This window comes from Melitaea cinxia, chromosome 23, assembly GCF_905220565.1.
Source record: "Melitaea cinxia chromosome 23, ilMelCinx1.1, whole genome shotgun sequence".
NCBI lineage: Eukaryota > Metazoa > Arthropoda > Insecta > Lepidoptera > Nymphalidae > Melitaea > Melitaea cinxia.
Window position 1 is genome coordinate 10,070,068 of NC_059416.1, and position 72,089 is coordinate 10,142,156.

The 72,089-nt window shown below is 32.8% G+C and overlaps 1 protein-coding gene across 1 annotated transcript; it reads left to right on the forward strand.

The window, feature by feature from the left end:
- The first annotated feature begins 3,602 nt into the window (after window positions 1-3,602).
- Window positions 3,603-46,532, forward strand: LOC123665109 (neuropeptide SIFamide receptor-like). Its single transcript, XM_045599454.1, has 6 exons — window positions 3,603-3,912; window positions 20,901-21,081; window positions 34,464-35,508; window positions 37,928-37,929; window positions 45,119-45,948; window positions 46,036-46,532. The coding sequence occupies exons 1-6, from the start codon at window positions 3,642-3,644 to the stop codon at window positions 46,230-46,232; spliced, it is 2,526 nt and encodes an 841-aa protein (XP_045455410.1). The 5' UTR covers window positions 3,603-3,641; the 3' UTR covers window positions 46,233-46,532.
- Window positions 46,533-72,089: the final 25,557 nt, after the last annotated feature.

The window sequence follows — 72,089 nt, forward strand, 5'->3', positions numbered from 1 at the left end:
ATTTTTGTGAACTGTACCAGGAGACCATAGGTTATAAGGATAACAAAACACGTATCGATGGATGCGATAGCTATGTGTAAACTTCTTCAACACGTTTAGGACGAGAATAAATAATCCCTTTTAAGCATATTATGAATAAAGTTAAAAAGAATATGTCAATACTCTCATTTTGTTATGGTCGGAATTAACTGTTACATCAAGATAAAATAACAGTTTCTTATTAAACTCAGTGAATGTAGGACTCTTATTGTTTTCTTTAGTTATTTAGGAATCTCACAGACTTTTGAACAACTAACTATTTTGCCAGTAATCACAAGGTTAATAGATAATGTTCCTATAGGCTACACTGTATTTGCCGTGGTCTGGGTGCTTCCAATTGTTATGTGTGTAATTCTAAAACACCGCATAGGATGGATTACCTTTGAGTGTAAAGCGATGTATTATTATTAAACTCGAAAAAGATGGAGGAAATAAAAATCATACACCTGAATAAAATGTACAAAATCGTGTCTGTTAGTTTCTTGTAAATAAGCAGCAGGTGGAAAGAAATATGTGGTAAATGCTCTTGTATTGGGTATAGCACCGTTTGCTTTCAAATTATCTCCAAATGTATATAGATTTAATATGCTTACCTTCATCATTAAATGTAAAAGTGTTTGTATTCAAACAGATATTTTTATATAGTATAGCTGTTTGTTTATTTGTGCTCGCGGGCCCCCGCACCGCGTCTCGAATAACTCATGCGAATAGTAAAGCGTCACTTTAGTTAGTTACTTCAGGCTATCGCAGTCCACAGCTGGACATAAGCCTCCACAAGTTTGCGCCAAAAATGGCGCGAAATTATGTGTTTTGCACATAGTCAACACGCTGGACAGGCCAGTTGGTGACCGCAGGGCTGACTTTGTCGCACCGAAGACGCTGCTGCCCGTCTTCGGCCTGGAAAACACATTACCTTTCTAAAATTCGAACAATAAGAGAATAAATTAATATATTTCCATCAATGACCATATTTGACTTTTATACTTAATTTTTTTTGCTGTAACAATATTTATAAAAATTATGAATAGATAAAAATAAATATAATATAAACCAATTTATAGTAGTACAAATAAATTTGTAGTAGGCACACACTCGTAAAATATCGTCAACAAACCTTTACTCAGTAAATATAGAAGACTTAAATCAAGATTTATACGGTTGCAGGAAGTAGGTACACATGTCAAAGGAACCCACGAAAAGTTGTGTCAATTCATTCAATATTCGTACAAATCAGGCTTCAATGTTTACCATCGTGATTTATGGTGCAAGCTCGATAGAACATCAAAACATCAACCTTCAGATAACTTAGCAAAAGTTTATTGAATAGCGCTTTTTATTATCTGGATATTTTTTGTTTTCGATAGATTTTTGATGTGTAAGTAGATACTTTATCTGCGTTTTTGTTCTACACTTTACGGATTGTTAATTACCTCGCTTTCGTTGTATCTTTTAAATTAATAGTAAAATTAAGTAGAGACTCATATGCATCATCATCAAAATGCGTTATACTTTAGTAAACTAGTAGCACGCTTCAGCCTGTAAATATCCCACTACTGGGCATAGGCCTCTTTCCCCATGTAGGAGAAGGATCAGAGCTTAATCCACCACGCTGCTCCAATGCAGGTTGGCGGATATATTCCCTACTATGAGTAACGATCGCTATCAGGTGTACATGATAATCGGTGCGTACGTCTTCGGTGCGAGAAAGCCAGCCCTGCGGTCACCAACCCGCCTGTCCAGCTTGGTGACTATGGGCAAAACACATGAGTTCGCGCATTTTCGGCGCAAACTTGTGGAGGCCTATGTCCAGCAGTGGACTGCAATAGGCTGGAATGATGAATGTGTATTCGACTTTTTTTTCGTAAGATTATAGTTTCAATCGCACACCTAAAATCGCGAAACTTGAATTTTATTCAAAATACATCGTAAACGCAATAAAAAACTTAGCATTCTCTTGTCCCTGATTTTGTAATTACTTTAAAAATAAAAACATTAATGCAAATGTTGGCTTCATAAAAACACTCTGTGCTGAGGCTTATTTAAAATTACTTTTACGCTATATTTAAATACGTTAACAATGTTTTGTCATAGTAATAAATCTAAACAAATTAAAATGGTCTTTATTTACCGGCTAATGTTTAATTTTGAAATTTTATTAATAAAATGTTTGAGACTGAGTAAATGAAAGCTATAATATATTACTTATTTAAAAAAAAACATATTATTTTGTTTCTTAGTTTTTATTTTATATTCTATTTGGTTAAATAGAATATAAATAAAAATGATTTTGTAAACTAGGTGACAATTGAAAAATCATTTGTATGTTTATTTTGATCATTTGGATTAATTATAACAATAAAAAGATATATTCTTAATTGATAAATCAATGTCTTTTTTAATTAGAACATTCAACAAATGATATATGACATTTGATAAATGAAATTAAAGACTCTTTAGCCATTTCTATTCTTCGTGACATTGGCAAAATCATTCGTGCTATTTTGGCACTGTTGACAGCCATTATTCTAAATGAATTATTGGATGAAATCTCATAAGAAAGCGCCGCTCTTGTGTAGTGGTGTATGTGCCTAAACGCCAGCGGTTTTCGAATTCGATTACCGCTCGGGATATTTGTATTGGTATAAACGTTTGTTTCGGATTTGGGTGTCTGTCCTTGTCGGTCTCCCCATCGTGCCGTTATTATAGATACCTGTAAGTTAACGTTACTAATAGCAGCGAATATATTCGGTAACTCGGAGTAGTATGGCGTGGTAGATAGTAGTATATAGTAGTAGAGCTTCAATTCTTCTCCTACTTTGATAGGGAGGTCTATACCCAGCAGTGGGACGTGACAGGCTGAATCAATCGTATGAAACGAGAAGAAAGTGGCATGCATTAAAAGTTTATCAATAGTAAAATAGTTTTTGACGTTCATGAAAATAAAGTATAAAAAATAGTTCTTATGAATTTCCTGACTGTTGTCTGTTGTCAACTTTTCTTTACATCACTTTTTTAATCCGAAATTCACACGGAATCAGGACTAATGCGGATAAAATTGCAGGATACAGTTACTGTTTTAAGTAGCATCAAAATATTGTTCTCACATATCTTTGTCTTTAATTTAGTCAACAGTTTTTCATTTAAAATTCCATTGAAATTGTCTGAAAAAAGAAAAAAAAGTAAAACAATTTACCGTCTCATTACTAAAAACAACAGTAAAATAATACTTTCAGGGAGAGGTTTAACAGTTCAATTCGTCATTGTCGAAACATATTTTTAATCTCGTCCGTAATGAAGTAATCAATCTGTGTATTGTTTCAGATCGCGAAAGGAATTCATTTGACGTCAGAGCCCAAACCGAACTAAATTGCCAAAGAACGAAACGAAAAATGTGAAGCTCACATGTCCACCCACACATTCGCACGCACATGATTTCAATAGCCAACTTCACGCACACGAATACCCACACACCGATACAGTATAACACAAACACATACAAAAATGCAACACAGAACCGCGATAATATCGAAAATTTCTTTGAAAGATTCGAATTTCAAAATGTTACGTTTTCGAATAGTTCGATATCGAACACGACATTCGAAATGTCGAATAATTTCACCGAGTACGCCGAAATTCCGTATTACATAAAAGCGACGTCGATGACTTTTTGCATAGTGATTATGTGCTTGGGCGTGATAGGCAACGTGATGGTGCCTATAGTGATATTAAAGACTAAGGATATGAGGAATTCCACGAACATTTTCCTGGTTAACTTAAGTATAGCCGACCTGATGGTGCTCCTGGTGTGCACGCCAACTGTTCTCGTCGAAGTCAACTCGAAACCTGAAACATGGGTGCTTGGGAAGGAACTTTGTAAGTATATTACGTACCTATTATATATTTTAAACACATACATGATACATTTACACCCATGCAAAAACTGTCACATACATGTTCATACATAGAAGTACGAACTCACAAATACACATACACACACTCACACATACACACACTCACACACACACATATGGCCACCACAGACAGGTACAAGTACACACATGCATGCCATATCTTGCGCAGAAGATGCTGTATTGGCCTAGTAGTCATAGCAACTAGTTGACAAGTTAGAAAACGCCATATAGTTGTTTGCCACGCTCTGAGCGCTTATGTTTGTATTTTCGGACCCCGACAGAGAATTCTCATTCTACTGAGGGCTATTAAGTGTGACAACTTTATCGTTAAAACGATAAACGACTTATCTATTACTAGAAAATAGCATTTAAAGATTTACGATATTTCAAGGTCATTGATTAATTACTTCAGATTTTACAGACATTAGACCTAATAATTATTATAAGATCCAAAATACCTTAAAACTAGAAAAGTACAGAACTCTTTGAACATACAACCTTATGTTCAAAGGTTTCTGTACTGTCTGTTCATCTTAAGCTATAGTATTACTTTATTTTTCGCCTTAATGAATGGGAAGGCAAACGCGAAAAAAGCAGCGGGTTGTGCTAGTGTATGTAGAAGTAAGGACTGACAGGTCATTGACATTAATATATTCGAGGTACTACTGAGTTTTGACTGAGTTTCGACGGATATCTTGGATACTTAAGTTATTGACGATTTACATTCATATTTGCGTTTTTTATGTTCTTTCGATACTGTGGAGGTTCGCGTTAGTAATAATTCACGAGTTTGATGCCTGTGTGATGCATACTGATTAAAAATTAAACGCGATCGAACGATTTGATATCACGATGAATATTTGATAAAAATATTTTGGTGTTGACGACCTTAGATAGTTTTTTTATTTTATTTTTTTGTTTTGTTGTGTATGTTTTTTTGTTTCTTTAGTTATTTCTTGTTAGGCACTATTTTGTAAAGTTCTAAATGCTATAGTAGAATTTTCTGTCATGTACCTATTATACCTACTAAGCTGTGTGGCTACGGCAGTAAAGAATATAGCCATCCCCTCTCTTCCCGTGGGTGTCGTAAGAGGCGACTAAGGGATAACACAGTTCCACTACCATCTTGGAACTTCAAAAGCCGACCGATGGCGGGATAACCATCCAACTACTGGCTTTGAAATAGGCCGAAGATGGGCACCAGCGTCTTAGGTGCGACAAAGCCAGCCCTGCGGTCACCAACCCGCCTGTCCAGCGTGGTGACTATGGCATATGTCTAGCAGTAGACTGCGATAGTCTGAAGTGATGATGATGTAATGACCTATTATACCTATAAGTAGATATGTCACTTCGACAACTGCTCTGATGTAATAGAGTGCTTTATCAACGTCTATCCCCATATTTATTAAAATATTTACACGCAGCTTTAGATAGATATTTTAAGTATAATTCAATTAAAAATTGAGTGTTCTTCTGTGGTTCTCCTCACTATTATTTATAAAATACGTAAAACTGTCGTTTCCGGTTGTTATCAAAGACACCTGACAGAGTGCGCTACTTGTAGGAATTATCCGTTTATTTTAAATTAAGCACCGTAGCAAATTGAGCTCTAACACTTTTCCACATGAGAAGTAGGTCTTCGTTGTTTACAGGCCGTTTTACAAGAGCTTAGTTCCAACTAATCTTCTCGAGAAATTCCTAAATAAACAGATTTTCTTTTAACGAATTATTTTTAGAATCGGGTCGGCAGTTAACCTTGAAATTGGCGCATTCAAACACTCAACAACTCTATAATTTTAGCATAAATTTTAAACGAAAACATCACTGTAATAGCGAATAGCACTCAAATATATGTAACTTATGAATGACTTTGAATGAATGATTTATACGTGTATAATTCGTGTATAGATTTATTTTAAAAAATGTATCTACATCAGTCGAGCTTACCTCTAACGCAAGAATTAAGTTGCCTACCTAAGGAACAGACGACCGTTTGTGGATGTTAAATATACATATGTATTTATATTATTATTGCTGTGCCCGCGACTTCGTGGAATTCAACAGTTATTTCTTAGTTCGCAGTGTTATAAAATAAATAAATTTCTAAAATAAAAGTAACCTAAGTTACTCCTTACTGCATCAGCTATCTGTCACCGAAAGTCCTGTCAAAATCGATCCAGCCTTTTCAGAGATTAGCCAGAACAAACAGACAGACAGACAGACAATTTTTTTTAAAAGTCATTTTGTAACCGTGTATACATCCATATGCATTTAGTAAAAAGCGGTTATTTTAATATTACAAACAGACCCTCCAATTTTGTTTATTTGTATAGATTTACGCATCCTTGTACGATATTTCGAAATCGGCATAATCAAAAGCGACGAGAATTTAAAAGGAACTCGTAAAACGTATACATCGCATCATTACATAAAAGCCGAGACGATATACTTGTGTTTATTCTCAATTAAGAACTGTTTCTTTTTATTGTATCACCTTAATATGATTACACCGTCCAACTATCACTTTGATCTACATATGATTAAACGCTATTTTAGTTCTTATTATAATAAACATAAGGTATAGTTTATTTCGTTGAGTTTAGATCGTTGCCTTTCGTAAATAATATCAATATTTTGGATAATCAACGAATTCTTTTGAGTTTTGAATGGAATTCGAAAGGCCATAGAACGAGCGATTTTATGACTTTTTAATAAATAATTTGCAATTAAAAAACTTTTACTGACCATTTATAACAATTAATTATTCTTGTACTTTTTAATGAAATTTCAGAATCGTCTTATAAAGTTGTAATTGTTATATTATTGTATTATAAATTATTTTTTAACGATTAAAATAAAAGCTTTGCTTCATTAAATTATAGTAATAAAGTTTTGTCGTTAAAATGTAATATAATTTGAAGTTTTTATATGTAATTAGATGCTTAATATTCATAATTTATTGGATTATACAGTGATTGGAGTAAGAAACGCGTTGATCGCTAGGTGTTGTGTTCATTCAGAGAACCATAAAAATGGAATGTTTTACTTTTTTAATATTAAATATCACAAATATTATACCATGATAATAAAAAATCCGTTTTAAAAAGATTTTAAAGAATGATATCAAATTTATATTTAGTTTCTTTATAATTATTAAGAAATTTATCCATATCCAAGCATCTTAATTAAAATACTCAGTAAATGAGGCTAAATTCACAAAAACACTGATATGGAGCTAAAATTGTCCAATATCGCGTTTTATTAAAAAAAATTATAAGCCTGAAAAACTTCTCAGGTTCAAAATTCTTAGGTTTTTAGGATCATATATTTTTTAATGTGTTACACATTTTTAAACTAAAATATTCATATAGGTTATCAATGAATTAGAAAAATGTTCGTCCAATGGATTACACTTTCATTGAACTCCTGAATTATAAATCTTTAGACCGATCACGCACTAGAATGATATATTCACGCCATACTAGTGTCTTATTAGTCTTTAAATGTTTTATGAAAAAAATTTAAACTGTGTTTCGCTTCAGCCTGTAATATCCCACTACTGGGCATAGGCCTCTTTCGCCATTTAGGAGAGGGATCAGAGCTTAATCCACCACGCTGCTCCAATGCGGGTTGGCGGATATATTCCCTACTATGAGTAACGATCGCTATCAGGTGTACATGATAACAACCGGGACCGATGGCTTAACGTCCTCTCCGAGGCAGGGTGGGGAGACCCACAAGGACTGCACAAACACCCAGACCACGGCAAACACCTGTATGGCCAACACAAATGTTTGTCATGTGCGGGGATCGAATCCGCAACCGCCAGCGCAACAGGTACAATCGAGTGACGCCGCGTTGGCGCAGCGGTCACAGCCACGAATTAAACTGTTTTCCGTCAAAAAAATTTTTGCAGTACTTAAATTTCCGTTACTTTTTTATTCGCTTCCTACTTCACTTAGGAATAAGTATAAGTAGATGTGCTTTAGATTGTATGTATTCAGCCATCTGTGATAATCAAGCTACTGATCATAAAACATTTAAACAATTCTTATGAATTAATAAGAAAAAAAATAAAGAATATTTTAACTATTGTATAACTTCTTTATGCAAGCTTGACTTGGAGAGTAAGCTGGTGAATGCGTGACGAGAGCGTTACGAAAAGTGTGATCGGGTGAGGCGAACGGCAGTTGAGTGGAAGATACAAGTTAGTGAAGATAGAAAGTGAGAGTTACACTTCGTAAGTTTTACTTCAGTCGTGTAGTCTAAAGCGCACTCGTTTTTTTGTTGGGAAAGTAGCTTAAATTTAGGTATTATAATCTTCAAATAAAAAGTTATAATCTTTGAAAAATGGGTAGACACAATTGGTCCTATGACTGATATTAAAAAAAATTGGAATAATATTCCAAAAAAGAAAATAGTATCAAAATCGCTTTATTTATGACCACACTTGCAAACTCCTTAAAGACGATAACATAACGTTCAAGGACGCTGCCAATTGAGAGTAAAAGAAATTATATAAAATCAACCCTGAATAAAGCATATAAGAGTTCAAAGTCCTTTAGCATTTTTCTTGCTAACTTTACAACTCGACCCAATTAAAAACATAAAACTTTTGGCGAATTCTCTACAATACGTGAAGTATTTTAATTTTAAAATAATGTTCAAAGAATTATCTTTATTTCGGTTTTTATTGAGCGTTTGTGATTTTGTTTCGGAGCGGACTGGTCTATTTCAAAACCCTGTAAACGTTGTTGTGGCATCAAAAAGAAATAATAGTTACAAAAAGTTTTGTAAATTGTATAATTTTTTTTTAGTAAAAAGCACTCTATGAGAAATCGATTTGCATTTTTTCAATCACCACATTTTCCATTTGAATGTGCATTTTGTGTAAAAATTGAAGCAAAAGTTAAAATAAATATAATAATAATGAATTAATCCAATACGAACATTTTATGACCCAATTTTCATTGACTTAAATGGGATATATATAAAATGTCACGCTAAAACACAATAGCAGTAACGATAAATGATTTGGAGCTGTGTGTAATCGTTAGAAACGTTGAGTCTAAGAGACATACTAACTCATTGCAAACTACCAAACGAAAGTGTCATTCTAGCACTTTCAAAGCAGTCATAATTGACTTAAATACCAATTGAACAGATGCGTTATTTCGACACTAAGCTATTCGACTAATGAGTGAAAATTTCGATCTAATTTCGCTTGCCGACAGATATTAAATTTCGCGTACTACAAAATTGTTTTGGCAAAGATCGGACTGTCAAAGAATAATTTCATTTCCCATTTCAGAAATATTTAGATGACAGATATGACATGGTCGAAATTAATTACGAGGTATCTTCTATATATTACTACGTGAAGCAAAAACTTTGTACCCCTTTTTACGAAAATTGCGCAGACGGCGGTGTATGAAATTTCGCACACTTGTAGTTATAGAGAAGTGTAGAATGCTAATATATTTTTGAAATTATATATAAAAAAGACATTAAATCAATAAAAAAAAAAAAACATTAGACATACTACCACGTATTTGACACACACACGCATATATATAGTCTTTTGTTTATTGTTATAGAAGTATAATCTTTGACAACAGAACCTTAATAATGTTCAAATTTACAATTTAAATTAATTATTACGAAAAGTATTTATTATATTTATTATTATTATTATTTATTACATATTTAAATTTATTATTTAATTAAATTAATTAATAAATAATAATAATAAACAATTTAATTAAAATTATATATTTAAAATCTTATATTAAATTAATTATGGTCGAATCTGCTTTTTAAATAATTGTAATGTCTGTAAAGGAGTAAAAATAGGAGAAGGCAAGTAATTTTATTTTTAAATGGAATGTATTCTATAGCACACATACATAACCTCAATTTAAAGGACAGTATATACAAGCTGGACACCTCACGGTATACAAGAGCCTTTTTATAGACCCACCTGATGGTAAGCGGGAACCACTAGTATCGCAAACGCGTTGCCGTTTGATATGGGTAGAAATGGAATTTTTATTATGATCTCTTCTTGATACTTATTATATTCTTATTATTTTGTATGATATCAATGAGGATTTATTTGTACTCTATACTAGAAATATGCTCAGAAAATATTTTATTTTCGTTATAAATTTTGATCCTATTATGAACGTTGGATCACCAGTTTCTTTGTCACGGAATCCATATTATTAAAAGTTAGTATTTGTAGTTTTCAGTTAAATCGTCTGTAGGTCGAGCCTTTATAAGATTCTTGATAAATTTCAATCTCTTACCTTGGACACATCTGAGGGTTTCACGGATTTTGTGTGTCTTTCTTCATTGCTTTTCTTTCATATAGACTTATATACATATACTGCACGAGTTCAACTTAATGCTTATGTTTGGTAATAGTTGAATGATGTAAAACTTTTTTTATGATAAAAGTACGTAAAAATCTATACTAATATTATAAAGAGGTAAAGTCTATAGCTTTGTTTGTTTATTTGTACGGGGTAATCTTCGTAAATACTGATCTGATCATGAAAATTCTTTCACTAACAGAAAACTACACTATTCAGGAGTGATATAGGTTATATTTTATTTTTATTGAACAAAAAATTCAGTGAAAAATAATTGTATATGTAAATCAAGTCGGATAAATGCGAGTGAGATGAAAACTTTACTATATATTTGTTTTACAAAAATAATTAACGCCCAGCGAAGTGGGTACAGATCGGCTAGTATAATATAACTAAATATATTTTGACCTTGACTCATGGTGGAAACTGAACTGACAACTTTGGAGAAACTTAGAGAGGAGTACCGCTAACAACGCCAATAGTACTGACGAAAATATTTTGTCTAAGCTGTATTTATCTATTTATATATGTGCCACATCTCTGTAATAATCTATGTAAATGCATCAAAAGTTAACATATTGCAGAGTAAGCCATGCTGCGTTACTAAGGTTTCAGATGTATGGGATAGTTGGAGCTCGTTCAAAAACTATCATTATTTATATTTTATACTAGCTGTGTCCGCGACTTCGTTCGCGTGGTATTTAAAAAAAATAGTTATTGTTCAATTTGCAGAGTTATAAAAAAAACTTCACTTCAAAGATTAGGCTGAAAAAACAGACAGACAGACAAAAATTGTAAAAAAATGTTATTTTGGTATATGTACCGTGTATACATCCATATGCATTTAGTAAAAAGCATTTTAATATTACAAACAGACATTCCAATTTATTTATTTTATAGAAGATATGTATAGATCCATACTTCTGTGTATATATAAATAGTGTTGGACTAAGATTTGACGGGTGGCATATTTTCAGACTAAAGGAAAAAAAATATCAAATGATAACGTATTAATTAACTGTTTTGTGGTATTAATAATATATACTGTTATACTCTTTAAGATATATAAAGGACTGGTAATTTTGAATTATTTGATAAAATTTTCAAATGGATATTATAAGTTTTTTTTTAAATATTATAGGTATACTAACTGGTATCCACTGGTGCGCGTAGTCTGTATTTCATTACTAGTTAGTAGTCCCTCTTTAAGTCTTTGTTGTGATATTAGGTAGCCTATATTCTTTCCAAAGCTTTGTTTTATCTTTGTACCCTATTTCATCATAATCCATCCGTATGTTTGTGGTAAAAGCGTAACAGACTAATAGAGTTACTTTAAGATTTATAATATTAGGATGGGTTATAATATAATAAAAATTTTATCTGATATAAAATATATACACTTTAATATATTCAAAGTTTGTCTAATGGCCTGTGAAACGCAACGTCGTAACTCGCGTTCCATCACAAAGCCTGAATACTTCATTAGCGTACATGCGTTGCTAACACATTAAAAAATTCACGCTGCTAGTTGACACGTCAATTATTTTGATGTTAACTTTAATTAAACTCTAAACATGAATTGTCATTGAATTATATTTTATTATAAATTGAATTAATTCAAATCACACTTTTTAACCGACTTCCAAAAAAGGAGGAGGTTTTCAATTCGATTGTACTTTTTTTAGAGTTCTCTTTTTCAAAAGGAAAAAACGGAACCCTTATTATTAACCTTATTATTATTAACTTTGTTGTTCGTCTGTCTGTCAAGACCCTTTTTCTCAGGAACGGGTGGAGGGTATCAAGCTGAAATTCATATCAAGTTTTCATGTATGTACTGTCCCTTGGAGCTGTGAAAAAATCAAACTTCTAAGCCAAATTTAAAATAAAAAAAAAAATTGAAATTGCGAAAAGCAAAATTTTTTAGTTATATTATATAATAAAAATATTTTTAATAATTTTGTTTGTACGGAATCCTCGGTGTGCGAGTCCGGCTTGCACTTGGCCAGTTTTTTTTAACTATGCTACTTTTTTAATTTAAAATTAACATCCACCGCCCCATAATACCACAGGCGATTTTTCACTACAACTACAAATCGACAGTCCTGTGACTGCCTAGTATGCTACCTTAGAACTTTTGACTTGATTTAAACTTTAATTGAGATCTGACAAATACATTTCGAGTTATATCTAATAATGCGTATTTACTTGACTATTTTTTCGTCTGTTTACGTTGTATTACTTGTTGATGTAATTAAAGTCGGTTTTTTTTCGTTTGCGAGCTAACAAAATTATCATATTAGGTACATAATTATGTTTGTATATCTTATTTTTCAGTCGTTAATAAAATGTTTTCTATTTTATTCAAGTTAAAATACATTTATATTTTTTTAATTTGTAGTAGACGATGTTATCACGCTTTTTTGCTATTAAATAATAATTATTTATTTTATTATTCATTTTACAGCACCTTAAAAATTAACGTTTTAATTATAGTAATTTTTTTTTCGGTACATGTTATACGATTTCTGTAAATACCTTTTAGAAATAAAAAGATAAAGATCTTTAACCTTAAGAAGATTATAGAGAACAATTTTACTGTAGACTACATTTGTTCTTCTATTCTGTAATTAAGTTATAAATTGTTTTAAGTTTAAATGTAGCGTGTTAGTGAGACTAAGCCGATATAAACGTTTTAACTGAGCTTTAGAGCTCTACCGGCTAATTCATTGAAGATAGCAGTACTTCCTTTTCACTTGTATTTGTTGTCAAGGGAATGATAAATTCTGTAGTTACATAATATAGATGTTATTATTGTTAAATTAGTGATATAATGACAATAACAAATGCTCTGATATAGTTAGTGGTCGCAGTAGTCACTTTAAAGCGAGTCGCGGCTCTGATTTCCGCTCAGTTATAACTAGCTTTCTTTTGTCATTTATTGATAAGTTAAAGAATATTTTATTTAAAAACAATATAAAAATATAATCATTAAAAAATAAAAGTTAAAAAGACGTAAATTATTAAATTAATTGCTGAAAATGAAAAATGTAAAATTGAAGCGCTTCAGCCGATGTAGTTTTGAAACTGACTCGCAGACCAACATCTGTTTTATCAAACTATTAAATAATAATTATCATTTTGTCTGGATTAATAATATAGTATTATTTTTACGGATTAGGGAAATTTAAATGAAAAGTACACATATTGAAAGGGACAATTCGAATTACACGCAAAATTAAAACAATTTCGAATCTACTCCATATTGGTTGTATAGTTGCACCGATGAAATACTTTCACTCCTAACTTCACACTTTTATCAATTCAAACATAGCTGTGCTGAGCTTGCAATAGTTTTTGCACTTCTAAGTTATTTTTTTATTACTACATTAAAGTGTGCTTTAAAATGTTGTAAGTTGCTGTTTTTTGATTGCGTTTATTGTGATCGACAACATTCATACACATACCGAAATAAAAGGTCAGCTGTATTTAGATAAATTTTTAGATTTTATAGACGGGTTTTGGATTTAGGAACGATATTTATAAAAGGGACAAAAAGTGGTTATAAAGGGGACATACTAAATAACTGACACTTAAAAACTTATTTTAGAAACCAATTATAACATTTTAACTAGATTTATATAATATACTCACACTAGACATAGATACTACTGTGTGATAGTACTGTGTGGCTACGGTACTAAAGAATATAGCCACCCCCTCTCTTCCCTTGTGTGTCGTAAGAGGCGACTAAGGGATAACATAGTTCCGCTACCACTTTAGAACTTAAGAAGCCGACCGGTGGCGGGATAACAATCTAACTGCTGGCTTTGAAATATATAGGCTAAAGACGGGCAGCAGCGTCTTCGGTGCGACACTGCCTGCTCAGCGTAGTGACTATGGGCAACACACATGAGTTCACGCCATTTTTGGCGTAAACTTGTGGAGGCCTATGTCCAGCAGTGGACTGTATAGGCTGTAATGATGAGACATAGATAAGAAAATTAATAAAATGTTCAGAAATTATGAATGAATGAATAAGGACTGATCAGTCACAGTCGCAGTCACAGGATTATCGATCTGTAGTTTGTATGACAAATCGCCTGTGGTATTCATATAGTAATAAAGGTATTAATATAATAATAATGCATGTTTAACAAAATGCATGGGCATTTTAAGCCCGTGGATGTAAATTAAAAAAAATATACTCACATATAAAATAAATTACCTTAAAATTCCTGTCGATGCGCACAAAAATAAGAAAGCATAAAAATTTACAAAAAAAACAAACAACAGCAAGGCTGAAAATAATTAAATTTGAGGCTGAAAATGTCCCTTTTATATGACTGTTTTCACATGACTGACCTACTGTTATAAGAAGTGATCAAATAAGAATTATATATATATTTTTTTTAAATAAATATTTCAACGGTATATACAAATATACACAAAAAACTAACCTCTTTTGAGCAGTCGGTTACAGCAATAAAGCTTTTGCAGGTCATTCAGGAATGGGTTGACCTCAAAAGTAGTTTAGATTACCCGAGTTCAGGATCCTTCTTAACCCCTAAAGGGATCAAGGATATCCCTTAATGACTTTAAAGGAGTGGATTCCGTGTTCATTGCGTCGTTTGTATGCATTTTTAAAAATAAATTTTTAGTATTCAATTTTTAAATTTTTTATTCATAACTTGTACGCTACAAAAAAGTTTGACAGCGTTAAATTTAAAATTAAATGAGAGGACATTTTCTTTTACAGTATTTTATATTCCTTTTATAAAGGTAGTATTATTTTTATTTTATTCATCATCATCACTTCAGCCTATCATAATCCACTGCTGGACACAGGCCTCCCCAAGTTCGCGCCAAAAATGGCACAAACTCATATTTTTTTTCTTAAAGGGGGAAACACTTCAACTTTGAGAAGGTCACTGACAAGTAATATCGTTCTCAAATAGTGTTAATAGTGTAGTAAGTAAGTTAGCTAGAACTCTTGGGGATAAGCTGCGTTTACAGCAGGGGTAGGACCCTGATGTTGCAGGCAACCATAGGCTTTAGTAGGCTCACTATCAGGTGGACTGTAAAAGTGTCGCAAGACCCTAGTAATACAAGACCGACTTTAAATAATAATCGATTATTTAAAAAAAAAAAACACAATATACAATACTTCAATAATTAACGACTTACATTTCCTTGAAACATTAAATATTTTAGAATGTTGACTTGGTTTGGCTCAGTCTAAAGATATAACTAACGTTGGCAAAGTAGACATAAGTTTGCGAGAGGTTATAAAGTAAATTGGTGATAATACAGAGAACAAAATTAAATAATTTATTTAATTATTCGAAGGTAAAATGTTTACCGTATTAAACGTGACAGCTATCGTGACATTGTTCAACGAACTTTTTAAATTAAAACTGTGTTATTATGAAGGAATACTTTGTTAGGTATAAATTACGTAAAAGCTTAGTTGATTCTGAAACAAATAATAGTAGTCTGTTCGTCAGCCTAGGCCTCGGAGTTACAATAAAAACTAAAAAATTTGTAAACATTTTTGAATATCATATCAAAAATTGACCGCTCCAGCGGGATTCGAACCCGCGTCTTCGACATACCGTGTCGACGCTCTAGCCAATTAAGCTATGGAACGATATACCACTAGAGCGAAACTTTTGATATGATGATTTTTACTTTCGGTTTAAGCGAACCGTGGCGCCGTCTATAGTGAGTTCTTTACAGAGACTCGTAACTCGAATCCCGCTGGAGCGGTCAATTTTTGATATGATATTCAAAAATGTTTAGAATTCCTAATTGTGGGTAACACAAAAATAAAAAAAAAAAATCGTACATATTAAAAAATTTGTACTAAAAAGCTAAAGATACTGAAAACATTTTATGACAGCTGAATTGAAAAATGCTGCTGTCCTCTTTTTCCGTGGGTGTTGTAAGAGCAGGTGTCGACTAAAGGATAACAAAGTTCCACTACCACCTTAGAACTTAAAAAACCGGATATGGTGGGATAACCATCCAATTGCGGGCTTTGAAATACTCAGGCCGAAGACGGGCCCGCCTGCCCAGCTTGCTATCTATGGGCAAAACACATGAGTTCACGGCGTTTTTGGCGCAAGCTAGTGCAGGCAGGAATCGAAAAATTGATTGTTCATCATCACCATTATCATTTCAGCCTATTACAGTCCACTGCTTGACATAGGCCTCCACAAGTTAATAGAAAATTGATTGTTACCGTTCTTTATAGGTTCAGGTTATTGAAGAGAAATTTTTAGTGCATTATTTTTTTTACATCGAATGATTTAGATTTAGAAATGAGCTTTCGACTTTTTCTTTCAAACAGGTACGCTATATGCCAGAAATGTGTCGTATATTTAGACTTCAGTCCATATTCTGACACTACTTTGCAAATATTTGTTTAATCTATTTAGAGGTACTAAATTACAAAGAAAGAAAAGTTGGAACAGAACTGAGTTATATTACAGTGTCGAATCTTTTCCTGTTCGAAAATAATTGACAACAGATGAAAAATGACCAGCGTGTTCATATTTATTATTGTACGAAACAGCGAAAAAATTTCTGAATATTACACGCAATTGGTCTGGCTGTCGAGAATTATTGTACTTTTTGCGCCAGGTCACATATTCTTTGTGGGTCGAGCTGAACAAATTCGGTTCTTTTTATATGTATTAACTTTTTATATAAATGTACATATATTGGTGGAAAAAATGGCACAAATGATCGTGTGTATATACTAAATATATTTATTGATTTGTATTTATGTGTTTTAGCTACACATTCACGTGGTAAAAGATAATCTAACAGTAATATACAAAGAAGGATGAAACATTTAAGATTGTTGGTATGTTTGTAGGTTCTACTCAATGAGACTGTGAAATAATTAATTTTTTTATATAATTTTTAAAAGTTTGAAATAATATTATATATTAATTATTAGAATTTATTCTTGTGTCAAGAGGGGGGGGGGGGGGTTAATGTTAATAATATATATGGCAAAACAACGTTTGCTGGGTCAGCTAGTTATTACCTATTTAAAATAAGTGGTCGATGATGAGCTAAATAAAATAAGGGATTTGGGGATGAAGGGGGACCCTTTTTACATTTACAGAAAAGTAACGTTTTCCTCAGATATTAACCAACATTGTCAAAAATCCGCACAATATCTCGGATTTATTAAGCGCATTATAAAAGTTTTCTTCAACGTGACTAAAATTACCCCTTTCAAATGTCTTTTTGAGGAGCCGCATAGACTTTTCAAGCATAACCTGGAATCCTCAGGAACTTTCAATCACAACGCATTGAAAGCATTCGAAGAGCTCTTACTAGACACCTCTTATTCAATGCTGCTGGTATTCATACACGCAACCATATTGTGAACGACTGACTATAAATAAAATAAATGTTCCTACACAATGGGGGGTCATACTTGATCTATGTTTTTGTACAAAATTAGAAGTTACTAGCTGTACTTTGCGGTTTCGCCCGCATTTCCGATTCCATGGAAATGTCGGGATAAAAAATGGCTCATATTATATTTTAGATCTCCAACTATCTATATACAAATTTATATTTCAATCAGCTTTGTATTTTTTGCGTAAAAGAATCAAAATATCCCATGTATAGTAAGTAGTACATAGTAAAAAGCACATAAGTTCACGTGACTCAAATTTTAAAACTGTGTTTATGTAATTACCGTCTCTAGTTCAGACACGGTGATTAAACTCGAAATCATTTTCAACGTAGGTTACGTTGGACGCCTGCAACACAAGAAGCATCACAATCGTGTCACAATATGGTCTTAGGAGCTCTGGTTATCTTACCTCTGGAACACATTACCAACAATAATTCAGAGCAGCATTAATTAGCTATGATCATTTGTGTGGTTGAGGTACATTCAAAGTTTAGATGTTCCAGGTTTAAAGCAGCAAAAGAGGAAGAGAGAGAAATTTCGTGCTGTGCTTCTCTTGAATGGACAGTAAATAAATCTTGATTTTATAAATATTATTTGTCATTGAACATTGAATAATAATTATTGCATTATTATATTGTAATTATTTTTATTAGACTGCTTCAAATTTCTATTTACTATTCTAGAACATCTAGTCGAAAGCAAAAACACGTTCCGATGTAAGTAATCTTATCGAAGAACATTAGTTTAAAATGCGGGTGTAATGTATAACGTAATAAGTGGGGCTAAACTTGTAAAAAAAATCTAATTATGCTGGTGGTTTGTGACGAAATTTACTGGTAATTAACCGTGGATATTTTGATATCGAGATGTTAATGCTTCTTACAATAAACTACATACTAACATACAAACATACAAATTCAGTTCGAGATCTGGAAATATGCAATCCATAATCACATTTATGTTTACACGTTTGCTAATATTTAATCGATATATTGATTGAGCTTGTAACACATTTTCACTTCTGGGCGTAGGCCTTTTTCTCTATATATGAGAAGGGTCAGCTTAATCCACCACACTGCCCCACTGCGGGTTGGCTTATATATTCACTACTGTGAGTAACAATCGCTATCAAGAACTTATGATAAACTTAGACCGACAGCTTTTAGTGTTTTTATATGTAATCGTTCAAATGCAGCAGAACAATAGTAGAATGTAGTGTATTAATAGAATATTTTCGACCCTATATTCTTGATTGTCTTATAAAAGCTGTAGGTATACTTTTAAACCTTTTAGCAGTTGCATAGAATAGGCAGTACTTGCTAACTTTTAAATTTATAGCTCGCCAGTCCGCGGTAAATGCAACGTGATTGATTTAGCTCCAATTTTTTCATGTCACAGAACCTGTAAGATATACCTCCTTTATTTTTTCTTCTTTTTAATAGACATAAAAAGGAGGAGATTCTAAATTCGAATGTATTTTAATGTTACATACACACACATGTATTTATTAACGAATGTACCGATGTTTATTATTGATATTTGAAAAATAGTAATTAATATAGTGTAGTATATTATATGTATGAAGTAATGTGTATGTAGTGTATATATATATACATATATTTGTATATATATATGTATACCTATGTAGTATATTTACTTTTTTATATCATACTAGTGGTCGCCTAGTGGCCGTAATTAAAAATTTAAATTAAAATGAAACCCAAAATAATGAAATATAATGAAAAAAAAGAACCTTTTTTAAAAAAATTCGATTTCGATAGACTTTGACAATCAACAAAATAGTATGTATAATATGCGTGTGTGTGTCAAATACATAGTAGTGTGTGTATTGTTTGTTTTATTGATTTAATATATTTTTATACATATTTTTAAAAAATATATTAGCATTCTACACTTCTTCTCTATAACTATAAGTGTACGAAATCTAATACTCCTCCGTCCGCGCAATTTTTGTAAAAAGGGGTACAAAGTTTTTGCTTCACGTAACACATAGATAGCTTGTAAAATCCATGCCAATTCTTTATCAACTTTCCCTACCGCTTCTCATTTCCTACTACTACCTGTCCTATACCTTAAGGTTGTCTGGAAGAAATCGCTCTTAGCGATAGACCGCCTTTTTTCTTTCTTTGTATGCCTCACTTTTTTATATTTTGTTTTACGTTTCTATACGGTGTAGAATGAAGAGTATTTATTATTATTATTATAATTATTAATCAAGTGATCCCAATTAAATTTGATCGAGATGTTTTTTTGAGTTATTCCTAATAATGCGTATTGAGTTGACTTTGACAACGTTGACGGTGTTCTTATTTTTTCAAAACAAACAAAATTATTACAACTCACAGAGTTTAGGCATTTTGTTTTATTTTTACGAACATTTCCTAGTTTAAGGCATTTCAGAGATAAGTTAGGAGTTTTTCATAGCCCTCTTATTCTCAAAGACTCCTTATTTCTCTTATCGGCGCGGTGCAGATCATTTGTCTTGAGCCGTCATTTTTATGTTTCCTTGTCATAAACATTTTAACCTTTAATTTTAGTCAAACTTTGAAATACACGACTAGAATACTATATGTTATTTATGAGTACGATATACAGTACTTGTTGAGTATCTTTTGTAAGTAATACACAAAGTAAAAGTAATACAAAGTAAAAGTAAAAGTATGTAATACACAAAGTAAACTTATCCTGTTTCATTATATGTTCATAATAATAATCGTAATACACTCAATGAATTCACAGCAGAATGGAATGCTCTACTGAGGATCTAGGTAAATAAAACAGACTGATAAGTCTCTGATTACGATAGTTAGCGCTTGCAACAGCCAGTTGCTATGACTCCTATACTAACATGCCATATTTTTGTATATTTGTGATATTACTGTAAAATATTTTTGTGATGAATGGCAAGGCTTCGGAACAAATAATTATCATAAATCAAAAGCAAAACAAATAACAATTAGTCAATTTGGAGATTTAACATTTGGTAATTTAAGTTCGGTTTATAAAAAAAGGACACGAAAATAGATAGAATTTGTAAATATTTTTATAATCTTCTATCTAAATCAAGGGTTAAAAATGAATATGTATGTATGATTGTATGACATGTTTTCTTTCTAGGCCTAGCAGTTCCATTCGTAGAGCTAACGGTCGCCCACGCATCTGTACTCACGATACTGGCGATAAGCTTCGAAAGGTACTACGCGATATGCGAGCCGCTACGCGCCGGGTACGTCTGCACCAAGACTCGCGCCACGCTCATATGTGCCTTGGCGTGGTTCTTCGCTGCACTATTTACTAGGTAAGACCATATTACATAAATATACACACTAGATGATAATATATATACTATCTGAGCCCACAGACGTCATGTCTTGTGAACGCGTGACACTTAAATAAAAACAAAATCAGGCTATGAACACTCTTATCGTCTACCGCAGGGTTGTCAAACTCAAGTTTACACAGGGCCATATATTAAATTTAGAATGTGTAGGCGGGCCAGAAAGAAAAAAAAATAGTTTACGCATTTTAAAACTTCCGTAGAGGAATCGAGTGAATTCGTGATTCTTCTATCTGTGACACGTTGCGAACTCGGGCCGTAACTTTGACATCCCTGGTCTACCGGTATGAAATATACTCTACTAACTGACTTACACTTAACAAATATATACAAAATAATTCGTTATTCCGTGAAACGATTTTTTTTATATGAGATTTTTAGTATTCTCACTAAGAAAAATAAATAAATCAACACTTCACACTCAACGGCCCCTCACTAAGATTCACTCCTGTGTCGGGGGTTCGAAAACACACACAGTACATAAGCACAAATGTCCAGAGTCCAAACCACGACAAACATCTGTATGAACAATACAAACGTATTATACATTTGTATTGTTGGGAATGTGTATTATGGGGAATATATAAGATACTAATTGTGAAAATGTTCTACTCGTGATAGGACGACGTGTTGGCACAGCGGTCACAGCAGTGGCTGTTGCGCTGGCAGTTGTGGGTATTGGCCATATAGATGTTTGTCATGGTCTGGGCGTTTGTAATAGTGTATTGTCTGAGCTTCGGGATCCCGACACAGGAGAAATTCTTACGTGCCGTTGAGTTTGAACGGTTTATTATTTATTATTTCAAAGGTAAAATACAGAAATAGATGGGTACTTTCGACGTAATAGTTGTATTTTGAAAACACTTTCTTATTAAGCGAATGTGACTGACATCTTCAAAGCTGTTTAAACAATAATTTTCAAGTCGAAATGAAATGTACAGTCAGAGGCAAAAATAAAAAAGACTCCAGACTCCAAACGTTTTAGTATTAACAATTATTTATAATATATTTTCAAATGAAATGTCACAATTTTTTTTAAGGTGTGACATAATTTATGGAAGACCTCTGTCACTAAAGGTTTAATATTTAAATGCTTGCTCTATATTTTATGTATGTTACTTTTTTGACCAGTTGTATTAGTTTCCATTTTTCGTCCACGATTGTACAAGAAACAAAAGCGCACTCAGTAATTTTCACAATTGCCTTCTCGAGACTACTCGGTAAAGACTGAAATTGAAAGCATTTTCAAACAATTCAAGACAATGTTGTATAGAAAATTAGTATTTTGTGCTTCTAGGCGTGAAACTCCTTATAGACTCGAATACATCATGCAAATTTAAATTGATGGATATAAGAACAATTCGTTTTCATACGAATATGTATTACGTAACATAATTTAATTTTCTTTTCCCGCTAATACAACTAACTAAAATTCGCTTGGAGTAAATGTAAAGTACATATTGTACTTATTACGACTTATACGTATATTTCTACCGCAATATACAAAAAAAAAACACTCAAATAAATCATTACGTCATGTAAATTTATCGATAAATTAAGGTAAAGGTAGGTTTAAGGAATAAGAACTATTCAACTGAACTACTTTTGTATTAAGGTATGAGAATTCTTTTATGCATTTAGATTGCGTTTCGTCAACAACAGCAACAACAACGTCTAACATAGCAACAAGCACTACAAGTCTAATAAGAAACACACACAAACACATAACACATGTTGCAACTCCAATGATCAAATACAGGCATCCAGTAGCACCGACAAATCAGGAGTTTGCGAAGTTGGCACCAACAGACAAATCCCAACTTGGTCAGTTACAACCCAAGTTTTAATTGTATTCACTGATACCAAACTTTACTTACAATTCTAAACAGTTTAATCAACAACTGATTGTACATTGTCACACTTACTGTCACTGTATTTCTGTGACAATTAAGTGAACTAATTGTAATCAATTTGTTAGTTAAAATTAGCCATGTTTTATATAACATTTGTTCCTTGTACTGATTCTAGTTTTTCAAGTATATTTATTTAGACATTTTTTGATAACGTGCGCCTTGAATGGAGGCGGGAAACACGTGCTGTGGCTGACACGATTAAAAAAAATACCTCTTCAAGACACAACTATATTATACAATTTGATGATATTATAAAAGAACACTTTACTCAAATAAGCTTATAATGCTCCGTCAATTGAACCGTAGAATTCATATCTACGATTTTATTTTTGTGTTACCCACACATGAGGAATTCTAAACATTTTTGAATATCATATCAAAAATTGACCGCTCCAGCGGTCGCTTAAATCGAATATAAAAATCATCATATCAAAAGTTTCGATCTAGCGGGTACATCGTTCCATAGCTTAAATTGGCTAGAGCGCCGACACGGTCAGTCGGAGACGCGGGTTCGATCCCCGCTGGAGCGGTCAATTTTTGATATGATATTCAAAAATGCGTAAAATTCATGTTTTTTTTTTTTAAATATACAACTAGGCCAATGACATACCAGTGTGACTTTTCTATGTGATATTTTTTTTTTTTTTAAATTTGGTCGTAAAGCAAGTGTACGGCTCATGTGATGGTAAGCGATTACCGTAGCTTACAGATGCTTGCAACACCATAAGCATCGCAAGTGCGTCGTCGACTCTACCCCCGATCCCCAGGAGCTTTGGTCATCTTATTGAACACAGAATCACAATACTGCTTGAAAGCAATAATATTTAGTTGTGATCTTCTGTAAAGTCGAGGTACTACCCCAGTCGGACTGCACCAGATTTTGAGCAGAATATTTCATGCTGGGCCCTACCTCAGTTCATGTTTCCCTTTCAGTCTGGAACATCCCACTGCTGGACATAGGCCTCTTTCTCGATGTAGGATTGTAACATTTTAGTCAATACACATAACATACAAGCTCATGCATATATTGTTTAAAATAAAATGTTTATATTTCCCCTATGCAGGCTGTTATCATCTGGTCGTGTGGCGATTATTTTGTAAATTTAATAAGAATTAAAAATCTTCAAAATTATTTTTAATTAAATCGCGGATCAATTAAAATTACATTATTAACATTTAAAAATTAAACTAATATTTTCTAAAATTTAAACTTTAAATACATACAACGGTTACAGCCATGGATTGTATTTATTTATTTATTTAAACTTTATTACACAACTCCAAAAAAAAAAAAAAACAACATAACAACACATCAAGATAACACGTTGCGCAAAAGGCGGACTTAAGGCCGTACAGCCTTATCTACCAGTCAATCTTAAGGCGTAAAAAATAGTAAAAGTAAGTGTTGAGGTAGGACTATAAAACAAAAATGTACCTGTAGAGATAGATTGTACCTGTTGCGCTGGCAGTTGCGGGTTCGATCCCCGCACATGGCAAACATTTGTATTGTCCATACAGGTGTTTGCCGTGGTCTAGGTGTTTGCCCAGTCCTTGTGGATCTCCCCACCGTGCCTCGGAGAGCACGTTAAGCCGTCGGTCCTGGTTGTTATCATCTACGCCTGATAGCGATCGTTACTCATAGTGGGGAATATATCCGCCAACCCGCATTGGAGCAGCTTAGTGGATTAAGCTCTGATCCTTCCCCTACATGGGAAAGAGGCCCATGCCCAGTAGTGGGATATTACAGGCTGAAGCGACAAACGAAAATACATATATTTATTATGATAATGGTAGAGAAGTCTTCCCGTGACCATGGTTGTTGTAAAGTATCCGAAACGTCGGGAATCTAAAAAACTTAAGGAGCCGCGATAAAATCCGAAAAAGTTGTTTCATCCATCATTTCAGCCTATCGCAGTCCACTACTGGACATAGGCCTCCACAAGTTCGAGTCAAAAATGGCGTAAACTCATGTGTTTTGCCCATAGTCACCACGCTGCGCAGGCGGGTTGGTAACCGCAGGGCTGGCCTTGTCTCACCGAAGACGGTGCTGCCTGTCTTCGGTTTGTGTATTTCAAAGCCGTCAAAGCCAAGTAGTTATCCCGCCATCGGTTGCCTTTTTAGGTTTCGAAGTGGTAGTAGAACTGTGTTATCCCTTAGTTGCCTCTAACAACGAGAGGCGGTGGCTACATTCTTTAATGCCGTAACCACACAGCATGTTTCATTATAATGAGTGAAATTTGCGTAAACATTAAAAAATAATAAATTGTAGAGAAATTTTATTTCCCTTATTATAAGAGATATTTGTATTCCTAAACTTATATTCACAAAATTTTACCTCAACTTTTATAATTATTACATACATTAACCATTAGTCAACATAAACTAAAAAATTATTAATCTTGTACATAAAGTAATTTTGCGAAAAATTTGTTGCAGAATTTGTAACAGCTTAATTATAACGTAGCGTATTATAAATTATTTACTTTTTATGCAGATTCGCTTCCGACCTGAAAGTTCATGAGTAATTAAAACAACATTACAACCGCGACAGCTTGCCGTTCGAAATGTTTCGCTCTTACTGAAATAAAGATGTGTTTTTAAAAGATTATTTAAAACAGTCCAAGTTTATTTTGCTCTAGCTTATTTTTAACCCTACGTATTCAAAAATGTATATTATAGCTTAATAGTGTAGTTTATCTATACTAAGTTAGCTATGCTTTGCGGTTTTACTTACGTGAGATGTTATTATTAGTTTTGTGTAATTAGGCCTTCTAGATATCTATATACCAAGATTCCTTTTTATTTCTGGTCCTTTTTATACTATAAAGATGACGAAAAAGCGTACGCCATCAGGTAGATGGCAAGCGGCTAGCATAGCCTTCAACACCAAGAGAACTGCAAAAGTTCACAAAAGTTGTCAAAAGTCAAAAGTGTAAACTGTCTGGGTGTTTGTGCAGTCCTTGTGGGTCTCCATCGTGCCACGGAGAGCACGTTAAGCCGTCGGTTGTTATCATGTATCGTATGATAGCAATCGTTACTCATAGTTGGGAATATATCCGCCAACCCGCATTGGCGTAGCGTGGTGGCTTAAACTTTGATCCTTCTCCTACACGGGGAAAGAGGCCTATATGTCCAGCAGTGGAATATTACAGACTGAAGCGAGTGATTTTAATTAGCACACTGTGAATCCTGAAAGTTGTAGTTTATTATTTAAAGTAAATCAGATTGTAACTCTCTTTTACCTCCTGTTCATAAAGTCTTTATAATGTTGCCAATAACTTATTTGTGAGATAAAACTTAATCATACTTTACATATACTTTGTCCATTACCTACTAAATATAAAATTAAAATTACATTTCTGATAAAACAATTTGTATACAATAATATTTACTTTATTTCTTTCAAGATCGCTTAATCGCGTAGCTAGGATGCACTTCTCGGTTGGCATTTTAGCATTTTGAGTTGTCAAAGCCTTTTCGTTCTTCGAAATACCTGCCTTGCTCATTGTGTTTCGCGACGCTTTTATATTTTACTTGTCACGTTATTATCTTAAATTAACCTGTCCTTGAAAAGTTTTTTAGTGTTTTATATGCGAACATTAGGAACGGGATACTATTATATCATTTACTTTTTTATGCTTATTGTATTTGGAACAGTATTTAATATTCATTTTTTTATTTTATTTTATTTTATTTATTTAAAATACAAAGAATCTTACTAAAAAACATTAGCAACGGTGTGACAAAAATCATCGTTGATTTATCTGCACACCGACATTCGATATCGTATACAATATCAAAAATAAGTCAGTAGTATAATTATAACAACTTAACAGTAACATACGAGTCGCAGCAGCTTGTGGATACACATGAGTGATTTACTTTGAACGATATTTGAAATGTTTATGTGATATCTCATATCTGTGATGCATTTTCTGTCAATAGTAGATGTTGTTGTTATAGAATAGCTACTATAATGTCAAAAAAATGTAATAAAAGTATATATTATATTATACAATAGCACTACACCATTGGTACGTTTTTTTAAAAACATTTTATTGTTGTAACTGTAATGTGTTTACTGCATAAAACTGTCTAACGTCAGACATATTGCGTGTGTGCTATGTTTTCGTGATAACAGAAAGTATCTTAGAGTTAAGCAGTGATAAAAGAGTTTTAACTTGAGTGCTCAGAAATTTTAGTGTTTTTTTTTAACCTTTAAACAAGTCATTTGGTTTGTGTTATTGAAATAAATCGATTTCAAATTAATTTATTTGACAAAAACCTTGTTTACGGAATATTTTTTTTAAATAACAGTTTTTTTGCTCCATTCCATTTCTGAAATACAATTAAACCTTTTTTGTTTACAATCAACAAAGCACCTTGCGTTGTTTCTCTCGCTTCAAACAACGACAATAATCATTTTGTTTGATACATAAAACCACTATTTTGCTCTTGGTGTACTCTTTGATGAGCGCGATTTTTAATTGAAATAATAAAAACACATTGCTGGCACGATTTAATTGTGCGTTTTAATTACCTTCACTGATTTAGACGATTACCTCCCGATCTTGATAAATGTGGATGGGTCGTCCCATATGTCTCATATGGGTGGTAAAACAAAAGTCATTAAAACGGGCATTCATAATTGATGTCGCATAAAAAAATACTTAACAGAGTACTTCGATATAAATCTAATATACACTATACATAATATGCGATTTTTGGTTTGAGTTGCTTGACTGCGCCATTTCAGAACTTACTCTACAAATCTAAAATAATGCCTTTGCGTTAGATCAACTATCATTCTATAACTATGACTAAATCGAATCAAGAATTGACCCTACAATCTTTTGACGGAACGCAATCACCGAAAGCTGCGTCATCAGGATTGTCAAAAGAATTTTTTTTTTAGAATTTATTTCGTGCAGGTGTGAATAACGGATGCTGTGTGTTTTGGGTCAAAATTTGAGACATTTACATAAGTCAACCCGTAATGAAGCCGCCTGGTGATTTAAATTCCTTTCCTGAGGTGTCTTCATTCGTAGTGTTGCAATTACAGGTTATTACGGACAAAACCGCTGTGCCTAATTTATATATTAAGAGAATTTACACCTTACCGACATATTTCTTGACATATTTAACGGCAGGGGCGGCTTTAGAAATCTGGAGGCCTCCAGGCAACAAAGGAGTGGAGGCCACTTGGCCCAAAATTATATTCCAAATAAAATGGACAATTTTTTTTAAAAGGTAAAACGCGAAAAACGAAACGAAAAATTGTTTACTACCGTTTACTAGTCTAAGTTTGAATTTTTTTTTCCGAAGTCTCTATTGTAGGAGCCCCTCTTTTGTGGAGGCCCCATAGCTGTAGCCCCGGTTGCCCTAACCTATATCCAGCCCTGCTTAACAGTGTTTATTACATACTTATATAATAAACTAACTTTTTCACCTCTTGCTGATAATACTATCTGCTGTATAACGGTTTTGGACAGATAAAAGTTTATGGTTCATAGAGTATATAGTGTTTTATCATAATTTAAACATTTACCGATAAATATATTCATTATATACATATACTATTGAATAGTCATCCATAAAATCAATTCAACAATACAATTCAAAAGTCATATATACAAGTTTTCCACATAATTTGTGATTTTGCACATACATTTTTCATCATCCTATCGCAGTCCACTACTGGAAATAGGCCTCCCGAAGTGCCAAAAATGGCGTGAACTCATGTGCTTTGCCTATACTCATCACGCTGGGCAGGCGGGTTAGTGACTGTATATTTAAGGACTATAGGTTTCTTAACTAAAATTAGTTTTATACGTCAATATAGTAAAAAATAGTCAAATTAGTCCTAAAGATCAAAGTAAATTATTCGTCATATTGTGTGACTGATGAATGTCTAAAAAAACTCTATAAAATATACTATAAAAAACTATGTTTAGTTGCAAACAAAATAAACCGACTTCAATTCCATGGACCTGTAATAAAACGTAGGTAGAAGAAAAAATAGTAAAGTAAATGCGCATAATTAGAGATATCTTAAAAAGTGCTAGTCAGATCACAATCAAATTTAAATGGGACCACACTATCAGCCACCACCGGTCAGCATCGGCTTCTGATTAAAAAAGACATCAAAATCGGTCCACCTCGTAAGAAGTTACGAGTTTTCACATATATAAAAATACAGTCAAATTGAAAACCTTCTTCTTTTATGAAGTCGTTTAAAAATACGAAGAACTAATTAACATAACCAAACAATCAGCTTAAGTTGGTATTACTCTAGATATCAAAAAGTAATTTATATGAGTAAACAGGACTTGCGCCTTAATTGACATAAACTCAGCCTGGAAAGCCGTCCTCTAAATGAAATTTTATTTATTTGCATACAATATTACGGAGCTTACAGCTAAGAGGATAGAAAACTGAATTTAACCCTGGGTTAAATGACCTTGGATGACCTCTTCTTATGTTTGTTTCGATATCGGTTCAAGGAATCGTGAGAAAACTTGCATTTATTGGAAGAAAATCGAAGATAATAGTACTAAAGCCTTTATTTTTAAAGTAGGCAAGCTTTAAACATAATGCAGTAGAATAAGACAAAAAAAATACAGAAACAAGTCAAAACAATTATCAGAATTATAATGAAATAGTTGACATGAATGCCAAGGTAACAAGAAAAACTTAATTGCTAGTTATAGTTACTTTGGTTTATACACATTATTTTGAACAATGGCCTCCTTCTCTACTAATTGTAAACTAATCTTCCGCCATATTTTTTTTTTTTTTTTTATAAAATAAAAATATTGTTTTCTAATGTTTACGCGAATTTCACTCATTATAATGAAACAAATATCCTTCCGTGACCATGGTTGCTGTAAGGTGTCCGAAACGTCGGACATCTAAAAAACTTAATAAACCGCGATAAAATCTGAAAAAGTTGCTTAAAATATCTGATATATTTATTAAAATAGTCACGTACAATTGAAAAGGGGACAAACTTTTGTTTAAAAAAAATTGTAGTGTTTTGTTCACTGTTATTGATCGATTTATAAAAGAACAGATTATTGTTGCAATTTAAGTACAGTTTTAGCGATCATCTCTGAAAACAGATCAGAGCTTTAAACACACAATAAATCTAACAAAGAAGCGTTTAATATACGATACCGCTTTCAAACCTTCAACACTGTAACTACATACGGGCACAGATTAAATAAGTACAGATATTTTACAAATGTGTCTGTGTATAATGAGGAACAAAATATATTGTTGAGTGTTTGTGTGTGTATATGAGTGTGTGTACATTATTTGAGATGGACTTAGTAGACTAATTATATGAATCATATTTATTTTATAAGTACTACGAATTGACATACACTAAATCGCAAGGGATATCGAGTCTGTTAAAGAAATATCATTAGTGAAAAGTTTCATATTAATTCATGTCATCTTCATATTCACACTTTTTTAATAGTCTTGTATCAAAAAAGCACCTGCATAGTACCTATGAGTAGGGTGAAAAATTGAAAATCTTTGTCAGAAAACAATAAAATAGAGATTTAGGTATCTAAAGCTTTTAAAAACTTTAATAGACGTAGATATATTATATTAGTAATTATCTCCTCGTAAAAATGGGCAAATTGTTACAACCACACTGATTTATAATATTTAAAGTACCACGAGCTAAAACAAGTGTAATGTTTTTTTTTTTAATTTGAAAAGAAAGACAGACAAAAAACATATGATACCAAATGTTTACTTAATGAATTATAAACTGTGGTTTGTTATCATAAATTAATTTTATATTTGTTAAACACAACATACAAGATGTTACCGGCTTTAAAATAGGTATTCAAAAGGATATTTTCAGGGTAATTGCTTTTAATGTGTTATAAATTTAATGTACCATTTTAGGGTTAATCCATAAATACACAGACCTAATTTGTGACATTTTGTTACTAATTAGACTTATATCATAATTATCTAATAGATCTTGACAAATAAAACAAGCCCTACTCTTGATTTTTTTATTTATTATCAATATTTAATCTGTATGGTAATGTAAAGAGAAGAATTTCATGTATATTTTTTACAGTATGTCAGGTTTTGACATAACATGACAATTAAACTAATGTAAATAAAAACCCGCACGCCTTATAGTAACAAATATTATAAGTAGCACAAATGACATGAGCAACTAGGAACCCGTGGATGTTGCTAATATAATAAAAAAATAATATAATTATGTCAAAAGTGACAGTTAAATTAAAGATAATTTTTATCACTTCTTTAAAAATCATAGGCGATATAATGTTTCAAATTATTTCTAATCAATTAAATTGAAATATTTTTGTTTTTGTTAATTATTCTAAGTTTTTTTATACAACTTAGTTATTAAATAAAAATCGAGATATCGAGTGATCATGGCAACTTTATGTCACTTCTCACTATGTTAAAGGGCTAAACATTGGAGCACTCTCTCACACGTAGCTTGAGTTAGTTATTAATTATCTTGCCCATCCCGCTTTGCCTATCCCGATATAAAACCGAATACAATAGAATAACAACCTAAATTGAATTTTGAATACCGTACAAATAAACCAATAGTTCTATTGGAAAGATTGTAAAACTTACATTTTTATTTACTCTGTGGTTCAAAGTCGACTCGTTACTGTCCGTGATATTGGTTCAGTGTGTAAATAATAGATGGCACCACTGCTAACGCGCCGATAGATCCCCGGCCCATATTGCATTGGCACGTTGGAACATTTTTCTCTGGAACAAATGGTTTAGAATAAATTGCTTCCTATTGAATTTCTAGTCATTTTAGTCTTGAAAACTGCTATATTGAAAACGATATGTTGTAGTTTTTTGTAACTTCACAGAATGTTTCCATAATTAATATCTTTACGTCTATATATTTTTATTAGATGATTTTTTTTTTGTAAGTTAAAGTTTCCTAATACTTGTTGCATTTGAAACTTTTTTGAGTAAATTAAATAAGTTTTTTGTATGGGATTTAAAAACTCATCCTTTTTAGCACCTGTTTCTAATTAAATATAAATTCGCCTGCTATCAACAATTATTGTGTTTACTCGCGAACGAAAAAAACTGACTTCAATTTAAATCGACAAGTAACACAACGTAGGTAGACGAAAAAATAGTCAAGTTAATACGCGTTATCAAAGATTACTCAAAAATTAGTAATCAGATCTCAATCAAATTTAAACGGTACCACAAAACAAGCATCAGCTTTCGATTAAAATAAAAATCATCAAAATCAGTGTGTGAAAAGTGAAAAATTATGCGGTATAAACAGGTCGCAGGTCGACGAAACAATAGTCAAGTAAATACGCATTATTAAATACAACACAAAAAGTACTAGTTAAATCGCAAATATAAACGAAACCACATGACATACACAAACTTTCGATTAAAATAAAAATCATCGAAATTGGTCCACCCAATCAAAAGTTTTGAGATAACATAAGTACATAAAAAATACAGTCGAATTGAGAACCTCTTCTTTTTTTGGAAGTCGGTTTAAAAAGGGACAAGGGATTTGATATTCAGAATAAAGTAGGGTCCAATACTTTCATAATTACAATTTTCTTATAATTACTAGATAGAATACGGGCATAAGCATATGTGTGAGACACTTCATAACAACTTTATTTAAAGTGGACATTGCTATCACAGAGCTGGCGCGTTCGATAATTTTCTTCTATGAAAACGCGCTAGATCAGAAAATTAAAAAAAAAAATCTACAATCTACAAAAAATTTGGTCTCTAGCTGTGAATATAAACCATTATTCGACGTTTAATATTAAATTATTAACATCAGAACCATTTATTAGAATAAAAATGAGATACAAATTCTGACTTTAAAATATAATATAATAATTGTGTTTGCTCGCAAACGAAAAAAAAAAACCGACTTCAATTACATCGACGAGTAATACAACGTAGATCGACGAAAAAATACTCAAGTAACTACGCGTTATCAAAGATTACTCAAAAAGTAGTTATCAGATCTCAGTAAAATTTATATGTGACCACATGACAAACATCAGCTTTCGATTAAATTAAAAATTATTGAAATCGGTATACCCAGTAAAAAGTTATTGCGGATTTTCAAGAGTTTCCCTCGATTTCTCTGGGATTCCATCATCAGATCCTGGTTTCCTTATCATGGTACTAAACTAGGGATATCTTCTTTCTAACAAAAAAATAATTATCAAAATCGGTACATCCAGTAAAAAGTTATGTGGTATAATACAATGTAGGTCGACGAAAAAAGCGTCAAGTAAAAACGCATTATTAGATATAACTCGAAAAGTAGTTGTTAGATCTTAAATAAATTTAAATGGGACAAATTGACACACACCACCTTTCGATTAACAAAAAATTTGTCGAAATCGGTCCACACGGTCAAAAGTTCTGATGTAACATACATTAAAAAAAAAATACAGTCGAATGGAGAACCTCCTCCTTTTTTGGAAGTCGGTTAAAAAGTGATATGAGTTTTAGTTAGCTGCTAATCAACAACATTTTTTGGGTAGCTTAATTATTTAACACACAAAAATATAAATTTTATGCTAAACGTTTGTTTATTTTTAAACCGCAATGACTAATTTGAAGACTTAATCCGTAAAAAAATGTCCCTTTGTCTATTGACATATTTGACTGATTTTATTTAATTCTTCAAGATAACTAACATATATCTTAGTTACAATAATAACAGTGCTTATTTCTAGAGGTTTTAATTTTAATAAATTAACTTATGGAACGTCTCACTATAAAATCATACTTTTACAAGAAGACTCAGTAAAAGTGATAAGAAATATGCTAAGCACTTTACCGTTAGAGGACTCGGCTGAAGTGTTGGGATTTTGTTTTTTTTTTTATCCTAATAATTTCAGGAACATGAAATACGGCTATGTTCCGAAAAGCTTTGAATATTTAAACGAAAAAAAAAGAAATCCTTTGTAAAGCAAGGTTCGTACATACTTTTATATATAACGCTTATGTACGATGCTTATACGTCTTTTGGGCACAGTTTTTTTACCACAAGCTTCTTTGCACACTTCCTTCTAATTTAAATATTTTTTTTTATCTGGTATACACTGCCATTTATATGTATAATTTTAATCAACTTTTGTGTATCTTCATTTTCTTTTTTTTTTTGTGCGGTCTTAATATCATTTATTAAAATGTAAATAATTTAAGTGTTCTGCAGGGCATATTTATTTTACGACGATATGATCTTATTTTTTTAAAAATAGTATCTACAATTTCATAAAAAATATTTTATTTACAAAGAATACATATAAATAAAAATATGAGATCATAATGTCATTGTGTTGCAAAAAAAATAGATGGAGAAGAATTAAACTCATTATCAATTTCTCTTCTTTTCAGTCCAATCCTGGCGATAGCTGAGATGCACACAGTGGCGAGGCAAGACGGAACCTCCTACCAATGTCTCACCCAAGCCGTCACGTTCTGGCAAATCACATTCTTCATCATGATAATCGTTTTCCTCTATCTTCTACCCTTAATCATTCTTATCGTTTTATATACTATTATAGCTAAAAATTTAATATCAGCCGCCTCAAAAGTAGTTTTAAATAAGACTGTAGACCCGTATAACGCTAGAGCAAGAAAGCAAGTTATCTTAATGCTTGGCACTGTAGTTCTATGCTTCTTCCTCTGTTTAATGCCATATAGGGTCCTCGCTCTTTGGATCATAATTACTCCCTCCGAACTGTCAGACAATGTCAGTCCAGAAAAGTGGTACAATTTACTTTATTTCTCTAGAATAATGCTGTACATAAACTCTGCTATTAATCCCATTCTGTATAATCTTATGTCGTCGAAGTTTCGTATCGGCTTTTGCAAAATATGCATCTGCTATAAGAGGCCTAAGGAAAGGATTCAGAATAGAAGAGTTCATAGGACAGTTACAAATGGTTCAACGACTAGTAGTAGTTTGACAAGAACAACGAATAGTTTGAAGAAATTATTTTCTCATAGAACTAGTTTAGATAAAAGTGACACAGAAGCAGACAGCAAAGACGAGAAGGAGACAACCGTTAAGACTAATGGATTCTTTGACAGAATGTTTACGAACAGGCGATTTGTCCGCCAGCAGTCAGCCCCTGTCTGTTCCAATCCAAAAACGAAGGTCATTAGCAGAATGAAGAGTGAAGGTAGCATGCTCGAGACAGAAGATAAGAAAGAGTGTATAGAAACCACGAAGTTTATAGGACATTCCAATATTAATGGTAAAAATAGATCGGATATTGAATTGGAACAGTCCATTCGTAGCCACGGATCGCTGAGACGTAGTGTTTTAATAAATAGCGCAAAAGCGAAGAGCGTGGAGGGCGACCCTAATAAAAAGTTTGTCTCTTACCAAACGATAAAAGTGGATTGCGTCGTTGGCTTCCAAAAGTCTAAGAGTGTGGATTATGATTTTCCAGAGAGTTTCGTGTGATTGATATAGTTTTGTATGGAGGAATTTTTCGTGTGAAGCTTATTCATAAAATTGTTCTAGAACTTCGGACTTTTAGCGAAGTTTTGGTTTCAGATTTTTTGTTTTGTAATTTGAGACCAAATATATTAGAAATATATGCATATTTATGTATCGATTAGATAAATTATTTATATATTAAATAGTAGATAATCATTGTTAAAATTAAATTTTATATATAAACACAGGTGCCAAAAGATAATTGTGGAGTAAATAGTTACGTTAGATGATATGTAAATAATATATTTATTCTTAGATAATTGTTGTCTTTATTAAAAGCCTGATGTATTGCCTAAACATTTAAATATACAAAATGTATGAGATGTTATAAAATAAACAATTTTATTATGTGCAATACGATTTTCTTTTCAGGTTACATTTTCCTGAGTAAGTTAAACGTAAGTAAATAAATGTCAGTGTAACATTGCAGCAAATAACATTATAAAAGGGTAAAATAATTATGTTTGTTTGCTACAGATAAACGATCGAATCGATAGGCTTTAAAAGGTCATGCTGCGAACAATATTATTGAAGTTGTTATCCATGAATATCCATGTAGGTAAAATTAAAATGAAATAAAAAAATATATTTTCAAACACCCGTGATGATAACCGATTGTAAGTAACTCCGAAGGTAGATTATTAAAGAAAACATACATCGAAAAATACCTTTAACTCAGCGTTTTTTATCATGATGTAAGTATCTTTACAATTCACAACTTAAGAACTTAAATATTTACAGATAGTTATGGTACAAATCACGTCCGCGTGGAATTGTGCCAAGAATGCTAGCAGCATTTCCCCGTTGAATCAATTGAAAAATGATGAAAGTTACATATTTGAAATTCATAAACATACAATACACTCAGACCAGGGCCTTTACAAACATCATAAGTCGGGACCTGTAGTCAATATAATAATACACTATTTAAATAACATGTAAATATAAAAAGTGCACTCAAGTGAGTTGCATTAAATTAAACCACATTTTTTTAAATATATATAACAAGGTCGGCAAACAAGCGTACGGCTGACCTAATGGTTAAGCGATTACCGCAGCTTATAAACGCCTGAAACACCAGAACCATCTCAAGTGCGTTGCCGACCCTATCCCCAATCCCCCAGGTTTATTGTGTAAATTAGGCACCTAATGGACGTATGAAAGTGTCTCAAAGTAAAAACATACATAGTATAATTATCATATCATATAACCTATCCTTACTAACCTAAAACCAACGCGATTTTATGCCTGTTTGTATTCATCTATTTTATTAGGAAACAAAAAAATTGAAATATAGTTACACAAAAACGCAGCTAAATGTTAGTTTGTAACGACAATTTATTTCATAAACAAATAAAAGCTTAAATTACTCGTTCACAGCAAATTTACCCTCAGTTTAATATTGTTTTAAAATGTTCTGAAGACATTACGATTGTTTCTAATTTAATAAATTAATAATATTGGTTACAATATTCTAACAAACTTTGTAATATATTACTTTTGTTGCAGACTTAATTAGATCTTAGACCTTGCGTTGTTTTTCTTAATGTCCAACTTTCGTTTTGGGATACCGCTGTCAAATGACGGAAAAAAACTTTTTTAATATGAACATCATATAAAACATATCATCAATATGTACTGTGTGGCTACGGCATTGAAGAATATAGCCACCCCCTCGCTTCCCGTGGGTGTCGTAAGAGGCGACTAAGGGATAACACAGTTCCACTACCACACGCCATTTTTGGCGCGAACTTGTGGAGTCCTATGTCTAACATTGGACTGCAATAGGCTGAAATGATGATGATGATAATGATGATCATTAATATGAACGTTATATCCTTCTCCTACACGGAGAAAGAAGCCTTTGCCCAGTAGTGGGGGACTGAATCGAATCATTCTATCATACCTACTTGTGGATTTTAATAGTCTTTACACATTAGGTACACATACCACTATTAAAAAACTCTTCATATTTAAAATGTAACCGTATGTACCGTGTATGCCCGATGTCTGTACACACGAAATTAAAAAAAATATATTTATTGAGATGAGAAGTCTTTATGGAAAAGTAAATCAAAATAGTTTTTTTTTTTTTTTTTGAATTTTTGTCCGTCCGCTAGCTTTCGCAGTTATGATCCTGCCGACGACAAAAGATAAAAGTAAAAAAGTAAATAGATTAAAAAAGTGTACGTGTGCAATTCACAAACACCAGAAGTGAAGCTTCTGAAAAGTCGTAGGAAGGGTACGCCGGTGATGATCAGGGCCTCGTGAAAAAGGCGTAAGCGCCGTACAAAACGCGTCGCTTACGCGTTTTGAACAGTAATTTATTCAATCACATTCTCTCCTACAGGTGTTTGTTTCTTTATCGTGACACATTATTCGTTTAATCGAATTTCAAATGACAACGATCGTAAAAAGAAGTTTCACTTCAAAAAGTTTATATAAAAAAGTTTAATTCGAAAACGAAAACAAAGCGTGTTGAAATCAAACTAAATATAAGTCTTTAATTAAAGAAATTAAGGATCCTTATAAAATAGCGCTCGGTGGTATTTTTGTTAAAAAAAGTTAAGCGTTCGAGTTTTGAAATTACTTAATATTTTTTTTTCACTTTTCGAAAGTTTAAAATTAAAAATACGATAACATTTTTATAGAGCTGGTTTAAAGTTGCAAAGAATAAATTTTACGTAGATTTTTATAAGGTTTTTGAATTAAAAGCATTACTTAAACTTCTTCTAATTCTGAACTCTGATATTATTTCTATTTTTTAATACGTTTTAAAAATGAAAGCATTAAGTGTATATTGTTTTTGGTCATATTTTTACAAACATTTTAGTCGTTTTTAATATTTGCACATACTTATATAATACTAGCTGACCCAGCGAACTTCGCTAAGTGATTTTTTTTCCGTGAATTTTTTTTTTATGTCACTAGTTCGGCAAACAAGCGTACGGCTCACCTGATGGTAAGAGATTACCGTAGCTTATAGACGCCTGCAACACCAGAAGCATCGCAGGCGCGTTGTCGACCCTATACCCAATCCCCCTCAGGAGCTCTGGTCACCTTACTCACCAACAGGAACACAATACTACTTGAAAACAGTATTATTTAGCTATGGTCTTCTGTAAGGTACTAACCCAGTCGGGCTGCTCCATAGTTTGAGCAGGAAATTCCTGCTGTGCCCCACCTCAGTTAAATATATAGATTTTTTTAAATTGTTTTTATAGAAACCTTACACTGGCAAAAAAGAATACAAATTGGCCAGTTTTGTGCATATGTTCAGCAGGATGACGTTTATACACCTCAGCGACTTATTTTTAACTTAATGCTACAGTAGTTAATAAACAAACACAAAAGTCAAATTACTGTATACCCAATAGCAATTATTTCTTCCATATTCATTCCGTAAGGCTACCGCCCGCGTCGGACGTCATCGCTTCGTATTGTTTAAGATTAACGAAAGTCAGGCTTCCATTTTATTTATTGCATATTGTTTGTTAAGTATTTATTACTAGTGATTCAAAAGGTTAACTTTTGCCGATTTTTTCTTTGAGATAAATTATATAATAAAATAAAAGTTATCTTTATTGAAATGCAGTTGTGACCATTTTTTCAATGAATATAAATTTAAAATCTTAGTACTATACTACAGTACTTTTTTTAAAAGTTGAAGAATAGTTCGTTTTTTTTTGTTTTTTATTTTTTCAAACTGTAAGACTAAGCTGTGTTTTTCTTACAGATTAGATTTCAGATGTCCTAGCATTAATTTAACGATAGTCAATAATGATGCATATGGACAAATTATGATACAGTTTTTATGTTTTCCACTTAATTCTCTTTATGTCCTTTCTCAAAGGTCAACTAGAAGAGAGTGATCGTCCAGCGACAAAACTCGAATTAACTGCATTTTTTAAAATATTTTTAATCATCTTTCGGTTTGTACGTCATAAAAGAATATACCGTTACATATGTTTTCATTATTTCTTTACGTATATAATATATTGATGAACAATAAAGAATATTTGTAATTGTGCATGATTTTTCTAGACTTAATAAAGATGTTACAAGAGTTGGCTTTGCTCAACTTCGTTCAATTTTCTAGCTAGTTTCACAAAAATTAGACTGTATATGCGTACCTTAAGAGCTCTCAAAATGACGACAAAGCCAGTCTATTTAGCTGCTAATTAACTTGAGCAAGGCGTAGGTGTCTCTATATCTCCACGCTTTCACATCACACAGGTACTTAGTACAGTCAAAGTAACAGAGTTATAATTACTTACTCCGAGTCTGTATGATTATAATAATAATCACTGAATACAATTTGAACGAATTTATGTGACAATTTACTCTGTTATATACTGTATGAATAAATATATTTTTTATTCAGCCTTGTAACATCCAACAGCTGGGCATAGACCTTTTTTTCCATGCAGGAGAACGGTCGAAGCTAATCGTTTACGCTGCTTCACGATTGCGAATATATTCCCTACTATGAGTAATGATATTTATCTGTATCTATGACAGAAACCAAGTCCATCAGCTTAACGTACTCTCCGAGGCAGCAACCCTGGTTACACGTTATACGTGGTTTGGTTATATGTGGTGTGGTGGTTATAAGTATACACGTTGTGAATACACGTCATTTGAATACTTTTAATCTGTTCTTGTAGCTGAAAAAATATCAATTTTACACTTTAAAATTAGTACCTGGGTGACCGAGCTCCGCTCGGTATTTTTAGTAAATCGTGAAGGATTCGTAGTAGAAGAGAGAGTTAAAATGATTCGCTGCCGGTTTGGATGAAGTCTTTTTTAACCGACTTCAAAAAAAGGAGGAGGTTACTCAATTCGGCTGAAGGAAACTCAGTATACATATATCGCACCTTCGGTGGAACAAAGTCACAATTCAGGACACTTTTTTTGTTATGTCTTTTATTAGGACTTTTTGATAATTTAATATAAGATTTTTAAACTATAGCAAAGAAAGTAAACTATTAATTTTATAAAGATTTCAAACCTACCATAAATAATAATCCAGAAATGAGGAAGTAAAAACGAAAAAAAAAAAATTAAAAGTCCTCTCCTGTAAAATTAATAAATGAGCTGTTGTGACTTTGTTGCACCGAAGTTGCGATATATATATCACTACATAGTATAAGGTGGCAGTGGAACTGTGTTATCCCTTAGTCCACCTTGGAACTTAAAAAGCCGACCGATGGCGGGATAACCATCCAACTGCTGGCTTTGAAATACACAGGCCGAAGACGGGCAGCAGCGTCTTCGGTGCGACAAAGCCAGCCCTGCGGTCACCAACCCGCCTGCCCAGCGTGGACTATGGGCAAAACACATGAGTTCACGCTATTTTTGGCGTAAACTTATGGAGGCCTATGTCCAGCAGTGGACTGTGATAGGCTGTAATGATAATGATGATGATGACATAGTATAAAACAAAGTCACTTTCTCTGTCCCTATGTACCTATGTATGCTTAAATCTTTAAAACTTCGCAACGGATTTTGATGCGGTTTTTTTAATAGATAGAGTGATTGAAGAGGAAGGTTTATATCTATAATAACATCCATTAAATAGTGGAGATATACTGTTATTTTTGAGGTTTCTATTGTAATGTCGTAAATAATTACGATTTTTCCGCTTACATTGCAAACGCAGCCTGAACCCTACAAGATTTATCAAAATAATGTACTAAGTATTATACACATTGAAAAGTTCTACAGAAAACTCCGCTATGGTATATATGTCTATCTCTTATGAATATCCCACAATAACATTTTTTTGTTATTTACTTTTTACGACAAATAATGGCTAATTTTCAAAGCGATTTTAATCAATACAGCATTAATCCTTATCTAATTAAATACCTTAAATACATTGTTGATTTAATATAGATCTATATGGCCCTTTACAGTATATGATTTAAATAAATATTTTTGAAGATATTATAGATTTAAAAATTGCGGTACGTAGCGTTTGCGGCAGTTCCTGCCGGCTTTTACTCTAAAGTTAACGCGTGCGGGCCACGGGCAGTAATGAATAAATCAAAACTACTGGATCGATTTTAATCATTTTTTTTTCAGTGAATGACATAGGCTATAATTATATTTTATACCCGTGCGAAGCCGGAGCGGGTCGCTAGTATATATATTAATGTATGTTCAGGGATAACTTCGTCGTTTATGAAAACATTTTGATAATTCTTTTTTTGGTGGAAAGAAGATATCCTGGTGATGGGATCCTAGAGAAATCGAGGGAAACTCTCGAAAATCCACATAACTTAACATTAACTACATAATACTTAACATACTACTGGGTGTACTGAATTTGATGATTTTTAACTTAATCGAAAGCCGATATTTATCATGTGGTCATATTTCATCGAGATCTGATTACAACTTTTGGAGTAATCTTTGATAATGCGTATTTCTCGACTATTTTTCCGTGTACCTACATTGTATTACCTGTCGATGTAATTGAAGTCGATTTTTTTTTTCGTTTGCCTGCAAACACAATTATTAATAATGAATTAACACAAAATAAAAATAAAAAATAACGATAAATTAAAAATTGATATAAAATACACAATTACAAGATTGAGAGTAATTGCTTCTCAAAACTGATAGGCGCTCCAACAAATCGTGTTTTTTTGAAAATCATATTTACGAATTACATATTTATAAAATATGAATAATATTTTTTTTACCGACAATAATAAAAAATATAAATAAAAATAAAAAATCAAAAATAAAAAATAATTAAAAAATAATAATGATAAAATATGAATAATATTTTTCGATTTCACTGTCATAATAATAAAAAATAAGAACTGCCTATTTAAATAAAAAATAACGAGTGCAATTAGAAAAAAAAAAGAAAAAATAATTGATCAGGGACATGGGGATTTGAACCATGATCTTCTCGGTTGATCCCGACCGGCCGATTTCCCACCGAGCTATTGCAACTAACTTGACACATACGAAATTTACCTTCGTATTCTAACGATATTTTTTTCACTCCCTAAAAACAGGGATAAAACGACATTTTCTGAAAATGAATCCTAGCTAGACAGATTTATCTCCCCCGAAACCCCCTATATACTAAATTTTATGAAAATCGTTGGAGCCGTTTCCGAGATCCAGATTATATATATATACAAGAATTGCTCGTTTAATAGTATAAGATTTTTACAGCTTATGTTGAAAAAGAAAATGCTTAATTCTTCTAAAGTCACATTTATTTGAATATTGAAATGGGCCCTTAATATACTCATGAAAATGTATTCAATGTTATCTAATAATATATATCTATAATATCATATTATTTCGCGGGGTTTGTTAATTGTTTGAAGGCTAAATGTAAATTAGTGTTATTTTAAATTACCTAATCAGAAATATTATAACTTCGAAGCCTGTTTACTTGTCCGTGTCATAAAATTTTCATATTTATATTAATAATATTGATAAACAATACTCTGAATATAAATATAATAAATAATTATAAAAAAATACTTTTAATTAGATGCAAAACACTTAATGACTATTGTTCAGGGGTAAATGTAAAAATATGGTAAAAAAAACCTTCGTGACAAAAAGTTAATTAATAAAGTGTTCATATTTTTTTTCTCACTTTATAACCGTCAGTAGAAAACTGTTGAGATATTTACACCCAATCCAATAAGTTACAACGTAGCAACTTGAGTATTATTGAGTTAACCAATTGACCTCCAATATTTCTAATTATTATATTTTTACATAGATGGCGCTGTATGTTAAGAATACCTTACTTGATAGTAGTAACCATGTAGTAACTATGTCATTAACAGAGATGTCAAAACATAATATTCTATATGTAAGTTTGATGCCTGTTTTTTTTCAATGTTAACTTTATGTAAATCTATGTTGATATAGAATGAAACGATATGGGGCGCATATTATGGGCTTTATAGAGCGGTAATAAAGAAGACGGCTTTTGTGTTTCGTTTTTTTCTAATTTAGTTAATTTATTATTTTTACAAAGGTAAATGAATGACCATACTTACCGATAGACATTCATTTGTTTTACATACATTTGCAAATTCAATCGACCTAAGAGAAAAAGCTCGTGAAGGCATGCGTCGATTTGTTAGGAAAAATACTTTTGCAATAAAATGCTTGAACATAAGAAAACCACAGCTTTCCTTACCTACATTTTTGCTATGTGTATGTATTTAATTGAATTGTCTGTTTCTTTGTTTAAACATGCCTGTAGATAAATTTTGTTTACGTTAAGGTTTGTAATTGTGGAAAACTTTAGGCTATAAAACATCAAGCTGGTAGGTTTGGCAGTGTCTAATATCAAGTTTGTCCACATGGCGTTATTTGCAACGTAACATGTGACGCTAAACAATTGTTAATAGATTGTCGCTGTAGTAAACGCTTAATGTTTATATGGTTTATTTGCGTTTAGAAAATAGTGACTAATCACTGTCTCTTAGCTTAGTCAAGACTCTTGATCAATTAAATTGAACGCTTGCCTGAATGGCTTGCTTCAACTGGTCATTCTAATTTACTTTGTTTCAATTGGTCAAGGCTTTTCGTAAAGTGACAGCTTACAGTCATTGTTTTCTTAACGCAATTAGGCTTTAGTGTTAGCAGTGCGATGTTACAGTAGGCTGTAAACAGCCCACTGCAGCATCTCACTGCTGGCCTCTTTTTCTACGTAGGAAAAAGGTCGTAGCTTACTCACCGGTTATTCTTGTCGTGTTTATAATAACAGGTGGGATCGATGACCTTGCTACTCTTTTACAATGCAAGGTGTGGGGTTCATAGAGACAATTCAGAACAAATCACCCGTTGGTATCACAGGAGTTTTTGAAGGAGTTATATTGTTTTAATTTTATACTAAAATACTCGTGTGTTTTTTTTAAATAATTAAAAACAACGTATGTTTATTTAGTCCTGTTCTTATTTAAATATTTCTATAGGTTAGTCACACAACACAGAAATTTTTCATAATACCGCCAATAAAGGAAATATTGTCTTTTTCAAAACAGAGGACATTTACATAAAAATGTATCGTAACATTTAAAAAAAAATGTAAAAACATCACATTTAACTACAAGACACAAACACAAGGTGGGTTTATATACAATTTTATAACGTATTCTAATTAACAGCTTAAATTAAACAAAATTTTAAAGTAATATCACGAAATATAAAAGTAAATGATAATGAAACAACTTTTTCGGATTTTATCGCGGTTTATTAAATACTTGTTGTATATCCGACGTTTCAGATACTTTAGAGCATGTATGGGTTCACGGGAGGACTGACGAATAAGTTGCTGTAAGCTCATGGGGGGATTGGTTCAGCGACGCGCTTGCGATACTTCTGGTGTTGCAGGCGTCTATAAGCTACGGTAATCGCTTACCATCAAGTGAGCCGTACGCTTGTTTGCCGACCTAGTGATATAAAAAAAAAGTTGTTTCATTATAATGAGTGAAATTCGCGTAAACATTAGTAAGCAATATATAAAAATAAATGTTTTTTCCCACAGTCCTATCCTGGGAGTGGCTACATTCACCTACGAGCGCTATAACGACGGCACGGAGGTACCTGTCTGCCTCACACAAGCTGACACCTTCTGGTCAGCGTTATTCTTCATCCTAATCATCGCAATCTTCTTCATCATTCCTCTTGGAGTACTTCTCGTTCTCTACAGCGTCATCGCCAAAAACCTCATGGAGAATCCCGTCATCATCTCCCAAAACAGCAAGAGTACGAACAACGCTGGAAACGTATTAAGATACAGAAAACAAGTTATTCTAATGCTTGGTACAGTTGTTCTCTCTTTCTTTATATGTCTTCTTCCCTTTAAAGCTCTGACTCTATGGATCATAGTATTCCCACCAGAGACAATATTGTCATTAGGTATAGATGGTTATTATATACTTCTTTATTTTTGTAGAGTTATGCTGTACTTAAATTCAGCTATCAATCCAATATTGTACAACTTAATGTCGTCAAAATTCAGGGAAGGTTTCGTTAAGTTATTAAAGATAAATAAATTGATGAGATGCAGTAGGAATTTAAGGGCAAATATGCAAAGGAGAGACACCTTCAATACAACCACTTCAACAGGTTTTTCGAGTAGTCAAAACACATCTGATTCATTTTGGAGGAGATATAGTAATAGAGCCTCATCCCAAAAATATTTTGTTAATCGAGATAGTAAAAAATTAAAAGAAGTAAAAGAAATATTAGACCCTAAAGTACAACAAATCAAAATAGGTGAAATTATAAATGTTGAAAATACGAGACGTAACAGCATGAAATTTATATCAGCATTAAATGAATTAAATGACGCTTTGGGTGAAATAATTAATGGCAATAACGTTCAACATAATAATTTTAAAATTTCAAATGTGAATGGTATTAACGATGTCCAAGTCGAAGTCCATGATAAATGTTCAGATGACGATAATTTAAGTACAACAGAGAACAATAAACAGATACAAATATTAAATTTAGATGTTAAAACTAATAATGTATATTCCTTGACGTTGGACGTAAATGAAAAGTCTGATGGTAGCAGGTTTGTTTGTGTGTCTGCGCAAGAGAGCAAAAATATGTTTGTATACGACTTTAAAAGTAACGAAAGTTTTGTTTAAGCGTAGTACTGTGTATATTGTAATTTAGTGGTGCGTTTGGCTACGAGCCAAGTAAATCAATGCATTTAGTTGGTTATAGAGTAATTATCGAAAATTATATCATAAGTTCCTATAGATTCAAATTTTTATACATAAATATGATATTTGACAATAGAAGTATATATGTAGAAGAAATGTAAAAGTCTATAGATTAGTATTTATATAAGATATATATTAATTTTTCTAATAATGAAATTGTAATCAACACTGCCTTCTTTATGTGCTACGTTAAATAAATGTTGAAACAATTAAAAAAAAAAACAATTTATTTGTATATTTCCAATATTTAATTCAATATGAAATTCTGGATTCGTGAGATAGTAAAATTCAGTTAGAACATCAAAAACAAGAAAGCGATTCCCAATAGATCCAATCATGAGCGAAAATATCGTGACAGAAGTTTAGTTCAAGTATGTTCACGAGCTATGTTTGGCACTGAAATTGGTAACAATTTTACGAGACCGAGATCCTTGAAAAGTTCTAGTTGTCGATAGCTACATTTAACAGGGTTATACACTGAATATAAATTTTCACAATTCAGTTCACTTTAAACATATTGAAAACTTAGGTTTGTTACTAAATGTTTTTGCGAGTATTTTGCGTTGAGTATCAACACTTGTATACAACGCGTGGAGGAATGAGGTTTATTCAAACACAATAATTTTGTACATGTTTTTGACAATTCAACAGGACTTGTTCGTCAATCACATAGTAAACACAACGCTTACGATATCTATTCCGTGTCATGATAGAGCCGGAAAGTGCCATTACTTTTTTTTATACAACTAGGTCGGCAAACAAGGGTACATACAGCTCACCTGATGGTAAGCACCGTAGCTTATAGATGCCTACACCAAAAATACTAGAAGCTCTAAAGACCTCTGAAGTTGAAGTGGCAGTTGGCTGGTCACCTGTGTCGCAGCACCGATGGCCGTTGGAGAAGACGTGTCCTGGAGTGGAGACCGCGTGTGGGTAGTGTGGTTCCTCATACCCGCTGGGCCGACTATCTACGTAAGATTGCCGGTGTAGGCTAGATGAAGATTACGGAAAACTGGGATGTATGGCGCGAACTTGGGAAGGCCTATCTCCAGCAGTGGACTCCAATAGGCTGAACTACTCTGGTCACCTTACTCACCACAGGAACACAACACTGCTTGGCAGCAATATTGTTTATTTTATCTAAGGTCGAGGTTTTTTCCTAGACGGCCAGACGGGCTGCTCCAAATTTTGAGCAGGATATTTCCTTCTATGCCCCACCTATATTAATGTCTTCTTCTGTCTAATTCTAATAAACGTCCTGTATAATTACTCTAATCAACAAATAATTTGTGGTTCCTCTGAAACGGTAAGTATTTAGAAATATCAATTTTACTATTATTTTATCTTCGTTCCCAAGTCGAAAGAACATAATTGTGTTTACAGTCAAACGAAAAAAAAAATATCGACTTCAATTATATCGAAAAGTAATACAACGTAGGTGAACGAAAAATTAGTCAAGTAACTACGCATCATCAAAGATTACTCCAAAAGTTTTAATCAGATCTCGATGAAATTTAAATGTGACCACATGATAAATATCGGCTTTCGATTAAATTAAAAATCATCAAAATCGGATCACCCAGTAAAAAGTTATGCGGTTTTTCGAGGGTTTCCCTCGATTTCTCTAGGATCTCATCATCAAATTCTGGTTTCTTTATCACGATACCACACCAGAGATATTTTCTTTCCAACAAAAAATGAATTATCAAAATCGGTTCATAAACGACGAAATTATTCCCAAACACATAAATATATATATATATACACGGTCGAATTGAGTAATCTCCTCCTTTTTTGAAGTCAGTTAAAAATTGTAAATAAAGTTGAAGACGCGTTGGCGCAGTGATCACACGGCTATTGCGTTTGCGGATGCGGGTTCGATCCCCGTTTTCGGAACACTTTTTTTATAGGCCATACAAATGTTTGTCGTGATTTGGTCATTTGGGCTTGTGAAATGTGTGTAAGTATTGAAACAACGATATACTCGTAGGAGAAAATCCTACTGAGCATTGTTGCCTGCGCTGTTGAAGCGTTTAATTATTTTAAAAAATCTAAAAAAGTAATATGATAATGTAAGGTATGTATATATATGTATGATATGTCTGTGTGTATGTATTTATACTTATAAGTTTGTAACACATTACAGTTATTTAACTATTTTCTCAATATTGTTATTTCTTGCACTGTGTCCCCCGCTATATGACACTCTCTCTCATGACCATTGGTTGACTGGAAGAGATCTCTTCAGGGATAAGTCCACCTTTGCCATCAACTATATATGTAATTTTCTGTATATTCTGTTCTTAAGTGCAATAAAGTATATAATAATATGAAACAAAAATACGGTCCACCCAATAGTAAGCGGCTAAAATAAAGACACTTGCAATAATAACTTAGTAGCTTTGGCTACCTCACTCATGACAGGAATTAAAAATTACTTTACAACTCCGAGCAGGAATTAACCGGTTACTCTTTGCGATGCTAATGAAATCTTTCCACCGCTACATTAGAACAGCTATCAAAATAAAAATAAAAGGACTAAAAATACCCCACAGAGTACGTGGGTTTTACTACAATCGTTAAATTCAATCATTACTCAAAGTAATTTGATAAAATCGAATCGTGCAAATAAGGTTGTGAAATCCGCCGTTAAGACAAAATCGCATACACGTTCTCATTTAGATTAAATCTGAGTCTAAACCTTGTAACGACGAATATTCGATTGAGTCTACGATAAATACGTGCTTCAATCTTTTACCTACCGAGTATTAGACTCGTTATTGTTATCTTGTTTAAGAAAGAGAGAAATTGGAGCCAAGATGCTACACTGTTTTACAACGGCTTGACAAATGTTTTAGATACTAGTTGGCGCAGTTTGTAGTGACCCTGCTTTCTGCTCCGAGGGTTGTGGGTTCGATGCCCAACCCGAGTCTAGCGAACATGCAGCGATATTCTGGAATTAAATATGGGCCACAGATCCACTTATATCATCATTATTGTAGAAAAAAAAATTGAAACGAGAAATGTGTACAATAAAAAGATCATTCAAAATGCTCAGAGGATGATTTGCTAGATCGAAAAAGTAAGACGAAATTTTTTAACTTATAGATGGTCCAATAAAAAAACTGGTAATTGGGAAATTTAATTCCCAGCTACTAACATCTCAATTTTTTGTCACAACTAATAGTTTTTATATTACTAGTAAAATAATATAGATTACAATACTTGAAAGTATTTAAAAAATTAGTTTTTATTTTAGATATGCATTTTATACTAACTTTTCGTACGCCGCTTTGTTCGCGTAAATTACATGATTTTGGTTTTAGACTGTTCACTTTAATCATAGTTTTTTTCGCTCAGTTACAACGTAGTAATCGATTTTTAAAAGAATTTTTAAAATCGGGCCAGTAGTTTTGATTTTATTCGTTACAAATGTTCAAAAATACGTTGCGATGCCGCGTTGGCGCAACGGTCACAGCTATGGATTGTGCCTGTTGCGCTGGTGGTTGCGGGTTCGATCCCCACACATGACAAACATTTGTATTGGCCATACAGGTGTTTGCCGTGGTCTGGGTGTTTGTGCAGTCCTTGTGGGTCTCCCCACCGTGCCACGGAGAGCACGTTAAGCTGTCTGTCCCGGTTGTTATCATCGTACACAGTAGGGAATATATCCGCCAACCCACATTGAAGCAGCGTGGTGGATTAAGCTCTGATCCTTCCCCAACATGGGGAAAGAGGCCTATATAGTAGTGGGATGTTACAAGCTGAAGCGTTCAAAAATATAAATGGTCTAATTTATAGTATCAGTATCGACATATCGGCAGATAGAGCGGCATTCAAACCGTCGTTTAATTTTATGAAGAAGATTACATACATATCCAATAAAGTACATCCATCGTACTGAGTTGACTATACTAAGTATATCACTCACCATCGTCTCCACTAAATGCAGTTTGGCTACAATCTGTCAACGTCAGCTAAAGACAAACAACGTCGGAAAATTTCCATATCTCGAGAAACTATTTGAGTTCCTTTTAAAAGTAATACTAGTCATCTTTCTCTATTCCTCTTCTATTGATTTATATTTATTATGAAATATGACTTGAATATTTTATATTGATTATGGAAATTGATTGAACTAAAACTTGGCTATAAATTTGTCTCCGTTGAACTAGAAACCACTGTGTATTTTAACTTCAATTTAGGCAATAGTTTAATGTATTTATTTACGAATAATTAAAAAAAAATTAGCACCCTGCACGATCAGGACGACGAGAGAAGGATCTCTATATAAACTATAAGTGTGCGAAATTTCATACTCCTCCGTCCGCGCAATTTTCGTAAAAAGGGCCGTACAAAGTTTTTGCTTCACGTATTAATAATATATAGATTCTTTAAAATTTTAATTCACTCAACTCAAACTGACAGAAACAATTATATTTATAAATAGGACGAACTTTTGATATTTTGACGGAAATTTAGATTGAATATAATTTTATCTTTCGAAAACTATGGCAATTTAGTTGAAATTAATTTTCCTGTCTCCTTAATTTAAAGGGTAATTCAAGATGTCATCTCACTTTTATCTTATAAAATGAGTTATGCGTTTTCATACTACGATAGTGTATTACATTAAAATTTATTTAATTTAACTTTCCTAAGATAAACTAAGATTATAATAATGGTTGAAAGTTATGGATTTATTTTCAAGGTTTCAGGGTAATCAATATGTTGTCAAAACGATACTAGGGAGGGTCCTTCATCTAAGATTGATCACTTCATGTGAAAGAAATAAATGATTAGTACTTAATCCTAGAATTGCTTACATTATGTCTGATATCTCTCTCTATATGTAGGCTACATCTAATATGAACCAAATTCCAGTACACTTATATTTATTGCGAAAGATTAATCCATAAGAACGTAAAAATAAAATATGAACTTTATTTACATTACTAAATTAAAATTTATTCACACGGCTGTGCATAGGCCTTTTTCTCCTGGCTCTGGCCTCTTTTATAAAAGTAATTTATGAAAGTTTTACTCAACTCGCTTTAGCCTGTTATATCCCACTGCTGTGCATAGGCCTCTTTCTTCATGTAAAAGAAGAATCGGAGCTTAATCCACCAGGCTACTTCACTGCGGGTCGGCGGATATATTCCCTACTAAGAGTAACGATTGCTATCAGGTATTTATGATAACAACCGGGGCCGACGGCTTAACGTGCTCTCCGAGGCACAGTGGGGAGACCCACAAGGACTGTACAAACACCCAGACCACGGCAAACATCTGTATGGCTAATTAATTGGTAAGCGTTGATGACGCGTTGGCCTTACCCAAATAATTAGCATTGAAGTAAAAATCTGAAATGATTCGTTAAATAAACGTTGATATCAAACACACTAAAATGATGCTGACGAAGCTTACCTACACTTTTAGTACGAGAACATGTTCGGGATAATTTGATTAAATCTAAGATTATTTTATTCTCCAAAATGGTTATTCAGCTGATATAGGAAACTTTCGACGAGTAAGCCATATCTCATGCTTGTACAAATCGCTCGACACTTGCCTATAAAATTGAAAACCGTGTATTTGGGTAAATTCAGGAAATACTTATATTATTAATAGCGAGTTTTAGAATGAGTTTTAGTAAAATTGACCAAATACATGCAGTATAACAAGCAAAAGAAAATTAAAGTTTTTAAACTAGGGCACAGCAAAAAATATCTTCCTTAAAATTTTCACCAACCTGAATTGGGAAATATCGCTATTCAGGTTGGTTAAGATTTTAAGGATACTTCTCAACCTTACGAAAGATCACAGTACAATAATACGTGATCCCGAGAAGTGTTGTGTTCTAATCGTGAGTAAGGTAACCAGAGCTCGTTGGCAGGGTTGGAAGACTGAAGTCGGCAACACGCATGCGACACTTCTGATGTTGCAGGGTTTCGTAGGCTACTTGTGACCCAATCTAAATTTCCAAAGGAAGTAATAACAATAATCTGGAAAAACTTTTATATTCTTTTACGCACGTATGAAATAAATTTCAGCATGTATTGTATAATAGAATATTTCTGAGGCACGGTTTTCTTGAAACGAAAGCTAATTTGATTTAAAAATTTCTCGTATTCGAATAAAAGACATTATTTTTCCATATTCATAAAAATCCTGTCTTGAATACGCGTCATTGTCGTACCGTCTTGAACCATAAAATAAGGTTATGATTATAATTTAAATGGAACAAAAGCTTGCATTCTCTTGTATACCTCACGTACAGAAACGCGACGGTAACAGCCTTTGAATTGGGGTACCGTTTCCATTAGCTTAAGACGACTACATGTCACCAACGTAATTTTTTTTTTAATATTTTTTGCATAAATTTATTAGATCAGCCCTTTTTGAATAAAAAATACATTTAAAAAGGGCTTGAAAACACTACTGTAATATTTTATTTTATGATACGTTTACCGATGCCTGAAAAAAGTTTCCTTTCTTAATTTCTGAAATTTGCTCCAACGTATAAATAGAACCATGATAGTCGATTATGTTCGAGATGCGTTAGCGCAGCGGTCACAGAACTGGCTATTGCGGGTTCGATCCCCACTAACGAGAGATATTGGCCATATACTAGATGTTTGTGATGAGTGTGAAGTGTTTATTTATTTATCTTCTTAATCACTTATTCAATTGATATTGTTGATCTTAATCAAAACAATTTTTGTAATATAGCAAACGTGACCAGAAACACACAAACGATGATTTGATTCAGCCTGTAACATCCCAATGCTAAAAGTAAAGTAGCCTATGCCTAAACTATTTTTTTTTTAATATAGCAAACTTGACGAGAAACACACAAACGATGATATTATTCAGCCTGTAACATCCCACTGCTAGGCATAGGCTATTTAATCTACGTAGGAGGAGGATTGGAGCTTAACCCACATACAAACACAATCGTCTAAGTCGCAAGCAGCAATGATCAAACTCAAATTTTAACTCTTACAAAGAAATAAAGCTTTCTTCGAACTCAGACAAGCTAAGATTTCCGTGAGAATATATTCACAGTAAGAATTTATCAGGATGTATTAAATCTATACAAATAAATAAAATTGAAGTGTCTGTTTGTTATATTAATATAACCGCTTTTTTCCTAGATGCATATGGATGTATAGTTGCATACACGATACATATACCAATGTAACATTTTTTACAATTTTTGTCTATTTGTCTGTCTGTCTGTTGTAGTTTTTCTGGCTAATCTCTGAAACAGCTGGACCGATTTTGACGGGATTTTCACTGGCATATAGCTGATATAGTGAGGAGTAATTTAGGCTACTTTCATTTTAGAAATTTATTTATTTTATAACTAACTCTGCGAACTGAACAATAACTTTTGGCACAGGTAGTTTGTATATAAAAGTTACTTGATACGACACATAAATAATAAAATTAAAATTTAAGACAGTGTAACGTTATAAAATCCGTCAGTGTTAATTATGACAAATCGAATAATACCTGGTGACGTCAGTGTAATTAACTCAGGTATAGTCTAATGGAAACTGCTACCAGTTCACGTAACGTCAGAAAATCGTGATAAACTGTAAAATCAAGTATTTTATTATTACTCTTGTGAACAAACTTCACAAATACTCGAATAGAACATCAGTTATGTCATAAACTTTATTTTTAGGCCAAATCAAACTTTGGTACCTCATACACTGAAACCGCGGTGAGAATGATGTTTAGATGTTTATTGGTAAGTTAAAAATAAATATAAAGAAACGCGGATAGTCTCCTTTCTAACCCTATCTTTAAGGGAGACTCCAAACATTTCAGCCTGTTGGACGTTAAGCGACTTTAAACTTGTAGACCAGTTCCTTCGTCAGTGTCCACGTCTCGGCACCGTATAACGGTCGTACACCAACATGACAGGCTCGAAGACTTGTAGGACCACACCACACTACAGGAGAAAGGAGAATTTGGTTGGGCTCGGTGGCGTTTAACAGGCTTCATCGAGTCTTCTACGAAGGTTCCGCAATGCTTGAAATAAAATCAATTGTCCAAAAATATGACCTTGTTTTACTATTACCTTATTCAGAACCTTACCTTATTCAAAACCTTAATGTCATATATGCATAATGTGCATTAGTCATGGTTAAGTATTATAGTTCTTGATATAACTTTCAGCATATGATAAAAGAATACAATTCTCAAAAATTAAGTCAGAAATCTGTGTATTAACTTGATAAATCAATACTCAGTATAATATTGTGATATTGTGAGACGAAAGTTATAAACGATACGATAAATAGTTCAAAGGATTAATGATAGTTGCTGGATTTTGGAATGCCAACTTTACTGGGAAGGGTAACGTTGACAGATCCCGAACAAAAGATGACCTCAAATTAATCGTACAGAGAAACCGTCTTATTTATGTATTATATGGATAACTTGAAATTGGCCTATGATCTATAAGATAGTTACTCGCTCTCAGTTCTTTTACAAGGCAGTTTTAACTCTGTTGCAGTGTTTTGTGTAGTCGCCTAAGACTCCATAGACACGGTCTAGGAATGCCTACCCGGGCATCCTGGATATAACCCGAAAATAGGTTCCTTTGCGGTACCAAAAAAAAGACTCCATAGATATGTCTTTGTGAATGACAGATCACAGTAGATTCGAATGAAGAGCACGTGAGTCTCGGTCCCGATTGTTATCACGGACACCATATAGCGATCGCTATCCCTGGCTGGGAAATTACCCGCAAATCCTCATTGGAACAGCGTAGAACATGAAGCCATTGGTGTCATATTACCGGTTGATTGAACTTAGTTCAATGAATGTACGTTAGTAGTTTTTTCTTTGTAACATTATATAACTTACTTCTTCAAGAAACAACGTTGTGTCCCATATTTAGAAGATACGTACAATCGTCACGTGCGGGGTCAACAGCCTGCATAGTGTTGAAAATAAAGACTTTTAGTGTCACAAAAACAAAACAATAGTTGCATTCATATTTTTATAAATATTGGCATTTATATTATTTCTTTCATGTTAAAATATCACAGTTTTGTAAACTATGGTCAGTGCCTGACATTGAATAAACCTAGAAATTGTTGGAATTGTTTTTTGGGAAATAACTTTATTTTGTAATATAAATTTAATAGCGTATTTTTCAAATTTGTAAGCAATTTTTTATGTTAATTGGACTTCAAAGAAGGTTGATGAGATTGAATTCTTTGATTATTTTATTTGTTGTGGTCAGTTATGCGAAAAGTAATTCAACACCTTTAAAGAGACTCTATTACTTAAACTCTGTCTCTTACCTTCATTATCTGTCGATAGATATGACATTCACAAAAAATATATTTAGATTACTGTAACGAAAAATAACGAAAATTAAATAATATCAAAATTAAAGGTCATTTCCATAGTAATAATGTTGGTATTTAATTTTGTTTGCTAGTAAAAAGTTGAAAAAATCTGCTCCAAACCACAACCGATGGTAGTAACATAACTTTCACACTGCAAAACCGTAACAATTGCCATAATTAAAACAGAGCAATAATGAAACAGTAGTAACAACTCAGTGCATAGCTTACTCGTGCATAATTTTTCATTTCCTACCTCAAGAGTGGCTTCTATTTAATGTTTCTTTTACTAAGCTCTACATAATTTTTTTACATATCTCCTACCCAAATATTTTAAGTCTGTACTATATTTACTGGATATTAAAGTAGAAATTTGCTATTAAAACCCTATTTCATATTTGTGGTAAAAATTGTACTTCTTTTGATAATGAGAGTTTTTTTGCCTTTCCTGTAATAATGAAAATTGGTGACAACGTTTTTATCAAGATATGCAAGGTGGTATTGCTTGGGATCTTAACTGAAAATTGGCTTTTTAAATCTTGACAAACACAGCGCTAAGCGCTTTTAAAGCGATAAAAGTAAGTAAAACTGTTTGCTCAGGATGTATTTTAATAGAAATGGTTATGTATCTGTAGCAAATTGCATAAATAGTATAAAATGTGTTCTAGTGTATTAAGTTTAACAATAATAGTAATATTTCCATTTTATTAAAAACAAGTATAAAAAAATATTACGCAAGACTACAAAATCTTCATAATACAGAGGAAGCCATCCATCAGTAGGTCAACTAATTTTCTTTATAATAATTAAAAGACAAAAATATATAAAAATAGACCACGTAATTCATAACAAAGAACCGGCGTCGCTCCTCCAATTGTTAAATTAGCGTTCAGATATTTTACAAAAGAACTTTACGTAATTGGTGGCCTCTTTTTACGCAGAAATATTCGCGTCAGGCAAATAATAAATCAAATTACATTACTTTTCACTTAAAACAACGTGAGATAGTAACTTATTACCATTTTTTTATTGTATAAATCTTATTTAGACTATAATTAATGTTAATAAATGTACTAAGCATTCTGTCGTAGGTAGGTAGATAACTTATTGCCTGTGTTTTAGGTTTTATTTTGTAATAAATTAACATACACATAAATCAATGTATGATTGATTTATTTGTATACGCTACAACCTGTAATATCCCACTACTGAGCATAGGCCTCTTTCCCCATGTAGGCGAAGGATCAGAGCTTAATCCACCACGCTGCTCCAATGCGGGTTGGCGGATATATTCCCTACTATGAGTAACAATCGCTATCAGGTGTACATGATAACAACCGGGACCGACGGCTTAACGTGCTCTACGAGGCACGGTGGGGAGACTCACTAGGACTGCATAAACACCTAGACCACGGCAAACACCTGTATGGCCAATACAAATGTTTGTCATATGTGGGGATCGAACCCGCAACCGCCAGCACAACAGGTACAATCCATGGCTGTAACCATTGCGCCAACGCGGCGGATTTATTTGTATGTAAAATGTATTTGCTATAATTATGTAATGTGTGCTATAATTGTGGAATCAATGTATTTGCTGTGAGGCTACGGCAAAGAATATAGCCACCCCCTCTCTTCCCGTGGGTGTCGTAACCACGGGAAGAGAGGGGGTGGCTATATTCTTTATTTTATTTATTTATTTATTTATTAGGATAGAGATTTAATACTGTTTTTATGATGCGCAATCAATTATAAATAGTAAGAATAATGTTGTTTGACAAACTCGTTTTTGATTTACTAGTAGAGGAGTTGATGTGGCGAAAGTTGTATATTAGTTTAGGTTAGGTTAGGTTGCTTTTTTAAGCAAATTTGGACTTTGGATTTATTAGGATAAATAAATAAATAAAATAAAGAATATAGCCACCCCCTCTCTTCCCGTGGATGTCGTAAGAGGTGACTAAGGGGTAACACAGTTCTAATACCACCTTGGAACTTAAAAAGCCGACTGATGGCAGGATAACCATCCAAATGCTGGCTTTGAAATACACAGGCCGAAGACGGGCAGCAGCGTCTTCGGTGCGACAAAGCCAGCCCTGCGGTCACCACCTCGCCTGCCCAGCGTGGTGACTATGGGCAAGACACATGAGTTCACGCCATTTTTGGCGTGACCTCATGTGGCCTATGTCCAACATATAGGCTGAAATGATTATGATGAATGATAAAATCAATGTATAAGGAAATCTTCAGTCAGATGTACTTCATAAGAAGTGTTTTGCTCAAAGATTACCATTTTCTTGACAAGCGTATTACAACCGAGAGCTTATGTTTGATTACCATCAGGTAAAATCATGGTCAAGTCCGAATTTGCTTAAAAAAACGACCTAACCTAACCTAACCTAATTATACAACTTTCCTTACATAAACTCCTCTACTAGTAAATCAAAAACGCGTTTGTCAAACAACATTATTCTTACTATATTTTATAAGTGATTGCGCATCATAAAAACAGTATTAAATCTCTACAAATAAATGATATTGGAGTAACTGTTTGTAATATTAAAATAACCGCTTTTTACTAAATGCATACGGGTGTATACACAGTACATATATAAATAACATTTTTTTGTCTGTCTGTTTGTTCCGGCTAATCTCTGAAACGGCTGGACCGATTTCGACAGGACTTTCACTGGCAGATAGCTGATATAGTAAAGAGTAACTTATGCTACTTTTATTTTAGAAATTTATATATTTTATAACTCTGCGAACTGAACAATAACTTTTTTGTTAAATTCCACGCGGACGAAGTCTCGGGCACGGATAGTATACTTATAAATTTATATTATAGTTATAAATTGTGTAGTAAAATGGGTGGACTTATGCCAAAAGATTTCTGATATATCTGTCACTGTGGATCTGTGTTTCTGATGTTTCTGATAAGCAACTACACAATAGCACATTTCTAGACTTTGATAAAAAGATTATTTCAATGCTTCATCGGTACTGTGCCAAAAAGGCTGTTAGCGCGCTTTCAATTTATTTATGTCTTATATTACATAAAGCCTCGTCGTTATTTTTAAGGTTATTTACAGAAAAGTGAAATACCAAGAGATTTTTTTCTAATTTGTACCAAATAGACCAGGTAATGTAATACTGGAGTATACTGTACCTGACTTGACCACTGCTGATCGAAGGTCTAAAGATATCAAAGAAGAGAAGATTTAAGAAAAAGTATTAAGACTTTGTCTGTCCGCAACTGTACTGCATGTAGGTGCGCGTATCCAAAGTTTTAAATTTTTTTAAGATACGTAGTTTTCTTGACATTTTCCAAAACTATCTAGAATAAGATCAATTGTGCAAATCCGGTACTTAAAATTTATGAATACTAGATACGAAATTTTGTGCAAGATTCACTAATAAAATTCTAACCAAATTATAATAAAAAAGCTTTTAAAATTCTTGTTACATCTGCCAATCTGTAAAATACATCATTAAATTCATCTGTTCGGGAGCAACGTTACAGGCGAAAACGTTGGCCTACAAAGATTAGAAAACAAAACAAGTAGATCACAACCTTAGAACACACTAACCATCCCTGGAGTTTTCACCCAAATTTAGTTTGACTTTTATATTTTTAATATCGCCTGAACAAGCAGCTTGCTATACTTTTCGAACCAGAAAATTTGAATTAGTCTTTTAGTGACAATTACAAGGTTAAAACTTCATGCTGCGAGATTAAGAAGCAATTATTAATAACGTTAACTTTTTAAATTAGGTGTTACACACACATACATAAAATAGAAAATAAAATAAAAAAAGAACAATAAAAGTTTACTCAAATAGGCTTCAGAAGCATTTTTAAATCATCAATCTTTTTTTTTAATAACATAATATTAATTTTTATTGGATTATTATTATTTTTTTGTTATTCTTTTTAACAATGGCAAATCTATCACCGATTTAGATTATAGATTCTACAGCAGCTATTTTAAGCAGTGTGATAGTTATGGTCTTTTATAAATAGAAAAATCCTCCTGCAATAGACAATTTAATGACCACAAAAAAACACACACTCTATACTATGCTTTATGGGTTGAATAAAGCACGAGATAACTTGCTAAAAGTGAATCTTGTACACCAAATGTGTATTGTATCTACTCAATACAAAAAATACATTAAAATACAGTTTATTCAAGGGTACTTTAAAAGTATTGTTAGTTTGCTATAATATATTATTTTAATTTATACGATTTAAAATTAGAATGCAGTCGAGAAGAATCAGCAAAGAACTTAAGTCTTAAATAAATAATTGTTCATAAGTAATATTAGAAATTACAAATTTAGCTAAATGTTCGAACATACTTTATTGTTGTTGAAGAACTTTTAACTGAATATAAATAAAGCCTGTTCATTGGGGTAAATTAAAGGCTATAAGTAAGTTTCAATAAGTAAGTTTTTTAACTGAGGTAGGGAATAGCATGAATTTCTTGCTCAAAATCTGGAGCAGCCCGACTGGGGAAGTACCTCGACCTTACAAAAGATCACAGCCAAATAATACTGCTTTCAAGCAGTATTGTGTTTCTGCTGATGAGTAAGGTGACCAGAGCTCCTGGAGGGATTGGGGATTGGGTCGGCAACGCGCTTGCGATGCTTCTGATATTGCAGGCGTCTATAAGCTACGGTAATCTCTTACCATCAGTTGAGCCGTACGCTTGTTTGCCGAACTAGTGATATTAAAAAAAAAGGTTTCAGATAAGCTTAAGATGTGTGCGTTTGTATGTATGTAAACAAACTATCTATGTAAGTATGTATGTTTATTTATTGAGTTGCTTTCTATTATTTTTTATAAAATTATTCTCTACACCTACACCGTCAATATATCATCTCCTTTGCCCTAAGGTTGCCTGGAAGAGATTGCTCTTAAGCAATAAGGCCGCCTTTTGTACATTTTTTTTTCTACAAATTATTGCTAATGTTGCTTGCTTATTTTATTTGTATGGTGTACAATAAAGTGTTAAATAAATAAATAAAAATAAATAAATCAGTAATGGTTACAAAGTCAGAGATACAAATAATTACCTCATAATTTCCTAGTTTTGCAATTTGAACGCTTCAGCCTGTAATATTCCACAACTGGGCATAGGCCTCTTTCCCCATGTAGGGAACATAGGATCACAGTTTAATCCACCATGCTGCTCCAATACAGGTTGGCGGATATATTCCTTACTATGAGTAACAACCGCTATCAGGTTTACATGATAACAACAACCGGGACCGACGGCTTAACGTACTCTCCGAGGCACGGAGAAGGGACCTACAAGGACTGCACAAACACCCAGACCACGGCAAACACCAGTTTTGCAATTAATGATTAATAAAAGTAGAATAGCACTATTTTCGTAAAAATGTAGTCTCAAATTCAAATATATAACGCAAAGCTAGTGTAAATGTGTTTTGTAAGTGTCCTACAAATAAGATGAAAATATATATTGTGTCCGTTAGGTATTTCATTAACGGTCTTTTTTCACGCATTGGCGTGCGACCAGCTACCGACATTATATACCGAGATTCAATTTAAGTGTGCCTAGTGATGTGCTTGTTGCTGTAGATAAAAAAAGTTTTTTTTTATTAAATATATTCAGTTTGTAATCTAGAAGGGTTGTTATTTTTTATTTTATTTTATTATATTTTATAGTAGATATTACATAAGCATTCTCATTTTTTTATCATTAATAACCTTAGTTTTAATAAAAATAAAACTCAATTACATGAATTGAAAAAAAGTGCGTATCAATGTCGAAACTAAGGTTTTCCAATAAAATTAACCAAACTTGAAAATAAAGATTAAATATTTTTTAGCTTTATTTCTTGATACCTAATGTGGCTTTAATGGAATTAATATATCAACGAATTAATAATATGTTAACAAAAAATATTATATTTCAATCCAGATAACATATCTATTGATAAAGGTATTTTTTGTTATGAGCATTTAGTTACAACTTAAGGAAGAGGAGTAACAAAAAACAGGGGTTACGATCATTTCATCATCATCGTTGTTACATCTACGTTGTTACTCAAGTCTATTTTTGTCTTTCGCGTTTATTTGTAAATATAAATCCTTATGCGACCTTCATTGTTAAGTATTAAAAAAAAATTCCGATGAGATTTTTATGGACAATATTTCTAGTTACTTATTTCTAAACATCTCTAAAACTAGACTTTCAAACACTTTTACATTGGCCAAAGTCAAGTCATGTAATTCTTATGACTAAAATAACTAGTAATCTTTAAGAGATAAGGAATAAAACATTGATTACGTACAAAATAATCTATACTACTTGTAATATAAATATAATAAAATAATCTATACTAAATACAAATAAGTTTGTTTTTTTTTTTTTTTTTTTAAATGCGCTAATCTCAAGAAATATTGCTTTGAATTAAAAAATATATTTTTGTGTTGGATATCCCCTTTACCGTGGAAAGATGTAGGTTGCTTTTTTTCCTCAAAAAAACTCGTGTTTTTCCACGTGGCGCACAGCTGTATATGTATATAGAAAATAAAGTTAAGAATTAAACTGTATTATTTTTTAACAATATTAGTATTGTGTACATCTTAGTGTTGTGTAGATTCTGAATTTCACGAAAACGACAAGAGCTGGGTAGTTAGACTTTTACCCAATTACTGCACTTAATGAGTGGAACTACTAAATTCAAATTCGTGAAAGAAAAATTACAAATGACTATTTTATACTCTTCAAAATGCCAAAGTATTTTAAAGCTAATCATTTAATCAATACAAGGTTGTATTTCTATTCATGCTAATGGTTTATTAAAATAAATCAAACATCTTGCATGTCGATTACGTTAAATATGAATGAGCAATAAAAGCGGGAACGAGAGAAGATAAACAATTTTCTTTAATTATAATCCGTGATATAAATGCAAAAAATGATTTGTTTGTTTCTAAAGCATAAATAAATTTACTGAATTTTTTTTATTTCTATTACTACTAAAAAACTTTAATATCTAGAAGTAGCACACATGTATATATAAAACGTCTTACAACAATTCAGTAAAACAGAACAGAGGCTTAATTTATCCCGAGTGAAACAGTAGGTAAAGTTTAGTATACAATATATTGATTACTATTGTAAAAATAAGTAGTAACAAAGATAATAAAAGAATCGACAGTCAATCAACTGTCTAATAACTCATAAATTCCGTTTCAATCTTTTATCGATAAATCGATTCCCATCTCTATCCCAAAGAGGTCAATGTGATTGCTCGGCCGGGGCTATTTTTCTCAATCAGCAAGCTTTCCCGCTTAATAATACTACTAGACTAGTTCCGCTATAATACACTTATACTGAGATTGATAATCTTCCTTTTAAAATAACGACTTGTAATAAAAATGGCGTACTTTCATTTGTTATCATTAATTTTATTGTTTTCGGAATTCGTTTACAAAAATCATTATATTTGAAGGAAAATGATTGAGTGCTTCCGCCATTTTGTAATAGCTGAATGCTCTTCAACTTAATTTAGTTTATTGGCTTTAAATGGCGCCAAAAGAGCACAGATTATTTAACCAATGTCACGTGGAATGCACAATTAATCGGGGCGGTCAAGATTGTAACCTTTTTAGTTAAGAAAAATACAATAGAAAATAATAAAATTATTCACCTGTAAAAAACAAAGATTACAAAATGAGAAAAAGAAAATTAAAACAAAATATAATTTTTATAAGTTATTTATTAATAGAAATTACATGGAATTTCATTTCTTTTATAATTCAAATCAGCTGTGTAGGGATATTATAGTTGGTATTAAAATTACCTTTTTCATTAAACAGACTTTTTAACGAAATATATTTTTTAAATAAAACGAAGGGATCAAGATACGCGCCATAATTATAATGCGTGGAACATAAAAAAAAATCTGCTTTATATTGTTAAGAATGACATAACACTAACAACTTTGAATAAACATAAACTTTACAGTTTGATTATTATTCCAGTAAGCAAGCATCATACTTATCGCTGTATTGTACACACATACACATACAGCGTCTCCTATTGATTTAACCATATTCATACCGAATCATGAAATACGAAGACCAAAGAATTGAAATTTTTTGCTACCCAATATACAAATTGGTGCAGTGGATAAGTTGGCAACTGGCCGTAGCGCTTGCGGTCTTGGTTTTGATCTCCACATATGACATATTATAATTACGGTCGGACTAAAATCCAGATCCGTTGTGTGGTTCCGTCGATTTCCCCTATGAACAAAAACATATAAATACAGATGTACATATTTTTTGTATCTGTTTGTGGAGCTCCACATTTAAGGCTCCTAGATCTCTAATCTCCGATCTCCGGTTGTCTGGCACTATTAATCATCAGCCTCTGTAGCTCTTTTCAGATGGTCCTTTCACCTTCCAATCTCCCAATCATAACAACGTAAAGACTCTTTGAGTTCTATCAACAGCTTCAATCTCAGTTTGTTTGTCTTTCATAGTTATTCAAAATTAATACCCTACAAGTATATGCGTAGAATGTCCTCAGAAACCATAAACCGAAAATATAATATGAGTGGTTCAACATAGGAAACCTAGTATTATTCGACGACCTTGCAAACAGACAGGATAAACGAGAGAATTAAACAGTCACAAGTTTGAACAATGGTCAATTACGAAGAGATAAGACTTTATAGTTGCAATTGTAGGCAATAAACACGAAGCGACCAAGTTTGGTGCTTAAAAAGTTTTTTATTAGGTAGCGACTGTTTGAGAGTGATTTTGAGTTTTAGTTTCATCCCGTACATATTAATAAAAGGGTTCTTTTATGTGCAAACAATTGAGATATGATGGTTCAAATTTACATTTTGTACGTAAAAACTCTTTCATTGCGAATTACTTTTTTAAATAAAAACTTTTTATATTCTTAGTGGCTAGTTTGTCACCAAATCTCATAATGTATCTCATCATATCTCATTTAATACTTTTTTTTAAATTTAAAATAACGATATAAATCATAAAAAAGTATAATTTTTATCGACAATGCTCCCACAAAAAAGAAATAGCAAAACGCGTTGCTCTGTCGGAGACACAGAGCACAATACTAAGTCGGAGACAAGTGCGTTACTGCCACACAAATCAAATATTAATATCGTCAAGCACACGCACACACAGCGTTTCGCTAAAATGTGTTGAACGATCTACGGCTAGTTTTACGAGCAAATAATGTTTCAACTACCCTCATTTGTATCTAATTTATATCGTTTTTTAAAAATATAGATAATTTTTGGTCTAAAGTATTTATTATAAAAAGCGGTAACGACATTTTTAATGCACGTGTTTTATTTTATTTCGTTGAAAAAAAACCTATGTTAACAGCATAAAGAGGAAAGTTTTAATTTTTTGTTTGTTTGTAAAGAATAAATTTATAAACAAAATGTGTACTGATTTCAAAATTTCATTTTCCAGGACTGTATGTCATGTTATCAGTTGATTATATATTTCTTTACATTTTTTGGTTCGAAAACATTCGAAAACATAATATTATACAAAACATTTGATTTAGTGTTTTTTTTTTTAATTTATAAACTCAAACACTCCTGGATCGATTTTGAAAATTCTTACACTTGTGCTATGATATCACCGAGTTAGCATAGACTTTATTTTTGCGGGATTTTTGATTGATTCAGCATTTGAACTAACGCCTAACCTTGAGTTTTTTAACGAAACAAAGTGGTCAAAATCATGTAGTCCTCGCTTGTAAAGCTGCGGTTATAAGCTAGTGATAGAATAAAATAAATATCATAAATTATGAAAGATATCGCGTTAAAGAGATATACAGCTAATGAAATACCTAATTCCCCATTTATCGCCCACGACAGCTACTAAATTTCGACAACAAATAGTGTATACATGGAATCAGTTCTTGCGATAAATAACCATCGTTAGCCGCGAATATTATTTATGGCTGGGCTAATTTAAACGCGAATGTTAAAATTGTCGAGGGAACGTACATTACTGTGTCTCAATTTTTCGGGTAAATTATTGATAAAAACTTTTTTTTTGAGTCTAATTGGTGATTATTTGATTTCGTAAATTAGTTATTTATTACATTATGTGATATTCTATAAACAGCTACGTACATATTACTCATAATACATACGTATATTATAGACATAATATAATCACTAATTTAGAATAGTTTCACTTGAATCAGTCAGTCAGCTCAGCCTATTGCAGTCCACTGCTGGACATAGGCCTCCCCAAGTTCGCGCCAGACATCCCGGTTTTCCGAAATCCTCATCCAGCCTACACCGGCAATCTTACGTAGATCGTCGGTCCAGCAGGCCGGAAGACGTCCCACACTAAAACGACTGAAAAATGAAGACATATAGACTGAAATTGAAGAACTGTCACTTGAATACTTAAGAAATATTTTAATGTCTTTTAAACAGAAGTAAAGTGGTTAGTTGATAGGGAGTAATCAATTTTGTTGATAGACTTAAATTTAAAAAGTTTACTTCTTATACTCGACGACTTTATCTTATTTTAGATTTTTCAATTACGGGACTACGAGAGATATATGTGTGGCCTGTATAAAAATATTTAGTACAACAAACAACAGTTTATGTAACTAACGGGGTAACCAATTTTAAACATTTATTTTTAAACGTAGAAAACAAGTCAAGGGTTGAAATGAATCAATAACAAAAAATCTAAACATGTATATATATATATATATATATATATTAAAGATCGTCATAAGAAAGATTTCTTTTTCTTTTTGATATTCATTCGTCAAATTCAACTTTAAATTGAGAGTTCTTCCACTAAGTACCACAATTATCAAACGCACAGAAAGAGATAAAAAACCTCTCGATCACCTTGTATTAATATTCAGTTCTCGATATGTACGTTTCTTTTATTTGTATTTTTTTGTCATCATTTTATCTCTAATTAAATATAAAATTGCTAGGTAGTGTTTTATATGATATGGGAGGTTTAAATTAAAAAAAAAAATACAAAGAGATCTTCAGTATTTTAATCTGTATATTAGAATTAGTAAATGTGCATAATTTTTTTCGTAATTTCATCACTTTTTTGTATCGTTTTTTTGTGGTGTACAATAAAGAGTATTTATTATTATGATTATATTGTTATGCTGTATAATTTTTTTAATAAGTTATCATAACATAGTTTAATTATTAATTTTGATGAGTCATATTCTAACCTGAAGCAACGAGCAAGCAACTATATATTAAATAGGTACCTACCCCATGCGGTAATCGAATCGACCTACAAACTAGAACTTTCATCACTAAACCAAAATACTTAGTCGTATCAAGGGCACAGAAAACAGCAGGAATAAAATCATTACACTCTTGCTATTACGATGAACTAACTTCCAATAAAATTTGAACGAAGATAAAACTTTCCAAACCTTCGTCATTGCCAGCAAAGTGAGCGATGCAGAGAAACAAGATCGAGAAAAGACAATAAAAAAACAAACACAAGACATTAAGAAAAAAACAAACATATATTTCATAAGGAACAACAAAGGGCACGATTCATGTTATTCGATGTAAATAATATAATTTTATTTAAAAATAAACAACAATTTTCAAGATAAAAGCGATTACGACGACCGTCAATAACGTTCTGTCGTTTTTATAACGATCTAAATCTCTTTTATATTTCGTTAATGTTTGATGATATGTATTCGGATTTATTAACTGTTTTATTTATTGTGAAATCGTGTTTTTTATACATTATTACGTAGGTATTTTTCTTTAATCTATACCAATAAAGTCGAATTATGTTTGCTTTCTTTGGTGTCGTTAGTTTTATTCGCTTAGATGCTAATAAATAAAATAAAAAACTTGTAATGATACGTTATATATCATACATATGAAAGATAACTTAAAATGCTAGCATAGTTTTATAATATAACATTCATACGCCAAAAGATACATACATAATGTAAGGATGTTTTTTTATTTATTTATGCTACTAGGTCGGCAAGCAAGCGTACGGCTCACCTGATGGTAAGCGATTACCGTAGCTTATAAACGCCTGCAACACCAGAAGCGTCGCAAGCGCGTTGCTGACGTTGCTGAAGTTACAAACGTTTCGTATCGAACGTCTTTCTACAATCGTTAACGCCTCGGCGTAAGTGATTTTAAGTTGATAGCCAAGTTGACACGTCTGAGTCAAACGCTTATTCTACAACGTCTTTAGAAAAAACTGATACTTTAGTCTATGATGAGCGTTTTTACGAACGTCAAACTAACGTCAAAGTCACAACGTCGTTATATATAAAATTATAAATTGTTAATAAAACTAAACATTTTTGAATATCATATCAAAAATTGACCGCTCCAGCGGGATTCGGACCCGCGTCTCCGACTGACCGTGTCGGCGCTCTAGCCAATTAAGCTATGGAACGATGTACCCGCTAGAGCGAAATTTTTGATATGATGATTTTTATTTTCGGTTTAAGCGAACCGTGGCGCCGTCTATAGTGAGTTCTTTACAGAGACCCGTAACTATTCAAAGTTTCATATTACAATGAAAATCTTTGACAGGAGACGACACCATGCTATTTTTAATATGTACGATTTTATTTTTGTGTTACCCTCACATTAGGAATTCTAAACATTTTTGAATATCATATCAAAAATTGACCGCTCCAGCGGGATTCGAACTCGCGTCTCCGACTGACCGTGTCGGCGCTCTAGCCAATTAAGCTATGGAACGATGTACCCGCTAGAGCGAAATTTTTGATATGATGATTTTTATTTTCGGTTTAAGCGAACCGTGGCGCCGTCTATAGTGAGTTCTTTACAGAGACCCGTAACTATTCAAAGTTTCATATTACAATGAAAATCTTTGACAGGAGACGACACCATGCTATTTTTAATATCTAAGATTTTTATTTTTGTGTTACCCACATTAGGAATTCTAAACATTTTTGAATATCATATCAAAAATTGACCGCTCCAGCGGGGTTCGAACCCGCGTCTCCGACTTTCCGTGTCGGCGCTCTAGCCAATTAAGCTATGGAACGATGCACCCGCTCGAGCGAAATTTTCGATATGATAATTTTTAATTTTCGGTTTAAGCGAACCGTGGCGCCGTCTATAGTGAGCTCTTTACAGAAACCCGTAACTATTCAAAGTTTCATATTACAATGAAAATCTTTGACAGGAGACGACACCATGCTATTTTTAATATGTACGATTTTATTTTTGTGTTACCCTCACATTAGGAATTCTAAACTTTTTTGAATATCATATCAAAAATTGACCGCTTCAGCGGGATTCGAACCCGCGTCTCCGACTGACCGTGTCGGCGCTCTAGCCATTAAGCTATGGAACGATGTACCCGCTAGAGCGAAATTTTTGATATGATGATTTTTATTTTCGGTTTAAGCGAACCGTGGCGCCGTCTATAGTGAGTTCTTTACAGAGACCCGTAACTATTCAAAGTTTCATATTACAATGAAAATCTTTGACAGGAGACGACACCATGCTATTTTTAATATGTACGATTTTATTTTTGTGTTACCCTCACATTAGGAATTCTAAACATTTTTTTTTTTGAATATCATATCAAAAATTACATCGTTCCATAGCTTAATTGGCTAGAGCGCCGACACGGTCAGTCGGAGACGCGGGTTCGAATCCCGCTGGAGCGGTCAATTTTTGATATGATATTCAAAAATGTTTAGAATTCCTAATGTGAGGGTAACACAAAAATAAAATCGTACATATGTTAATAAAACTATTTAAAGCCACTAACCCCGAGGAAGAAGAAATTGTTATTAAATTATTAAGTGTTTTATGCGTAATCGAAATAAGGTAAAGTTCTTCTTATATTTGGTTTATAATTATTATATCACAGTGTTTATTTTAAACATTACTGTCTGTAGAAAAACTCGAAATGTTATGATAACATGATTCTGAATAGGAATGAAAGATATCTTGGAAGAATATTAGGTGTTAAATCTTTGTAGTTTTAATTTTAAGAATTGGTTAGGACTTGTTCTTATCGTTTCGTTAGATGTCATGTTCATTAATTTTATATTTTTTCTCTTTTCTCTTAAATTGTAATTTACATTTTCAGAAATATTGTGCTGCCACGTATATAATATTATATGTGGATAACGGCGCTGATAAACTTTTATTATGCAATTGTTTGTGGCGACATCTATTACGCGAAATACGAACGACTACGAAACTACGTAATTAGAGAAAACTGACGTATGCTACATCGCGCTATCAAAGTTTTCAAAGTGATTAAGTATATATACAAGATCCCGACAACAACCGTTGGGGGCGTTAGCCCGCCAGACACAACACCTGTCTGGTCGGAGGATCCTCCCTTTGCGATGGCGGACGAGGAACTGAACACCTTGTTTCTCACACATTACCAAACTGGTGACCCCGAGCATGAACATCAGCGCAACCTTCATCGTCATCATCACTTCGTCAAGCTTTCGAGCAGCAAAGAAGCATCCAGCATCTACGGCTTCAGCCAGCATCTACGGCTACTACGGGTATCCTGACCACCAGCATGCAGCGGACGCGCATTCCTGGTCATCACCCACAGCCTTCTCAGCGACTTTGGCACAGCATACTGCACTTCGGCCGGTCAGCAAGCAGAGACGCACTTCTCTCCTGGTCGACGCAGCAGCAGCCACTACGCAGCACTGCACCACTCCGACTCACTGGAGCATATGCAGCATCACCGCAGACAGTTCCGACTCACCGTGAACTTTGCGGCATCTGGTTCCGACTCATTGGAACATTCCACTGGCCCGGCAAGCATCACAAGATGAATGGACGACTTAACCTGCTATCGACCTCCGGTCTCGGAGGGGAGTGATGTGGCGACATCTATTACGCGAAATACGAACGACTACGAAACTACGTAATTAGAGAAAACTGACGTATGCTACATCGCGCTATCAAAGTTTTCAAAGTGATTAAGTATATATACAAGATCCCGACAACAACCGTTGGGGGCGTTAGCCCGCCAGACACAACACCCGTCTGGTCGGAGGATCCTCCCTTTGCGATGGCGGACGAGGAACTGAACACCTTGTTTCTCACACATTACCAAAGTTTATTGTCCTAAATAAAATAAAATAAAATCTTAAAAATTAAGTGGTTTATATGATGGAATATAGATCTTTAGCAAGCCCAGAACAGTTCGCAGCATTACTGGAATTCATGGAAAGGGAAAAAAATTCCACGAAGAGAAAAGGAAAGGTTGTGATTAGAATTGCGAAGGATAGCAATGGAAGAAAGCCAAAATGTAATTTTAAGTCGTTTAGTTGGTACTAGACAATTTGATACAAATTTTACTATTTTTTACAAGTTGAGACCATCATCGCTACCTCCGACAAACACTATTCCTTAAAATGTCTAATGTAGTGATAGTGGTCTCAGCTGAGGGCTATAAACAATTTCAAATTGCCTGCAATATCAGAGGAACAATTAATTTTTGTTTGTATACAACAAATCCTATTTTAATTTATACTTAAAATGTAATAATGAAACTAATATTTATGAACAATAACTGTAGCTAATTGATTTTTATGTAAAGTAACAAATAATACCTAAAATGTAGGTTTTGAGTGAATTGTAAATAAAAAGTATTAATGACCGAAAAATCCTTTCTTTCCAACTGTGCATGCCACGAATATCATCAGTGATTTAATAAAACAATAATAAACTTATTTTTAATAATAATAATGTTTTATTAATTATTTTATATTTAAGTAGGTACATTACATTGAACATAAAATTAACTGGATATTTGCAAAATACTATCATTAACCTATTAATCATATGTAGGTAAATGATAAATTGAATATGAAGGACTTACATAAAAGTTACGTACGACGTACGAAGTTAAGTACGACGCGTTGGCGCAACGGTAAATGCACTGGCTGTTGCGCTAGCGGTTGCGGGTTCGATTCCCGCTCACGACAGACATTTATATCGACCATATAGATGTTAGTCGTGGTCTGGGTGGTTGTGTTTGTGTATTGTATGTGTTTCCGGACCCCTAACACAGGAGAAAGTCCTACTGGGGGATCCGTTGAGTGTGAAGCGTTTATTAATTCTTATAAAAAAAGAATAAAAGTTCGTAACTAGACAATGTAAATAAAATCTTATTAACTTAAAATTACTATAACCTATTCAATAACAACTCAGTATGGCTCTTCCAAAATCATCATGGCTAAATGCTGAATATAGTTTAAAATTATCGTAAATACACAATTCTCGGTCCTAACACAACTCTTTCATATTATCATAATAGACGCCATTTTGTAACACTTACTACTGGGTTTCGGCAATCTTTTAGCTATCGTTCAAA

Coding starts and splice junctions, on each gene's coding strand:
- LOC123665109 (XM_045599454.1), top strand. CDS start 3,642: ATGTCGAATAATTTCACCGAGTACGCCGAAATTCCGTATTACATAAAA. Junction 3,913..20,900: donor GGTGCTTGGGAAGGAACTTT/GTAAGTATATTA, acceptor TTTTCTTTCTAG/GCCTAGCAGTTCCATTCGTA. Junction 45,949..46,035: donor TTTGGGTGAAATAATTAATG/GCAATAACGTTC, acceptor ATAAATGTTCAG/ATGACGATAATTTAAGTACA.